The sequence below is a fragment of the Trachemys scripta genome, chromosome 11 (assembly GCF_013100865.1).
Source record: "Trachemys scripta elegans isolate TJP31775 chromosome 11, CAS_Tse_1.0, whole genome shotgun sequence".
Taxonomy (NCBI): Eukaryota; Metazoa; Chordata; order Testudines; family Emydidae; genus Trachemys; species Trachemys scripta.
Window position 1 is genome coordinate 67,620,124 of NC_048308.1, and position 56,626 is coordinate 67,676,749.

Here is a 56,626-nt window from a genome sequence, read left to right on the forward strand (position 1 = left end):
AGGGTGGGATGGGGTAGAGAGAAGCTATGGGGAGATGGGTGGGGAGGGGTAATGAGGTAGGGAGGCTCTTTGGGGAGATGGGCAGGGAGGTGGGGAGGTGCTTTGAGGAAGGCTCTTCCTGTTCATTGAATGAAGCAGGGGTCTTGTAGAAACAATAGTATGTGATCACATAATTAAAGACTGTATTATAAGGCAAGGGAGACAAATTAAGGTTGCCAGTGCAACCTTAATGTGGGCATTTTCTAACTCCTGAGAGTTTGACTTTGCAACCTTAATAATTTTGTTTTAACATAATTTGTTGTGTGTCATTTCCTGGGTTTAAAAAGAACTGAACCCCTCCCAAAAATTTCATCATGTGGTATCATATTGACACCTATGAGTCATCACCATGGTTGGAGCTTTTAGATCCACAACACAGAACTCTGCCACTTAACAGAATAACAGGTACCAATACTTGGTTGTCATCTTCTGTGTGGACCAGCATCAGAGGGGGATGGGAGACTGTCCAAGGCGGTTTCATAGATATTTGTTGATAGCAGAGGAATGGTGAGATTCAGAAATCTTGGGTTCCATTCCAGGCTGTGGAAGGGAGTGTGTCTACTGGGCACAGATTCTTCTGCGCATTCCGTTCAACTGTTTGACCACTTCTGTCCTGTCCCCTCCAACTATTTCTGCATCCCAGTGCCATTATCCTTGCCTACCCAGACCCAGTCTCCACTCCTCAAACTCCTCAGCCCAATCCCCATCTCCTTGTCCAGCAAGTCTCACCTCTTTGGACTCCCCATCTCAGTCTCCTTGCTCAGCCAGTCCCAGTTTCCCTACAACCAGCTTCTCATCCAATCTGTCTCTTCAGTTTCCAGATCTCCAGTCATACCCCTCCCACCCCTCACCCACGTTCCCCATCCCCACTGGCTCCCACAACCACTCTCCCTCACCAGGCTTCTTGGGCAATGTCAGTGGGCCCCTGCCTCAGTTCCTAGTCTGTCTCTCTACCAAATCAGTCTCACCCAGTTCTCTCCCCAACCACATTCATCCTTCCAGATCTCTGTCTTCCCCACACACCTTGTCCCCACCCTGTTGGTTCCCAGTTCTCCTTTCCCATACAGAGCAGTTCCTCATTCAACCTTAGTCTTCCCCCGCCCCTGCCACTGGCTCCCAGTCCTCTCCTCTCCCACATTTCCCCACAGCTCTCATCCCAGAGTCACCCGCCCCCCAACTCCCACTCCTAGTTTCTAACCAGGGGTAGGCAACCTATGGCACGCGTGCCGAAGGCAGCACGCGAGATGATTTTCAGTGGCACTCACACTGCCCGGGTCCTGGCCACCGGTCCGGGGGGCTCTGCATTTTAATTTAATTTTAAATGAAGCTTCTTAAACATTTTTAAAACCTTATTTACTTTACATACAACAATAGTTTCGTTATATATTATAGACTTATAGAAAGAGACCTTCTAAAAACGTTAAAATGTGTTACCAGCACGCAAAACCTTAAATTAGAGTGAATAAATGAAGAGTCGGCACACCACTTCTGAAAGGTTGCCGACCCCTGTTCTAACCCCTCCATTGCCAGTGTCCAGTCCTGGTGTCCCCACCAGGTTCCTTGTTCCAGTCTACTACCCCTGACCCCAGGCCCAGCTCTAGCCTTTTTTGCATTCAAATGAAGCGGCTTCCTCTTCCATACTGCCTAGGTAATAGCTGGGGAGTCATTGGGTGCAGAGGAGAGACAGTTCTGATGTGTGGCCTGGCCCGGAGCAGTCCAGATCTGCTATTGCAGGGAAAGTCCTGCCCAGCCCCAGGCCACTGCCGATGGAGTTTTCAGGGAATTTAGTTGCAAAATCTCTACTGAACATGTGCAAGCTGCACTTTTTCAAAATCTTACAACTTGGCCTTGTGGACAGCAAAAGGCATATCCCTGACACAAAGGCCGCCAGCTCTATACCAAATGTTACGTCTCTGTTCCAAGCATGGAGGCACTGAAGCTCCTCAAAGTAAACGTCACCAGGATTTTTTTATCATGGGCAAAACAACATATTTTCCTCTAGCCTCATTCTTGGAAATGGCTGCACCATTTTGACTGTAATTTTCCAGAAAACATCTGTTTGAGGTAAACACTCAGCAAAGAAAATTTCAGCCCAACTGAGGAAAGTTATAAGCAAATGAAAATGGTCTCATAATGGGAAGTGTTGGGCAAGCTTAGTAATAGACCGTGCTAGCAACCCAGACTATAATTTAATGGGTTAATCTGAATAAATTTTGCACAACTTCAGCTGGATTTGCGGGTACACATCATTGGTGCCTGGCCGCCTGATCCAGGCTCTGACACTGACTCCCTCTCTGGCTTTGGTCAAGTCACTTAATCCCCCTGCCTTCCCAGCGCCCCCCATATTCCAACCAACTTCCAGCTCACCGCTCTTTTCATTCCGCCCTTCCTATTCAGCCTACAAAACAAATACCCCATTAGTGGTGGTAGAAAAAAGATTGTTCCTTCAGGCTCTGAAGGCAACTTTTCTCCACCTAACAATGATCAATTTCCTTGCAGCAGACACTTTTCTATGAATTTTTAAATGAGAATATATTTTATTTATTTAATTTACTTATACAAGAATATACCCTGCCTTGAAATGTCAGATCTAACAGCCAGCCAGCAAGGAACATTCTTGTTGTTGTTGTTGCTAGTCCTGCAATATTCCATCTATTAGGATCTTCTATTAGGATAAAATACAGATGAAAAAGAGAGAAATTTTGAGTTGAACAATATAGAGAGAATGTTAAGATTGCCAGACCCTATCCTAGGACACAGTCTGTCTGAAACACCTATTGATTTCAATGGGAGTTGCAGGTGCTCATCACCTCTCTGCGGCTATGTCCTCACTACGGGGGGGGGGGGAGAGGTCGATTTAAAATACGCAAATTCAGCTACGTGAATAGAGTAGCTGAATTCGACGTATCAGAGCCGACTTACCCCGCTGTGAGGACAGCAGCAAATCGACCTCCGCAGCTCCCCCATCGACGGCGCTTACTCCTACCTCTGCTGGAGGAGTACAAGCGTTGATTCAGGGATCGAATGTCGCGTCCCGCCGAGACGCGATAATTCAATCTCCAAGAGATCGATTTCTACCTGCCGATTCAGGCAGATAGCGTAGATGTAGCCTGAGAGTCAGATCACCCCTTCCTGCTCAGGAAACACATAGGAGTGGCAAGAGAGGCAGGAAAATGCCAGGGAGTTAATCTCGTGAAGCTTCCTGGAAATCATCCCCTCAAGGAAAAGGGGCTGGAGAAGCCTCCCAACCCCATAGAATCCATGGGGAAAGGGACACCCACACTAGTGTATGCTGGAGTTGTCTGCAGGGACTGCTCTTCCTCCACATTTGTTGCTCCACTGCCCCTCCATCTCTCCTGGCAGCAGGTGCTGCCATTGGGCTCCTATAGAAATTCAGTTGGTTTTCAAGGCACAGTGCTATAGGCAGCATCCCTGCACTGCCTCTGTTCCTGTCTTCTTAGTCCCTTTCTCCTCTCTCCCTCTACCTTACACCACTGCCCAAACCCCGTGAAATCCTTTCTTCATGGATACCAAGTGAATTTTCATATGAAGTGAAACTATCCATTATCAAGTGTAATAGATTCTCTGGACTACACTTGAAGTGTTGGATAAAAAATTCATGTTTGAAACATTTGTGCCAGTTGTCTTCTCATAAAGGTGAAGGATTAATTAGCATTCACAAGGAGCAAGTGTTCTCTGGAATTCCCAATATAGCTCTACCAGGATACCTTAAGTCTGATCTTCTCTTTGAGTTCTGAGCCTCCCATGAGCATGGACCACAAATGTGTTAAATTGTGCAGCGGTTTTGTAATGGGTACATATATCCCCATTGGATTCAGATAAAAGCGGCAAATTTAATTTCTTTTATGACCCACTTTATGCTATAATTTGAAACTAGTTTTCCAGAGTACAAGGCTGGTATGACCTCCCTCCTTCTAATGAATATGTTTCAAACACAGCTATATCAATTAACTTCAGTCATGAGTTGCTATGACTTTAGTATTCCAATCCTGCAGACCTCCCCTGCCAATTGTGCCAGATTATTTAGTGGTTTTCTGATACAAACGAACATTGCTTTTTAACAAGATTGGGATAAACATTTTATTTGTGAACTAAAATAGAAGTTTTTCTTTTTCAAGGTCTAAACTCTCCCATAGAAACAAATACAACCCTAAGAAAGGGAAGGCAGAATGTTTAAAACACAAGGGCAGTTGAAAATTATAGCTCAGGCATGTGCTAAAATCAGAAAGTGCCACGCCACACTACCCACAGTGTTATTCAGATTGTCTGTGTTGAGTCAGACCCTGCATTCCTTGTACAGGTATAACTTCCAGAGGTTTATCTGGGAGCTTTGAATGTACAATGATTATGGGATCTGGAGCATTTGTGCGTTCCTCTGCTGTCCAGAGATGTGCCAAACAGTTTAATTAATATTTCAGCACCTCCAAAAGACAGTCTCCTGGCTGTATGTGGAAAGGGCACATTGATTTCTATTCACTGAAGGAGAGCTGGATAATGGAACCCACTGACACAAATTGCCGTGGAAAGAGAAGAGAGGCAGGCCTCTTAAGCAATTTCAAGCAGTTACCCTTCTTCAGAAGCTCTTTCATCTTTGTTTCTTTTTATATAAATGAAATCACAGTGGTTATTTTTACTTTGTGCCTGGCTGTCTCTATTGTCTGGACAGAGATTCTATTTTAGTAGTTGGTGGAGTTATCCAAAATAAACCCTCTCATCGCCAAATAATAAGGCTGAGAATTTATTACCAAATTCTGCTAGGTGTCAAATGTCTCCCGTAAGGTGCTGACGTACACTTCTGTCCGTATGCCATGTGGCTGAATTACAATTACTGTGACAACCGTAGCTTTTCCATTTCTGTTTCATTCTCAACCATAGCATTGGATCAATGTTGTGTCAGTTAAATTGCTTATGTTTGTTTTTAAAAGAAACCTAACTGATCATTTTGCTAGGGGAGACTGAAATGCAGGCAGCTCTGATGTACCCATATTCCTCATTTTATTGACATGACTGCACATTGAAATAAACATGCTACGTTCTTAGAATGGCACTTGGGGTGAAATCTACTCCGATGCCCCACAAAACCCAGAATAAACAGGCTTTTTGGGTTGGGAACAAAGTAAGGGCATGTGACCTCCCTGTAGAGAGAAGAGGTGTTACTTTGGCCCAGTTTTTTGGTAATGGAACTGCAGCCTCCACCCTCCAGCAGTTAGTCTGCATCTCCAGCTAATGCACATCATCTTCCCCCACTGGCTCTCATCAGATTCACCAGCAACTCAGGCTCTCAAACCCACCTTCCTGAAGTCTTTGCTGAATGCCATGATTGCCCCCATAAATTTGTCCAGTAGGCCCTTATCCTCAACTCTGCACTGATCATCTGACAAATTTTGGCCAAGGACCATGGACAATGCCTTATTTGCACAGGGATTTCAACTACCAGTGTAGCTACACTCATAGGCACCGACTCCAGGGAAAAACTAGGGTGTGCTCTGCACCGGCAAGGCCAGATTAATCTTTTGTGGACCACAGACCATGGCCCCATCCTTTGCTCCACCTGCACTCCGCCCCGAGGCCCTGCCCCCACTCAGCCTCTCTCCCGCCCAGCCCCAGCTGCGCTCCGCCTGCCGCTCACACAGGGGTAGGGGGCAGAGAGGAGCACCCACCAGCAAAAACAAAAGTCATAACAGCATCATTGCAAACCCCTGATGTAGATACGATTTAAATGGACAGTGTAATTTGCACTGGTGCAGTTTGCCCTGGTGGCTGATATCCCTAGATAAGGATTTAAGCCCATATTCAGGCTAGGGGTAGTCATAGGTATGTACCAGAAAAGCTGCTATTGGGAGCAGAATTGCAAGGTGCTTTATTTTTACAAAAGCACCTTTGCAGTAGTAGCCATTGGGCGAGTGCAGCCAGAATTCAAGTTACTCACTGCATCTGTCCAGAATAGAAAGGGGCTGGCCAAATGTAAACCATCTCATTCAAAACACTGCATACGGAACCTGCCCAACTAAATATCAAATAATGAGTCAGATGTACATTATTCAGTTTTGGCTACACTATAAAATAGACTGGACCCTAAATGAAAATTAAATACAGAAATATCTGCATTTCTTATGATACTTGACACTTTTTAAAAACAAGCAAAATGGAACCAAGATTCCTTTTGTATTAGAATAGTCATAATGGTGAACAATGACACCCAGCCAAGACTAAGTGTCTCGTGCCAGTTTCAAAGTACACTTTGAAGAGTATAATGGGCTAACAGTTTGCAGCTTGCTTTTCAATATCCTATGTGCAAGTAGCCCGTTACACCCCAGCAACATCATGTTTCCGCTGCGCTACTCTTACAGCATATCTTGTAAAATCTCACTCTGGCTTAATCAGAACAAGCAATCAGCTGTTTAAATTGCTGCAGCTAAGGTGTTAAATAGAGTTTATTTTGCATAATAAAGCTGATGTTTTGTCTCCATGTTCACGGCAGAGTGCAGAGCAGCTACACGGTTACATTTCTTTCAGTTTCCAGCGCATGAGGAAGGGTGGGCTGCTGGCTTGGGCCTTTGCCTAGGACCCTGAAGCTATGGGTTCATTGCTGCCCTCCCAGAAACTTCCTATGCAAGTTGCTTAGGGTACAATCTGCAGTGCACATTAAGGTGTAATTGTATCATGGGTCGGTGTAGTAGCGAAGATGTGGTCACATGGATCTCAGTGCAGGCTAGTAACGTGCACATAACCCAGGGTCTCCAGTGGGCCTGCACTGGGGTCTGTACCACCATGTGTTCACTATTACTGTCACCCATGCTAGCTAGATGAAAGCTAGTGGAAGTAGGCATTCCCATGCTATAATTACACCATCGTTTGCAGTGTAGACATACTTATACCTCTCTGCATCTCACATAATAGGAGATCTGCCTTCGAGGGGTGTTGGGAGGTTAAATCCAATACAGATTGTGAAGTGCTCAGCTATCAAGGTAATGGGGTCATTTAAGGACCATGGATATTTGTGCTCTACTTCCTTTTCACTACTAATGGTGGTGGGAAGACCTGATTTTTCCACCAGAGGGCAAAAGTACTTCGCTACCTCTCCTCCTAGGATCAAGATAGCCTCTCCAGCCGGTAATCCCGAGGGAGAAAAAATCCCTTCAGATGCTCTTGCTGTGTTTGGGGCAAAGATGTCATGGCAGAGCTCAGGGCACTGCAGTACCAAGGCCTTGGGGATTTGTCCAGATAACAGCTCTCGGTGGCTCGGCACCAGGGTAGCTGCACCCATGCAACCCCCTCGCGTAGCCTGGCAAAGCCAAAAGCCGCTGTTTTCATCAGTGTGGCCTGCTCCTGTTGGAAACATCAGTAAGCTCTACTGCTAGAAATGGCTGCTTTGCCTGTCTACATGAACGCTTTGGAGCTACACCAGTGGCTAGTCACCAAAGGCTGTAATTGGCAAAGCCTCCAGTAAACAAGGGATTAACAACTCTAGCTTCCCTCCCTTTGTATAGCTGCTCAGAGGAGGGGCTATAAGAATGGCTTGGGACCAGGGGGGGTGGAAGCTTCCTAAAAGTTGGTGGGGCACCTGCACCCAAACCATGCTCCCCCATACCATCCCTCCCCCCCCCAAGCCTTTGTCCTTACACCGCCCCTCATCCCCCCAAGGCCCTGCCTCTTTCCACCAAGGGCCCGATCCCACTTGTTCTTCTCCACCACCTCGTCCCCTCGCTCGCCTTGGGGGCATAGCCTAAATTCTGTAGATATTGAAATTGTCAGTCCTAAATTCTGAGAAAAGATCCCTTTCAATATTGCTACTGAGACCAGGGGAAGGCCCCTTCCAATAAGCTTTAGGTCTTCTGGCACTCTGGCTCCACACCCTTCCACTCCAGCATGCTTCTTAGGCCCCCGGCCACAGCCATAGAGCAAGTTGCATAAAACCAGCTCTTGCCTCACCAAGGGATCCCACAGCTGTCCTCTTAGGGCAGCTCTGTACACAAAGGATTGGTGGAGCGGCTCTCCCAAACAGCAGAGACACTCCAAGCCCTGAGCCTAGTGCCTGGATGTCTCGCCTGCCGCGGCTCTCTCTGGGCTTGCTGCGGCTGTCAGAATGATGGCATTATAGCTGTCCCTGCGGCTCTACAGTGCAGAGCTAACAACATACTGAGGTTCCAGCCCAAGCAGCAACTGCACTTGCTCTCCGTCCCCAAGCAGAAGTGGGAGCCTACCTGCTGTTTGTTACCGGTCACTCTGCTTGCTGCTGCGGAGTGACTCAAGGCCTAAAGTGTGACTGATTCAATAATACAGTCTCTCTCTGGACCTGATCTAATAACTAACAGGCGCAAAGCCCAGAGTGTTTGAAATAGTCAAAATTAAGCCAATCCAAAAGCAGCTGTAGCAACAGGCAGCTAAGCTTGTCCTGGCCTGCCAAGTAGCTGCCCCTGACTGCAGTGCTGAGTGCACAAGAGAGTCCTGTAATGCTCCGCTGTGCAATGAGGATTCCTGCCTAGTGATTCTTCTCAGCTCGCCACAGCACTGCAGGCAGCTGCAGAAACCAGGCTCTCTCCTCGTGCCCTCTTCTCCCCCTGCAAATAAACAGGATTTCAATAGGGGAAGTTTCAGTTTGTTGCTTTAAAAAGTCCTTGCTTACAATGCAGCTCTTCCAACTGGCCTATGAACCGGAGCCAGGGATAATACTTCCCTACCTCACACCAGTGCTGGGAGGGAGGATAAAATCCATTCATGATTGTGAGATGCTCAGATTCTACAGGAAGGAGGGCCAGAAAAGGATTTAGAAAACCTGCCAAACTTTAACCATTCAGCTGACGTTTTCCGTGCTTTGTCTCGGCCATGGGTTGATCAAAAACAAACAAAAAACAAAAAAACCAGCAACAGTTCAACTATTTCTAAAAATGCAGGAAAGTGAAAAATAGGTAGTTTTGCCGTGTTAGGTTTCCCCCCAACAAAATATCCTGTGCCCTAAAGGAAATTCACTTGGCTGGAAGCCAGGAGATCAAGAGTTGTAGACTCACCTCTATTACTGGCCATTGCTAATCATTCTTTGCACTTCATAAGCCTGGATATCGAGCTCTTTGTATGTGGGAGGCAAGTATCCACTTCCCCAATTTTACAGCAGTAAATGAAAAGATTCACAACATCCTTTGTGGGAAGAGAGCCCCACTCTCTAAGGCCATGTCTACACTACACTACGCAACTCCAGCTGTGTGAATAATGTAGCTGGACTCAATGTACCTAAGGTTGAGTTACCGCGAGGTTTACACCGCGGGGGGTCGATGGGAGATTTTCTCCCATCGACTTACCTTACTCTTCTTGTCGGGGGTGAGTACAGTTGACTGGAGAGCGATCTGCCGTTGATTTGGCTGGTCTTTACTAGACCCGCTAAATCGACCGCTGGTGGATATCTCAGAGAGTCAATCCCGGCTGTAGTGTAGACTTGCCTTAAGAGGGGAGACCTCCAGTTTCAGCCATACTGCCTCTCGGAAAGAATCTACCCGTCTATGTCCTTGGCTCTGATGCCTGTAAACGGGGCAACCCCCCATTGTTTCAGTACACAGCATGTCTTCTCTTGTCTCTATAGTGGCTAGTCCACAAAGGAAAACAACCTTCTGCTTTTGCCAGCTCATGTAGTTGCTTCTCTAGCTCAAGTGGTAGACATCTGTGCTAAAACTTCTGAGTTCAAATAATGTTGATGACTGGTGCAGCAGTTGAGTATAGTTGCATGTTTCTTCTTAAGCTAGAAAGTTACATAGAGAAAAATGTTAACAAAATAAACATTAAAAAGTAAAGCTATTGGAAGTTAAGAAACACTAAAATTAAGGTTGCCCATGCAGTTGATACAGTTTTTAGATATATGATCACCTTCTTTTTATCCACAGGATCCCTGCTTTGTTCCACGCACAGGATGGCTGGTGCTCAGGGAATGACACATCCGTTTAATGTTCCTCTTTGCACTTGTCATCCCATGCCTTATTTACTGCACCCACAGAAACCCTGAAAGAATACAGCCCTCTTCATTTTCTTTTGGGCTTTTCTGTGACACTAACCACTTTAGTATCTGCATTTCTCAAACATCAGGGAATTTATCTTCCATACATCCCTGCAGGGAAATACTATTGGCACTTCACAGATCACAAAAGGAATCCTAGGACTGGAAGGGACCTCAAGAAGTCATCTAGTCCAGTCCCCTGCACTCATGGCAGGACTAAGTATTATCTAGAGTCTAGACCAGGGGTCTTAAACTCAAATGACCATGAGGGCAGCATGAGGACTAGTACATTGGCCCGAGGGCCGCATTACACCTCCCACCTCCACCCCCGCCACCCTTGGCCCCGCCCCCACTCCACCCCTTCCACGAGGCCCCACCCCTGCCCTGCCTCTTCCCACCCCTTCCCTGCCCCCATTCCAACCCCTTCCCCGAAATCCCCACCCCAACTCTGCCCCCTCCCTGCCCCCAGGGGGTGCAGGAGAGGTGTGGGGTGCAGGGCGAGGGCTCAGGGCAGGGAGTTGGGGTGTGGGGTGCAGGAGGGCTGAGGGGTACAGCAGGGGGTCAGGGTGCAGCAGGGGGCTCAGGGCAGGGGGCAGGGGTGCAGGAGAGGTGCGGGGTGTGGCGGGGGCTCAGGGCAGGGGGTCAGGGTGTAGGAGGGGTGCAGCATGGGGCTCAGGGCAGTGGGTTGGGATTCAGGAGGGGTGTGTGGTGAGGCGGGGGTTCAGGGCAGGGGGTCAAGGTGCAGGAGGGGTGCAGGGTACAGCAGGGGGTCAGGGTGCAGGAGCGGTGCAGCATGGGGCTCAGAACAGTGGGTGTGGGGTGAGGCAGGGGGCTCAGGGCAGGGGGTCGGGGTGCACCACGGGGCTCGGGGCAGGGGTGCAGGAGAGGTGTGGGGTGAGGCAGGGGGTTCAGGGCAGGGGGGGGGGGGGCAGGGGGGGGGGGGGGGGGGGGGGGGGGGGGGGGGGGGGGGGGTGGGGGGGGGGGGGTTGGGGTGCAGGAGGGGTGCGGCAGTGGGTTGGGATGCAGGATAGGCGTGTGGTGAGGCAGGGGGTCAGGGTGCAGGAGGGGTGCAGGGTACAGCAGGGGGTCGGGTGCAGGAGGGGTGCGGCATGAGGCTCAGGGCAGTGGGTTGGGGTGCAAGAGGGGTGCAGGGTGCGGCAGGGGGCTCAGGGCAGGGGGCAGGGGTGCAGGAGAGGTGCGGGGTGTGGCGGGGGCTCAGGGCACAGGGTTGGGGTGTAGGAGGGGTGCCGCATGGGGCTCAGGGCAGTGGGTTGGGATTCAGGAGGGGTGTGTGGTGAGGCGGGGGTTCAGGGCAGGGGGTCAAGGTGCAGGAGGGGTGCAGGGTACAGCAGGGGGTCCGGGTGCAGGAGGGGTGCAGCATGGGGCTCAGGACAGTGGGTGTGGGGTGAGGCAGGGGGCTCAGGGCAGGGGGTTCGGCTGCAGGAGGAGTTCGGGGGCAGGATCTGGCCCAGCGCCTACTGGGGGGCAGGGCAGGCTCCCTGCCTGCTTGCCTGTCTGCCCTGCCCCGCGCTGCTCCGGGAAGAGGCTGGAACGTGGAGAAGGGGGGCGGGGGGGCTGTGTGTTGATGTTGCTTCAGGCAGCGCCTCCAGCAGCTCCCATTGGCCGCGGTTCCCCGTTCCCGGCCAATTGGGAGGGAGCCTGCCCTGCCCCCGGTGCACGTCCAGCCGGAGTTGCTGTAGGTAAACACTGGGGGAGGGCGGGGTGGCTGCGAGGGGCTCGAGGGCCGCAGATAATAACCCCATGGGCCACAAGCGGCCCGCGGGCCACGTGTTTGAGATCCCTGGTCTAGACCATCCCTGTCAGATGTTTGTCTAACCTGCTCTTAAAAATCTCCAATGATGATTCCACAAGCTCCCTAGGCCATTTATTCCAGTGCTTAGCTACCCAGACAGTTAGGAAGTTTTTCCTAATGTCCAACCTAAATCACCCTTGCTGCAATTTAAGCCCATTGCTTCTTGTCCTATCCTCAGAGGTATCCTGTCCTTGCTCCATAATCTTTTCAGGTACTGAAGTTAAGCTGACTGGTTTGTGATGCTCCAGGTTGTCCTTATTCCCCTTTCTATAGATTAGCACTATATTTGCCCTTTTCCAGTCCTCTGGGAATCTCTCACATCTTCCATGATTAGGGCTATCAATTAATCGCAGTTAACTCACGCGATTAACTCAAAAAATTATCTGTGATAAAAAAAAATCAATTGCGTTTAATCGCACTGTTAAACAACAGAATACCAACTGAAATGTATTAAATATTTTTGAATGTTTTTCTACATTTTCAAATATATTGATTTCTATTATAACACAGAATACAAACTGTACAGTGCTCACTTTATATTATTTTTTATTACAAATATTTGCACTGTAAAAATGATGAACAAAATATTATTTTTCAATTCACCTCATACAAGTACTATAGTGCAATCTCTATCATGAAAGTGTAACTTACAAATGTAGTTTGTTTTTGGTTACATAACTGCACTCAAAAACGAAACAATGTAAAACTTTAGGGCTTACAAGTCCACTCAGTCCTACTTCTTGTTCAGCCAATCACTGAGACAAACAAGTTTGTTTATATTTACGGGAGATAATGCTGCCTGCTTCTTATTTACAATGTCACCTGAAAGTGAGAACAGGCATTCGCATGGCACTTTGGTAGCTGGCGTTGCAAGGTATTTACGTGCCAGATATGCTAAACATTCGTATTTCCCTTCATGCTTCAGCCACCATTCCACAGGACATGCTTTCATACTGATGATGTTCATTACAAAAATAATGCGTTAATTAAATTTGTGACTGAACTCCTTGGGGGAGAATTGTATGTCCCCTGCTCTGTTTTACCCACGTTCTGCCATATATTTCATGTTATAGCAGTCTCGGATGATGACCCAGCATGTTTGATTTACAAATACTGTCACTGCAGATTTGACAAAATGCAAAGGTACCAATGTGAGATTTCTAAAAATAGCTACAGCACCTAGACCCAAGGTTTAAGAATCTGAAGTGCCTTCCAAAATCTGAGAGGGACGAGTTGTGGAGCATGCTTTCAGAAGTCTTAAAAGAGCAACACTCTGATGCAGAAACTACAGAACCCGAACAACCACCAAAAATCAACCTGGTGGCATCTGACTCAGATGATGAAAATGAACATGCATTGGTCCGCTCTGCTTTGGATTGTTATCAAGCAGAACCCGTCATCAGCATGGAAGCATGTCCTCTGGAATGGTGGTTGAAGCATGAAGGGGCATATGAATCTTTAGCGCATCTGGCATGTAACTATCTTGTGATGCCAGTTACAACAGTCCATGCGAATGCCTGTTCTCACTTTCAGGTGACGTTGTAAACAAGAAGTGGGCAGCATTATCTCCTGGAAATGTAACCAAACTTGTTTGTCTGAGTGATTGGCTGAAGTAGTACTGAGTGGACTTGTAGGCTCTAAAGTTTTACATTGTTTATTTTTGAATACAGTTATTTTTTTGTACATAATTCAACATTTGTAAGTTCAACTTTCATGATAAAGAGATTGCACCACAGTACTTGTATTAGATGAATTGAAATATACTATTTCTTTTGTTTTTTACAGTGCAAATATTTGTATTCAAAAATAAATAGAAAGTGAGCACGGTACACTTTGTATTCTGTGTTGTAATTGAAATCAATATATTTGAAAACGTAGAAAACATCCAAAAATATTTAAATAAATGATACTCTATTGTTGTTCAACAGTGCAATTAATCATGATTAATTTTTTTAATCGCTTGAGAGCCCTATCCATGACTTTTTGAAGATAATCACTAATGGCTCAGAGATCTCCTCAGTCAGGTCCTTGAGTATTTGACGATGTATTTCATCAGGCCTTGGTGACTTGAAGACATCTAACTTGTTTAAATAATTTTTAGCTTGATCTCTCCCTATTTTAGCCTCTGATCCTACCTTATTTTCACTGGCATTCACTATGTTAGACCTCCAGTCACTGCTAACCTTTTTGGTGCAAAGTGAAATAAAAGTCATTTAGCACTTCTGCTATTTCCACATTTTCTGTTATTGTTTTCTCCCTCCCTCCCCATTGAGTAATGGGCCTACCCTGTTCTTGGTCTTCCTCTTGTTTCTAACGTATTTGTTTTCTTGTTACCCTTTATGTCTCTAGCTAGTTTAATCTCATTTTGTGCCTTGGCCTTTCTAATTTCATCCCTACCTACTTGTGTTTGTTTATATTCATCCTTTCTAATTTGACCTAGTTTCCACTTTTTGTAGGACTCTTTTTTGATTTTTAGATCATTGAAGTTCTCCTGGTTAAACCAGGATGGTCCCTTGACATACTTTCCATCTTTCCTACGCAGTGGGATAGTTTCCTCTTGTGCCCTTAATAATGTTTCTTTGAAAAACTGCCCACTCTCTTGAACTGTTTTTCCCCTTAGACTTGCTTCCCATGGGATCTTACTTACCACCTCCCTGAGTTTGCTAAAGTCTGCCTTCTTGAAATCCATTATCTTTATTGTGCTGTTTTCCCTCCTACCATTCCTTAGAACCATGAATTCTATCATTTTATGATCTCTTTCACCCAAGCTGCCTTTCACTTTCAAATTCTCAACCAGTTCCTCTCTATTTGTCAAAATCTAGAACAGCCTCTCCCCTAGAAGCTTTCTCCACCTTCTGAAATAAAAAAAAGGTCTTCAATACATTCCAAGAACTTATTGGATAATCTGTGCCCTGCTGTGTTATTGTCCCAGCAGATGTTTGGGTAGTTGAAGTCTTCCATCACCACCACATTCTGTGCTTTGGATGATTTTGTTAGTTATTTAAAAAAAGCCTCATCCACCTCTTCTTCCTGATTAGGTGGTCTGTAGTAGATCCCTGCCATGACATCGCCCTTGTTTTTTCCCCCTGTTAGCCTTACCCAGAGATTTTCAACAAGTCTGTCTCCTATTTCCATCTCAGCCTCAGTCCAAGTGTATACATTTTTAATATATAAGACAACACCTCCTACCTTTTTTCCCTGCCTGTCCTTCCTGAGCAAGCTGTACCCTTCTATACCAATATTCCAGTCATGTGGATGGGGAATTGAGACATTAAGGTGAAAAATGACTGAAATGCTTACTAATTTGGGGTGCTTCAGTTGTTGGGTGCCCAAGCTGAGACACCTAGGGTTGGTTTTCAGAGGTGCTGAGTGGACACAGCTCCCATTGACTTCAATTGCACTGGTGAGTGCTAAGCACTCCTGAAAAGCAGGCCCTACACATCTCAAATTGGGCAGAAAATGAAGAACATGACATAGTGGCCACCCGTGAACATTTTTAAGTGACTTGCTCTGCATCACACAGGAAACCTGTAGAAGATTCAGAGGTAGAACTGCCTTATATCCACAAGCCCATCCTTTCTCTTCCTGCTGCCCCTTGACTCATTCACTACAAACCTCAGAGTTGTGAGGAAGTTTTTCCTGGGGGCAGGTTACCCCCCTGCTGCTTACAGCAGCCTTTCTTGCATCGTTCCCGAAAGCAGCAGGTGGTACTGGCTACAAGATGCTGGACTAGGTGGATCATTGGTCTGATCCCGACTGGCGTTTGCTTTGTTCCCTTCTTCAGCAAATGCAGCGAGAATCCTACAGCCCATTCGCTGCACAGCCCAGATTCATGGCTATGGCAGCTTTTATACGGAACAGGAATGGCGGCAGTGAATAAGGGCAGTTGGAGGGGACAGAAGGACAGCTTTATCCATGAGGGCCTCTTTTTATGCAGCCACTAGTGCCGGTGCTGCATCACCCCAAAGGAGGAGACACATTAATGGCTGATTGCAACTAATTAAAAACTCCCCAAAATAATTTTTAATATTTTTTTCAATTATAAAGTTGCTGTAGGTAATAAATAGAGCAGAGGATGGTTTCTCCCTGAGGTATCTTCATTCCTACCTACTTTACTGGCACTGGATGACTCATTCCACCTTCTGTGTTATAAAACGACTAGGTTATCACTCCTATAGCCTTGGGTTGGATAAACCAAGATTACTCCAGCTCCTGCAGCTAACGAGACTGCTTCTATGCCTATGATCTCTTACAGAGCCTCTGTAACACCTTCTGTCTGAAGGGATGAGGTTAACTGGCTCAAACACCAGAGCCTGGCTTTCAGTGCCCCCCTGGAAGAAACAGGAGAGTCAAGGTGGCTGTTCGCCCAGTGAAAAGCATGACAGAGATACAGAACCCATCACAAAACGTTCTCACTGTTAGCCCCTGCAACATATCATGCCTCACCGCTAGCTTTTGGGGCAGGACTTTTGAAAACCTGCTTTAGCACATGGGATAGCTTTCCAAATCCACATCGGATACCGTTAGCTGCTTAGCTGTCATTTCAGACTCTTGCTACCATTAAAAAAAAAATGCAAATCTGTTTGCGCACTAGGTTGTTTTGGACATTTAGATGGTAATTGACAACATTTCTGGAGACTATGGCTTCCAAATTCTTGACAATTTCAGCTGGAAATAGAACTTGGATACACATGATCCACACCAGAGAAGGGAATGTTTTACTTTGTTTCCAAGTTTTGCCATGGAACCAATCCTCTCCCTTTGAAGTAGCCCTTGAGTAAAATATAGACCACAAGGCCCTAATTCCTGAGAAACAGAGGCGTGGTTCATGAAGATCTCTACATGTAAAGTTGCCTCTCATTCCAAGCAAAAGATTGGAGAAGATGGAGCAGGGCATGCTGGGATATGTAGGTAGCATCACATTAAAGATGGGAGTGGCTACAGCCTGGGGCATTTTATATAAACTAGATGCAGTCCCTGAGCTCCTGGCAAGTTGCCAACACAGCCCTCTGAGCAGTGTGAAACCTAAGGCTGCAGGAACATAGGAATTGCCCTATCAGAGCCGAGCAGTGATCTGCCTACTCTGCTAGTCTATGCTGGATAGCAGCCAGTATCGGATACTTTAGAGCACTGGTTTTCAAACTGGGATGCGTCCCCCTGGGGTGGCGTGATGAGGTTGTCAGGGGGGCATGAGGTAAGGCGCTGGGTTGCAGCTAGCTGGATTTCTAGGCCAGCGCAGCGGGTGGAGCACGCAGAGATTTGGCGTTGACAGGGGAAGTACAGCCCTGCTCAGCCCCACCTTGGCAGCAACCTACTGCTCTCCTGTTCCTTGATCATGGAGGACTGACTCCCCGTGTGCTCTCCCTGATGCTGGCCTGGCCACTCAGCTGGTCGCAGTCCCATGAATTTTAAACCCTCCAGAGCCTGCAAAGGGGGGAAGGAGAGCAAGGATCCCCAGTTCGTTTGGTGAGCCTCAGGGATCTGGCCCCTGCTTCTGAAACTTCTACCTTCTCGGTGGCAGGGGTTACAGCGACCACATGCAAAGACTCTGGAACGCTGGCTCAGTCCACCTCTACCTCACTGCGCCACCAAGCCAGCAGCATGAGCAAGGCAGCTCCTGGATGGCCTTTGGGTTATCTGAGGAAAACACCCTTCCTCTTCAGGCCATGGAAACTTCCCAAGTTAGATGCAATCGGGTGAAAGTACTCCAGTGTGAATCTGGGCAGCTAAGATGCAGCTAGTACATAAGGGTATCGCTCGGAGTTGGGAGAGTCCAAACCCAGCAGTGCGGTCAACATAACCTGTTCCTGTTTGAACTAGCACAATGAGTTTGTGCCTGAACCCAGCAGCTCATACTTGGCCAAGTAAGTAGCATAAACAGTGCTCAGCCGGGTGTGGTTATTGAAGCTAAAATCTAATTCATAAACAAAAAGCTTGTTAAGAGAGACTACGGCTGACAGCGTGTTTCCATGGAATCCAGCTAACACTCCAAAAACAATGTCACACTCTCAGCTTTTAAAAGCCTAAACGTTAGAAAGTCTGGCTACAAACAGCTAAGAATTCCAGCCATTCTCATTACTATGTATTACAGTAACAGTAGAGGCTCTACTGGGCCGGGCACCGTACATACACATAGGAAGAGGCAGTCCCTGCCCCAAAGAGCTTACTATGTAGATAGACAGAGGGAGGGAGGGGAAATAGAAGTGCAAACAGGTGAGGTGACTCTCCCAAAGTCACACAGACCCAAAAGCCAAATTGGGGTGGAACCCAGAATGAAAGCCAGATCTCCTAAGTCCCAGTCCAGTGTCCTATTGCCAAATAGATTGAACACCAGAGTAATAAATATCTAACACTTTTTCACTGATAGATTTCAAAGCACTTAACAATGGAAGGTCAATATCATTAGTACCATTTTACAGATGAGGAAAGTGAGACCTGGGGCAGCAAAGTGACTTGCCCAAGGTCACCCAGCAAACCAGCAGAAGTACCAGGGATACTAGGAGATTATTGGGAATAGGTTCCTGCAGTAGGAGAAAGGCTTTTATAATCTAGTCATTTATTTTGACCTTTCAATAGGTTTCCAGACGCCCATATCCATTAGAAGTAAACATTTTTTCCATCCAATTGCCATCCTGTGATGGGGGAAGAATTTTAAAAATGGTGAAGGTAAACAAAAAACAAAGGGAAGAACTACAGATGGACTCTAAGACCCTCGGCTCAGACCTCTGTACCAGAAAGTCTCACTTCTAAAGATCCCGATGGCCAGCTCCAAAAAAAAAAAAAAAAAAAAAAAAAAAAAAAAAAAAAATTGTTTTTTGTTTACCTTCACCATTTTTAAAATTCTTCCCCCATTCCAACCCCATCCCCAACTCTGTCCCTTCCTTGCCCCTATTGGATCCCTTCCCCAAATACCTGCCTCTTCCCCCAGCGCGCCACATTTCCCCTCCTCCTCCCTCCCATGAATCAGCTGTTTTGCAGCGCAAGCGCTGGGAGGGAGGGGGAAGAAGCAGGACGCGGCGGTGTGCTCGCGGAGGAGGCGGAGGCGAGCTAGAGCGGGGGGCGGGGTGGGGCCACGGGGCGCTGCCGGGTGGGTGCTGAGCACCCACCAATTTTTTTCCGTGGGTGCTTCAGCCCCGGAGCACCTACGGAGTTGGTGCCTATGGCCAGCTCCCCTGACAAGTTTTTGCCAGCTTAGCTGTGTCAGTCAGGGGCATGTGAAGTCATGATCCCAGGTAACATAGCTGTGCTAGCAAAAGCCCCTAATGTAGATTCAATTGGCGTATTGCACTTTCGCCAACAAAGTTTATTTCAGCCCCCTCAAGAGAAACAAGCTATATAGGTAAAAGCAGAGTTTTGCCGGCATAGCTACAACCCCACTAGGAATTCTTTGCTGATAGTGGCAAAGGATTCCTAGTGTATACCTGGCCTGTGACGCTGGCTCCCGTAAAGGGTTTGATTCTGCATGTGAGCACCCAAAACTCCCCTTTAAGAGAGAGAGAGATTTGGATGTTCAAGAAATACAGGACTGGGCCCCAAATACCCTGTAAAACAGTTTCATCCTAACATTGCAATGCTGTTTAGCAGCACACATGAGAAAATGCAATCACCATTGTTAAGCAGAACACTTGGCAGAGTGCTTTGAGATCCTGTGATGAAAAGGGCTATAAGTCTACAAAGAAAAGTCTCCGATCTAATTTGTTCAGGGGCGGATACGACACGGATGGGTGGGACTGAACTGCTAAAAGTTCACAGCTACTCTGAGGCCAAGTATGTGAACGTTAAGCAGCTTTTCCTGTAAAATGCGCCGCTAGGACGTGTCTGTCCGGTGCCTCGGCTGCTATATTTGTCCGGCTGTCAGCTCTCGAGACACAAAAGTCAATGCAAGACTTTTTGTGGTCTGATATACTTGTTAAATAGTGCCCTCTAGTGGCGCCTGGATGACTGTGACCTCTAAAGCTCAGATCCTCAAAGATGCTTACGCTCATGACTTCATAGAATCTTAGGCCTGGGCTACACTAGCGGGGGGGTGGGGGGGTTCGAACTAAGATACACAACTTCAGCCATGCTATTTGCGTAGTTGAAGTCGAAGTATCTTAGTTCGACTTACTTGGCCGTCCTCACGGAAGTGAGTCGACTGCCACGGCTCCTGCGTTGACTTCGCTTACTCCTCCTGCCGAGGTGGAGTACGGGCGTCGATTAGCGGATCGATTTATCGCGTCCAGACAAGACGCGATAAATCGATCCCCGATACATCGAACACTACCTGCCGATCCGGCGGGTAGTACAGTCGTACCCATAGATTCCAAGGCCAGCAGGGACCATTGTCTTTTTAGTCTGACATCTTGCATTACACACAGGCCAGAGAACTGCCCCAAAATAATTCCCACAGCAGATCTTTTCGAAACATAATCCAATCTTGATTTAAAAATGGTCAGTGATGGAAAATCCACCTCATCCCCTGGTAAATTGTTCCAATGGTTAATTACTCTCATTTTTACACCTTATTTCCAGTTTGGATTTGTCTAACTTCAACTTCCAGCCCTTAGATCATGTTTTACGTTTCTCTGCTCGATTGAAGAGCCCCTTGTTTAAAATGGTTGTTCCCCGTGTAGATACTTACAGACTGTAATCAAGTCACCACATAACCGTCTCTTTGTTCGGATAAATAGATGGAGTGCCTTGAATCTATCACTGTAGCACATGTTTTCTAATCCTTTAAACATTTTCAGGGGTCTTCTCTGAACCCTCTCCAATTTATCAACATCCTTCTTGAATTGTGGACACCAGAACTGACAATGGTATTCCAGCAGTGGTCGCACCGGTGCCAAAGAGAGGTAAAATAACCCCTCTACTCCTACTCAAGATTCCCGTTTATTGCATTTGCCTATTTTGACAGTGTCACACTGGGGTTCATGGTCAGCTGATTATGTACCACAACCCCTAAATCTTTTGCAGAGTCACTGCTTCCCAGGATAGAGTCCCCCATCCTATAGTATGGCCTCTATTCCCTGGTCCTAGCTGTATACATTTCCATTTAGCCGTATTAAAAATGTATATTGTTTGCTTGCATCCAGCTTACACAACGATCCAGATTGCTCTGAATCAGTGACCTGTCCTCTTCATTACTTACTATTCCCCCGTTTTTGGGTCATCTGCAAACTTTCAGTGATGATTTTATGTTTTCTTCCAGGTCATTAATTAAAAACAAACAAAAAAGTTAAATAGCATAGAGCTAAGAACTGATCCCTGAGGGACCACCCATTCCATGACAATTTCCCGTTTACAATTACATTTGGAGACCTATCGATTTGCCAGTTTTTAATCCATTTAATGTGTGCCATGTACATTTTATATCGTTCTAGTTTTTTAGTCAAAATGTCATGCAGGACCAAGTCAAACGCCTTACAGAAGGCTTCAACGTGACCGCAACAGGACAGTGTTGCAACAGCTATGTTACATCAACACTATTACTTTTATCAACCAACTTGTAATCTGACGAGATAAAAAGATATCAAGTTCGTTTGAGAGGCTCTATTTTCCATGAACTCATGTTGATTGGCATTGTAGCTATTAGAAGCTTCCTGTAGTTAGCAACAAAGAGTCCTGTGGCACCTTAAAGACGGGAGCCTACCTTTGAGGGGCTGGGCCTAAATGACAAGGTGAAGAGAGAGTACTGGTTCTCAGCTGATGTAAATTTGCACAACTCCACTCACTTCAAAGGAGTTACGACGCTTTACAGTAGCTGAGCCCCAACCGCCCCGATCCCTATCCACACCCCCACCCCCGACCACCACCCTGAACTCCCCTGCCCTCTATCCAACCCCCCCGCTCCCTGCTCCCTTACCGCATTGCCTGGAGCACCAGTGGCTGGTGGCGCTACAGCCGCGCCGCCCGGCTGGAGCCAGCCATGCCTCTGCTGCCGCCATCACCACGCAGCTCAGAAACTGGGTCAGGCCGGGCTCTGCAGCTGCGCTGCCCCAGGAGCTCACAGCCCCGCCGCCCAGAGCATTGTGCGGGCAGCGGGGCGAGCGAGCTGAGGCTGCAGGGGAGGAGGAACAGCGGGGGAGGGGCCGGGGGCTAGCCTCCCAGGGCAGAAGCTCGGGGGCAGGGCAGGACGGTCCCGCGGGCCATAGTTTGCCCACCTCTGGTTTAAAGGGTGTGACGACACTAATATTTGAAAGGTTTCAGAGTAGCAGAAGTGGGCTGTAGTCCACGAAAGCTTATGCTCTAATAAATTTGTTAGTCTCTAAGATGCCACAAGTACTCCTGTTCTTTTTGCTAATATTTGAAAGGTATTCTCTAGCCGTACAGACAGACACAGAGACGAAACTGCTATGCAAATATCAGGGTCTTAAGCAGCTGCGTAAGTGTGGAGTGACATTTTGTCCAACAGCTACAAAGAAATGGCTTTACATGAGCACGCTGAAACTTTTGAAGAGTTAAAAGTCTAATGCCCCATTAAAGGCTATTTGCCTTTTTTTCTAGTAATGGACAGGGCCACAATTGCAGTCCCTGCTAACAACCCTGCGGGGCACAAGCCGCACCCGGAGGGGTGGAGAGGAGGTGGGGTCCTGGATCCTTCTCGGCACTGCACATCTCTTAAGAGGTGATGCAACACGCATGCTATTCAGGGCCGGCTCTAACTTTTTTGCCGCCCCAAGCAAAAAAAAAAAGAGCGCCACCCCGCCGTAACACCCCACCCGAGCGCCGTGCCACAGAAACAAAAACAACAACAACAACAAAAAACCTTGAGCGACGCCCCACCAAATCAAAAAAACCCCCCAAAAAACCCAAACAAACCCCGAGCGCCCCCTGCCACCCCAAGATTGGCCGCCCCTTACAAGGTGCCACCCGAAGCACGTGCTTGGTCAGCTGGTGCCTGGAGCCGGGCATGATGCTATTGCTACCCCTGCCAAGAGAGAGATATTGCACTTCGTACGACTCTCCGAGGGCAAGGTGATGTCCCCCCGTACTCTGTACCGGACAGTGCTTTAATGGCACAGTCTGGCCCTTTCTCAGTCGCAAATATAGTAGGTTGTCCCTATAAGTTCAAAATGGAGACAATGATCTGACAACGTCACCACCTGAACACGACACCAAGGGCACGAATAGTAGACGGGACAGATATATTAGACCATCTGAGCTCCCTTCCTTTTGGGCAGCTTGGATTCCCGTGGAGGGGGAGGGATGCCATCTCTTAGAGGTAGCGGGTATATATGTTTTGCACCTGGTTCTAAATCAGTTGCCCCATCTTTTAAATTAAGGAGATATTTTCCCCCAGGCTCTCTTTCCAATTAACTGTCCCATGTGCCTTTTAAGCTACCTGGATTGTGGAGATGCATTTCATATCTACTTCAGTAAAGTTTGGTAGCATTCTACACAGGGTCCCCTCCCCCCAACACAGGTGGAAATTCTTCTCAAAGGATGATTCTTCTTATCACCTGAGACTTTCAAGCCCCTGTTCTGAAACACGTCAAATTGCTGCACATAATGAAGACTCCAAGTCTTGTTCAGCTTGGATAGAATGGTTACTCGCCTTCTTGTAGCTGTTGTTTTTCGAGAGGTGTTGTTCGTATCCATTCCAATTAGGTGTGCGTGCGCCGCGTGCACTGTCATCTGAAAGTTTTTCCCCTAGCTGCACCCGTCGGGTCAGCTGTGGAGCTCCCTGGAGTGGCACCTCCATAGCGATCTATATATGACCCTGCTGACCTGGCATCTCCTCAGTTCCTTCTTGCTGGCTACTCCGACAGAGGGGAAGGCAGGTAGGTTTGGAATGGATTCGAGCAGCACATCTCGAAGAACAACAGTTACGAGAAGGTGAGTAACTGTTCTTTCTTCTTCAAGTGCTTGCTCATATCAATTCCAATTAGGTGACTCCCAAGCCTTACCTAGGCGGTGGGGTCGGAGTTATGGAATCGCTGATTGGAGCACCACTCTGCAGAAAGCTGCATCATCTCTAGCACGCTGGATGATGGTGTAATGAGAGGTGAACATATGCACTGAGGATCAAGTCGCTGCCCTGCAGATTTCATGGATCAGGACTTGGGCCAGGAATGCCGCCGATGAGGCCTGTGCCCGTGTGGAGTGGGCCGTAAGCGTCAGACCTGGGATTTTGGCTAACTCATAGCACGTGCGGATGCAGGACATGATCCAGAAAGATATTCTTTGCGATGATACTGGGAGTCTTTGCATCCAGTCGGCCAGTGCTACGAATAGCTGGTTCGACTTTCTGAATGGCTTAGTGTGCTCGATGTAGAAGGCTAGCGCCTCTGAACATCCAGAAAGTGCAGCCTCTGCTCGCAGTTACTGGCATGAGGCTTAGGATAGAAAATGGGCAGGTTATGCCTTGACTCGTGTGAAAATGTGACATGACCTTAGAAAGAAAGGCTGGGTGAGGCCTAAGTTGCACCTTAGGCTTGTGGAAGACCATGTAAGGTGGGTCAGAGGTGAGGGCCTTCAACTCAGACACCCTTCGTGCTGAGGTAATGGTGACCAGAAAAAGCTACCTTGCACGATAGATAGAGAAGGGAGCAAGGTCACTAGAGGTTCAAACGGGGGCCCCATTAGTTTGTAGGGGACCAAGTTAAGGTCCCACGCAGGGACTGGCTGTCTAATCTGGGGATGGAGGAGTTCTAGGCTCTTGAGAAAACGTCCCACCATGGGGCTGGCAAATACAGAGCGTCCAGATACTCCCAGGTGGAAGGCCAAGATAGCAGTGAGGTGTACCTTGATGGATACTGCTGCCAGACCTTGTTGTTTTAGGTGTAGGAGGTATTCTAGGGTGAGTGGGATAGGCACTGGGATTGGAGGTGTGTGATGCTGGGCACACCTTCAGGTGAACCTTTTCCACTTAGCTAGATAAGTGGTCTGGTGGATGGAACCATGAAGCTTCCAAGCCATGAGATGGAAAGACTTGGGTTCTGGGTGGAGCAGGCGATCGTGGTTCTGAGTGATCAGGTCGGGGTTGAGTGGCAACGCAATCGGGGTGTCCACTGACAGTTCCAAGAGCACAGTGTACCAGTGTTGTCGAGCCCACGCGAGGGCCACAGGATTACCTCCGCTCTGTCCCTGTGGACCTTGAGACAAACCTTGTGCACAGGGCCGGCTCCAGGCACCAGCCGAGCAAGCTGCTTGTAGGAGGCGGCATTCTGCCCAATCCTAGGGTGGCACGGCTACTTTTTTTTTTCTTGTTCTGCTCCGGCTGCCCTGTAGGGGCGTGGAGGACGGGAGCGCCCTGCAGCAAGCCCAGCAGGGCAGCCAGCGTCCTTCCCTCCCAGCCGACCGGAGCGGTGTGGAGCCCTCCCGGCTCCGGCCGCACCACGGGTTTTTTTTTTTTTTTTTTTNGGACGGGAGCGCCCTGCAGCAAGCCCAGCAGGGCAGCCAGCGTCCTTCCCTCCCAGCCGACCGGAGCGGTGTGGAGCCCTCCCGGCTCCGGCCGCACCACGTTTTTTTTTTTTTTTTTGCTTTGCTGTTCTGGCCACCGCGGTTTTTTTTTTGCTTGGGGCGGCCAGAAAGCCAGAGCCAGCCCTGCTTGTGCACCAGAGGGAACGGGGAAAAGGCGTACAACAGGCGGCCTCCCCAGGGTAGCAGAAACGCGGCCACGACCGAGCCCGGGCTGTGATTCTGGAAGGAGCAGAACATTGGGCACTTCCCGTTGCTGCGGGTGGCAAACAGGTCGACCTGGGGAAACCCCCACCTTTGGACGATGGAGTGTATGACGTCCGGACTCGTGATTGCGGAACGATATGCTGAGGTGGTCTGCCAGGTCGTTCCTGAGCCCCTGGGAGAGCATTCACCTGGAAGTGTCCTGAGTGGGCTATATGCAGCGCTCCCAGAGCCTGGGGGCTTCTCGACACGGGGGGAGGAACGGGCTCCACCCTGCTCATTGATGTAAAACATGGCAGTGGTGTTGTCCGTTCTCACTGCCACGCACTGGCCTTGCAGCCGGCCCTGAAACGTTTGGCATGCTAGGCGTACCGCCCTGAGCTCCTTGATGCTGATATGAAGGGAGAGCTCGTCTCGATACCATAGGCCCTGCATTTGTAGATCTCCCAAATATGCACCCCAACCCAGAGCCGAGGCATCTGTTACCAGGGACAAGGAGGGCTGTGGGCTGTTGAAGGCGACTCCTTCACACACTCTCCGAGAGTTGAGACACCATTGGAGGGACTCGAGTATGTACTCTGGTACCGTCACTACTAAGTCCAGGTTGTCACATCCCAGGCAATAGGCCGACACAAGCCACACCTGCCGGGGCCTGAGCCTCAGCCTGGCACGCCGGACCACATAAGTGCAGGCTGCCATGTGGCCGAGGAGACATAGGCAATCCCTTGCTGTAGAGGTCGGGAATCACTTGAGGCCTTGAATGACGTTGACATGGCTTGGAATCGTGTCTCCGGCAGAAACACTCTTGCCTGCACCGAGTCCAGCACTGCTCCGATGAACTCTATTCTCTGGGTCGGAGACACGTTTGACTTGTTCACGTTGAGGAGGCCCGATCTCTCGAAAGTGGATCTGACGAATCTGACCTGAGATTCCACCTGCTCTCTGGTGCGCCCCCTGAGCAGCCAGTCGTCGAGTTCACTGCATCTGTCTCGTGAAGGAAGGCTGCTACAACTGACATGCACTTGATGAGCATTCGGGGGGCTGTTGACAGACCGAATGGAAGCACCATGAACTGATAGTGTCTGTGGTCAACCACAAACCTTAGAAATTGCCTGTGCGTGGGGCGAATGGGTATGTGAAAGAAGGCATCTTTCATGAGGAGAGCGGTGTACCAGTCTCTTAGATCCAGGGAAGGGATAATCGTGCTCAGGGAGACCATATGGAACTTCAACTTCACCATGAATTGGTTGAGTCCTTGCAGGTCTAAAATGGATCTGAGACCCCCCCTTTGCTTTGGGGCTAAGGAAGTATTGAGACTAGAATCCCTTGCCCCTCAGCTCCCGAGGAACATGCTCCACTGCCCCTATGGGGAGAAGCGACTGCACCTCCTGGATAAGGAGTTGGTCATGAGAAGGGTGCCTGAAGAGGGATGGGGAAGGGGGGTGGGAGGGAGAGGAGGTGCAGAACTGGAGAGAATAGCCCACTTCTACCATGCAGAGTGCCCAGTGGTCCAGTGTTATTTGGGACCACGCACAGTAGAAGAGGGATAGACGATTCAGAAATCATGGGAAGGATCTGGTGCTGAGACAGGTGCTCCATCCTCGTGTCATCTTCCGAATGACTGCTTGGAGCCCAACAGAGGTTTAGTCGGGCCCTGATCCTGCCCAGACAAGGATGGGAGGGCTTGCGCCTGCCATTTCTGCCACTGCATCTGTAGGGATCCTGCCTCGGCCAAGGAGGATATGTCCGCTGTTGCTGTGGTTGGGGTTTAAAGGGCTTTCATTGGGTTGCCGGGGTGCACATACCCAAGGATTTCATTGTAGCCCTGGAATCCTTTAGGCTATGCAACCTGGAGTCCATCTGTTCCACAAACAGACCCACCCCGTCGAAAGGCAGGCCCTGCATAGTTTGTTGAACCTTGGGAGGGAGCCCCGAGGCCTGCAGCCATGAGGACAAGGTGCACGCCGCCGAGTCCACAGCATCCAGTGAGGCCTATAAATTGGTTCGTGCCACTGCCTTGCCCTCCTCGACAATAGCCCCAAACTCCTCTTTGGACTCAGCTGGTATCAATTCCTTAAACTTCAGCATCGAGTTTCAGGAGTTGAAGTTGTATCTACTCAGGATTGCCGGCTGATTGGCAATTCTGAGTTGCAAGCCCCTGTGGCGTATACTTTGCAGATGAATAAATCCAGGCGCTTGGTGTCCTTGGACTTAGGCACTGGGGCTTGCTGTCCCCGCCCCTCCTTCTCATTCACTGCAGCCGCCACCAGGGAACAGGGTGTGTGAATAGGTATTTGTACCCTTTAGAGGGGATGAAATATTTCTTCTCCACCCCTTTGGCAGTGGGAGAGATGGAGGCCGGAGTCTGATAAATGGTCTTTGCATTGACCTGGATAATTTTGATGAGTGGTAGAGCAACTCCAGATGGTCCCTCCAGTGCCAGCATATCCATCATAGGGTCCTCAGACTCTACCACCTCCTTGGCCTGCAGGTTCATATTTCGTGCCACTCTGCGTAGGAGCTCCTGGTGGGCATGGCTATCTATAGGGGGAGGCCCGGAGGTGGAGATGCCCGCCACAGCCTCGTCCGGGGAGGGAGACAAGGGGGAGCTGGGTCCTCCTGACCTTTCTGGTCCTCTTATACTTCCTGTCCTGCCTCTAGTCCAGGGTCAGCCACCCCAGGGTTAGGATCAGGAACAGGGGTGGCTTCCAGGGGAGATGGTAGGACTGATAACTCCTCCGCACTGCTCGGGGTGGGACAGTTGGCTGCTGCCTCTGGGAGCCTGACCTCAGATGCCATCAAAGGGGAGCCCCTGGACTGGGTGCCCTGGGCCTGGTGGTACAGCCAAGGGGTCCAAAATGGCCACCGGGCTGGCCTCTGCCACTGTGCGGGCCATGGTGCCACACCCATCAGGCTTGCATTGGGCCTGCTCCGAGACTTTAGAGCCTGTCTTCAAGCCCGAAGATGTGGACCTAGACCGTGAGGGCCAGGGCAGCACTGAGCGCTGTTGGGCCAGGAAGTGGTGCCGCGAGGCTGGGGAGTGATGCCGGGAGCAGGGTCTGCACCATGACCTGGAATGGTGCCAAGACGGACTTTGCTGGGACTGGGACCTGCTGCGTGATGGCGATCAACGCCGCGAACGGAAGCATTGGTGGGACTCTGAGTGGTGCCGGGACTCCGAGCGGTATCTTGTCTCTGGTGGTGCCGAGGGGCGGAGCATTGCAGGCTTTCCGCGGGACAGTGCTGCACGCTGTGGCATCGGGGGCTGGCGCGAAGGGCCAGGGACCGCGGTGCCATCTCGTCTATGAGGTCTCTCATGGCCTCAAATGTGTCTGGGGTGGGAGGCAGTTGTACCACCTGCACCACCTGACACAGTGAGTCCAATTGCACCAGACTCAACAGCCCCCCTTGTGGGACCGAAGTCGACGGTACTGGCTCTGAAGTTTTCAGCACTGGGGGCTCCTCCCTGGGATGCGCTCCACTGGCTGATTCCGAGGGGTTGAGTCCCGAAGTCAGGAACCACTCCTCCCTTGTTTCCAGTGCTGCTTCTCCCCCGGGGAATGGGACCGATGCTGAGTCATTTCCAACTACTTCCACACTGGAGAATGGCGGTGCCGCGAGTCTCGTCCAGAGTCCTTCCACGGTGCCGTCTCCGCTGCTACCAGGGCACTACGAACCAATGCTGGGTCCTGCCGCGCCGATGCTGGTTGTGGTCTAAGTGCTGCCTCCATGAGGAACTGTTTCAGTCTAAAGTCCTGCTCCTTCTTTGTTCTTGGTCGAAACCCTTTGCACTTAGCCGCCTGATGCGTTTTCCCCAGACACTTTAAGCAAGCGTTGTGGGGGGTCGCCCGTTGGCATAGGCTTGTTGCAGGACTTGCAGGGTTTGAACCCCTGGGAATTAGGCATGCCCTGAGTCCCCAGGGAGAGCACGGTCGGGTTGGAGGGGAACCCCCCACCCCAACAGCGAGCTATTAAAACGACACTAACTATTAACTAAACTAACTAAGGAAAACAAACACTAAAGTAGATAGAAGCTAGGGCAACGTGGAGAGCTTGCTGAGCGAGATACCACAGTTCCGACTGATGGTCAGAAGGAACTGAGGAGGTGCCGGGTCATCAGGATCATATATAGAGCGCTATGGAGGCACCACTCCACGGGGCTCCACAGCCGACCGGATGGGTGCTGCTAGGGGAAAAACGTTGACGACTGTGCAAGCGGCGTGCACACACCTAATTGGAATCGATATGAGCAATCACTCAAAAAGAATTCTATTTACACTGTGCAGATATTTTTATTTTTTGAGCCCGTTTTATGTTCAAAAATCCTTCCCTCTCCCCCACTTTTTCAGTCCCCTCCTACTTGTGTTCCAGATGAGACTAGAAGAAAAATGCCAATGTACTAGCAAGAGAAGCTGTAGAATATCTGACCCAATCAGAAACATCAAGTACCAGGAATGTTCTAGGAACATAGGGATTGCCAAACTGGATCATTCAGTCCAATCTGGTGTCTCTGGGAGTGGCTAGCTCCAGACATCTCAGAGGAAGTGCAAGAACCCCAAAATAGGCAGCTGTGTTATAATCTGGTCCCAGGAAGGTCTTATTCTATACCATAGGTTACAGAATGGTTTAAAACCTGAAGCATCTCATCCAGAGCTTTGTTTGCATTAACTGTTATAACCGGAGATTCTTGTTATATTCTATCCCTCTTTGAATCTTACTAAATCCTTGGCCTCAGCAGCATCATGGGGCAATGAGTTCCAGTGTCTAATGACACATTGAACGGGAAAAACGTTTCCTTTTATTGGTTTTGAATTTGCTACCGTCAGTTTTCACTGAATATCCCCTTGTTATTGCATTATGGGAGAACAAAGGCTCCCTCTCCGCCTTCTCTCTCACATTCATTCTTGCAAGATTTCTTGTACAATTTGGCAAAAATGACAAAATATGGCTGGCATAAATGTTGGGCAAGCACCCATGCTTTATGGTGCTAAATCAGCCTCCTCACAGGGATGAGTACGAGTTGCAGCAAGCAGTATGTTCCTACACCATCCCTGCCAAAATTTGGTTTTGGATCCAAATCTGGATTTCAGGACCTCCTGCCCCTGAAGTATGAGAGCTGTCAGATAAAAACCAGCTGTGAAATTCAAATACCAAACTCCACTATAGTTTGGTTCAGGCCTATCACTAGACAATACCAACCTGGAAAATAATAGGGGAGTTTGGGGGTTCCAGTGCTCCTATCATATAACTCCTATCACCATAACTAGTGCCAGGGTTACAGGGCTCCTTCCTACCCCACATGATGGGTTATACGGGCTCTCCTCAGCCTACTCCCCAGAACTCAGCTCTCTCTGTGTCCTAGCACCCTCCCCTCCACCCCGAGGGGGACAGAGGGTGCAGCAGGGTGGGGACCTCGGCTTGCAAGGGACACAAGGTCTGACCATGGCCTACAAAGGTCACAAGGTCTCACCCTATCACTCGAACCCAAGGCCCACTCACCAAAATCCCAGGCCTTTTATATCTGGGAACTGTTCATTGGTTTCTCTTGACCACACTGGAAACCAGCCACAAGGTGCGACAAAGAAACAACTCCATTCCGGTACCTCAGTTAGGTAGTGGGCACAGGCGTCAACTTTTTTCTGCGCCAGTGGCTGCTCGCACTCCTGGCCCCGCCTCCCGCCCCAACTCAACCCCTGCCCCAAAGTCCCCGCCCTAACTCCACCCCTCCCCAAATCACCACCCCGGCCCCGCCTCCTCCCCCAAGTGTGCCGCATTTCCTCCCCCCTCCCCCCAGGCTTGCTGCGCGAAACAGCTGTTTTGTGGCGCAAGCACTGGGAGGGAGGGAGTGAGAAGCAGGACACGGCGGCGTGCTCAGGGGAGGAGGCGGTGGTGGAGTGGAGGCAGGCTGGGGTGGGGGAGCGGAGGGGGGAAGCTGCAGGTGGGTGCTCACCAATTTTCCCTGTGGGTGCTCCAGCCCCGGAGCACCCACAGAGTCGGTGCCAATGGTACTAGGTACATTCCTACTTACCCCACCGTGGCTTGAAGGGGCTGTGAGGAAGGGAAGAAACTCCCTAGTCCTTTGCCAGTGGGCCCATGGGAGAAAAAGTTCCTTCCTGACCCTACAGAGGCAAATCAGCTAGACCTGCAGCATCTGTCAGGTGAGGTTCCCACTCCTCATTTGTGTGGGTCCGATGGCTGCTGGAACGGAGCCGAAAGAGACTCCATATGGCCCCGCTCAGAGTTAAATCCTGGGAGGTGGGGAATGCTGGCCAATCAGTCCCCCAGTCGGCCAATGGGTGCCAGAGACTCCCAGGAGGAGGCTCTACCTATTATGACTTGGTGAGTGTCTTCCTCCTTTGCCACAGGGACTTCTAGAAGGTGGAATAATGTTGCTGTGCATGGTGTCAAGGCTGCTAAGCTGTTACAGCCGCTCAGTGCTCCTCTCCTGGGTGCTCCGGTGTGATCAGCACTAGCAGAGAGCACAGCCTGCTCATTCAGCAGACCTTGATGTTACTCCTAGAGAAAGACCACAGGCATGGTTCAGTGACAAAGGCACTCGACCAGGTTTATTGCCCTCAAGGCACAATCCTAAGGACTTGCACAAGTCCATTAACAGGAGACGGAGCAGCTCAATTAGCAGCGGGAATCTCTGCTGTCCCCTCCGCCACACAAAGGGTTAGGCTGGGATATCCCAACATTTATAGACCGAGACAAACAACCGGGCTAAACAACTTTCATGACATCTGTTTGTTACCTCCCCTTGTTCCTGATATCTCAGACAAAACACGTCCTTTCATTGTTCTCTCAAATCGCCTTATCTTGTACTATATTGTCTATATATCTGTACTAGCCTTCTGGAATGTACTTACGTAAATAGCTAGTGCCTAGTACTTCTTAGGAGTGCCTGTGTTTTAACAACACTGGCAGCAACTTTGCCAAGTTCACGTACCAGACAGTGAACTTGTGAGTATCCGCTTTAACTTTGGTTCACAGCCTATGGTTCAGGCTTCAGGTCCTGCACCAGGCCCAGCGCTCCAGGCTCCCACTCTCTTGCTACTAAAGGACTGTCCTCCTTTCACTGCTGGCCCCATCAAGTTCCCCCTCCTGTTGCTGCAGGTGGTGGGGGAGGAGGGGGAAGAGAAGGAGAGGGGATGTGGCATCTTTAAGTCCTGAAACTGATGGTCAGAACTGAAAGCCCGAGTGCTCTGAAAATGCCACAGTGCACCCACCATGTAGTTTCCACTTGGAAGTGTAGTGCTTTCATAGACACACTGGTTTCAGAAAAGAAAAGAAAAAAAAAAAAAAAGAGCTAAATCGCTTTAGTTAAGTTGGTAAAAATGAGTCACTTTGATTCAGAAATAAGAGTGGCCATGGAATGATTGGTGCCAAAATAACCCACTCAGTTATAGGAAATAGATTTAGTTATATTGGTGCAAGTTGGTATACAGACTAGCTCTGAATGACATTGGTGTAGTTCCTCAGCACCCACAATGGCATTACTGTGCATTTCTTTGGCTATAACAGAGATCCAACGAATCAGGCCCCCAAAATCACAAGATTGGCTTTAAAATGCCGAGATTTTAATTGGTTTTTCTCCAGCTTTTAGGGCTCATGTTTTCAAATTTTTCTCTATAACCACAAGGGCTAGAAACTTGCTTAAAAACAAAACCAATCAGATTATCACGTTATTACATGATTCCGAGAGGTGAGGCTTGAAGGCAAAGACACCAAACGTCATCATGAGACTTGTGCTAAAATTGCAAGCGTTGTCCACACTGACAGATGCTTGTTTACACCAGCTGCAATCCTTGCTGTCTCTTCTCAGTCTCGATGCAGGATATGCCATTACATTAATGGGCAGTAGTTTCCTCACTATTGCTATATTAGGCTCCCTGAGAGAAACAAGAGCCTTCTTTCTCTATGAACAAGCAGGCTCCAGTGGCCTGGAGTAACTAGTCATTCCTTTAATTAAAAAGGAAGCAAGAAAATCCAAGTCTTAGAGTCTGTCTCCACCTCCGTTCCACCCTCTCTGGTTCTTTGCAAAGAGAGTTGATTTGCAATTCACAACCACGTAGCAAGCAGAAAATACATCCCTGCAAATTGGAATTGCTCTGCATATTGGCCAGAACATCTCCTGGCACAAGGGCATGAACAGAGCATCGATGCACAGATGAGAAGTAACACCTAACTTCACCCACTCCTGGCTCTCCCAGGGGCAGAGGTGCTGGAACAATTTGTATAGTGGAGGTGCTGAGAGCCATTGAACCAAATTGTAAGCCCTGTATATAATGGAAACCACTTCAAGCCAGGGGGTGCTGCTGCACTCCCACGTCCCTAGTTCCAGCACCTATGCTCAGGGTGGCGAGAATACAGGTGATCTTGGGTTCTGTAGTCATAGAATCATAGAATATCAGGGTTGGAAGGGACCTCAAGAGGTCATCTAGTCCAACCCCCTGCTCAAAGCAGGACCAATTCCCAACTAAATCATCCCAGCCAGGGCTTTGTCAAGCCGGGCCTTAAAAACCTCCAAGGAAGGAGACTCCACCACATTCCAGTGCTTCACCAACCTCCTAGTGAAATAGTGTTTCCTAATATCCAACCTGGACCTCCCCCACTGCAACTTGAGACCATTGCTCCTTGTTCTGTCATCTGCCACCACTGAGAACAGCCGAGCTCCATCCTCTTTGGAACCCCCCTTCAGGTAGTTGAAGGCTGCTATCGAATCCCCTCATTCTTCTCTTCTGGAGACTAAACAATCCCAGTTCACTCAGCCTCTCCTCATAAGTCATGTGCTCCAGACCCCTAATCATTTTTGTTGCCCTCTGCTGGACTCTTCCCAATTTTTCCACATCCTTCTTGTAGTGTGGGGCCCAAAACTGGACACAGTATTCCAGATGAGGCCTCACCAATGTCAAATAAAGGGGAACGATCACGTTCCTCGATCTGCTGGCAATGCCCCTACTTATACAGCCCAAAATGCCGTTAGCCTTCTTGGCAACAAGAGCACACTGTTGACTCATATCCAGCTTCTTGTCCACTGTGACCCCTAGGTCCTTTTCTGCAGAACTGCTACCTAGCCATTCGGTCCCTAGTCTGTAGCAGTGCATGGGATTCTTCCGTCCTAAGTGCAGGACTCTGCACTTGTCCTTGTTGAACCTCATCGGTTTTTTTTGGCCCAATCCTCTAATTTGTCTAGGTCCCTCTGTATCCGATCCCTACCCTCTAGTGTATCTACCACGCCTCCTAGTTTAGTGTCATCTGCAAACTTGCTGAGAGTGCAGTCCACACCATCCTCCAGATCATTAATAAAGTTATTAAACAAAACCGGCCCCAGGACCGACCCTTGGGGCACTCCGCTTGAAACCGGCTGCCAACTAGACATGGAGCCATTGATCACTACCTGTTGAGCCCGACGATCTAGCCAGCTTTCTATCCACCTTACCGTCCATTCATCCAGCCCATACTTCTTTAACTTGGCGGCAAGAATACTGTGGGAGACCGTATCAAAAGCTTTGCTAAAGTCAAGGAATAACAAATCCACTGCTTTCCCCTCATCCACAGAGCCAGTTATCTCGTCATAGAAGGCAATTAGATTAGTCAGGCACGACTTCCCCTTGGTGAATCCATGCTGACTGTTCCTGATCACTTTCCTCTCCTCTAAGTGTTTCATAATTGATTCCTTGAGGACCTGCTCCATGATTTTTCCAGGGACTGAGGTGAGGCTGACTGGCTTGTAGTTCCCCGGATCCTCCTCCTTCCCTTTTTTAAAGATGGGCACTACATTAGCCTTTTTCCAGTCATCTGGGACCTCCCCTGATCGCCATGAGTTTTCAAAAATAATGGCTAATGGCTCTGCAATCTCATCCGCCAACTCCTTTAGCACCCTCGGATGCAGCGCATCCGGCCCCATGGACTTGTGCACGTCCAGTTTTTCTAAATAGTCCCGAACCACTTCTTTCTCCACAGAGGGCTGGTCACCTTCTCCCCATATTGTGCTGCCCAGTGCAGCAGTCTGGGAGTTGACCTTGTTCGTGCTCCCTAAGGGGCCTGTTCCATCATTTCTGAAGCTGAGAATGGAACACTTCCCCATCCCCCACCTTGCACTGAGCACAGCTCAGCAGGTCCAAAGATCAGGCATGGAGATTTTTAGGAATATTAACAACTTCCTGAATTCCCAGGGCTGCTGCCCTCAAACTAGTGAGTCATTCTTTTGTATAAGCAGGATGTTACATGATCGCGAATCACAATGGAAACAAGAAATCAAGGGGCGGACACAAGGCTTGTAGGACCTAGCAGAAAGTCAGAAAGGAATAGGATTATGAAACTGTAGAAAGGAAGGGAACCCAGGCGAGCAGAATCACTCTCCTTAGCATTTCACAGGCGTGCGCAGGGCCCCGCCCTTCGGAACAGAGGCCAGCTCCACTCAAATCACAACTCACCTTGATTACAGGTTTTTATAGCTCTGCATTCTTAAAGGCAAATCAACTAGCTGCTGAATCAGTGGACCTTAAACTTTACCAAGCACTGTTGTGTTTGTGTGTTGATGTACTTGTGAAAGTACCTGGCTCTCCGTGGGGAGTTTCAAGAGGTGTGCTTTTTACTTTCTAGTTTGCTTGGATTTAACTTGCTTGAGCACTTGCCCAGCCCTGCTGCTACCGCTGCTTCCCAGCCAGCATTGTTTCAAACTTTCAATGGATTGAAGACGGCCCCCCCAGCCCCCTAGAAGAAAAGCAATGTTTAAAAAGGTGAGTTCTTCCTCTATCAATACCTTGCAAGAGCAGAAGGTGGGGGGATGGGGAAACCAAACCTGCAGCAGGCTGAGAAGGTGATGTACTTGCACCCATTTCATTTTTAAAGCACCTTTGGGTATGTTAGCAATGTGGGCACTGCAGGTCAAGGTGTGTGTAATGGGCCGTCACTGCACTTGACTGAGATGCCGGTGCATCTTTGGTTAATTTCAGGGGAAAGCTCTTTTAGATTATTCATTGCCTAGCGTGAGTTGAGTGTTGAGCACTGCACAGAGGAGACCCGGGCCCTGTCTCAAGGACCCTAGGGTTGAAAGAAGCAAAGAACTTCATTGAGCCCCAAAGCGCTGCTTGACCAGGAGCTGGGTTTACCGTGGAGAAAGGCAGCTTCCTCCTTTCAGCTTCCCAGAGTTGAGAGAGTTTGGGTGTCCGGGGTGGGGAGGAAGGCGGGAGGCTTTGCCTCTCCCAGCAGGGCTTCAAAGAATGATGGGGAAGGTTTTATCAGAATGAGACTCAGACCTCAGGACTCCCAAGATAATCCCGCAATAAAGTGAGACTATTTCTATAACTCATTTGAGTTAAGTATCAGAGGGGGAGCCGTGTTAGTCTGGATCTGTAAAAAGCGACAAAGAGTCCTGTGGCACCTTATAGACTAACAGAAGTATTGGAGCATGAGCTTTCATGGGTGAATGCCCACTTCGTCAGATGCATGCATATTCACCCATGAAAGCTTATGCTCCAATACTTCTGTTAGTCTATAAGGTGCCACAGGACTCTGTCATTTGGGTTAGACATTTTCTTTCAAGAATCAGGGGCCAGTCCTACTTCCAGTGGCTTTGTTGAGAATGGATCAGGCCCTACATTGGTACAATACCATCCAGGAATGCCTTTAAGCCTTGAAATGTCCCCTTCCCATTTAGACCCTCAGATCCCAAGCTGATCTTTAGGTAAAAGTAAGCGTTAGCAATGACCATTTGCGTATACTCAGCATCAGCTTCAGCACTTCCTATGAGACGTCTGTCCCTGTAGTTTAAGGAGGAAGATTTCCAAAGGCACCAATGGCAGATAGGTGCCCGACTCCCAGGGAAAGTTCAGGAGAGTTAGGCACCTCCCTGCCAGTTCATTTTAAACTCTCGCTGAACCCTAAAGATGACCTAAGCCACCTCAGCTAAAATGTTCAAAAATAGGCACCTAAAATTAGCCTCCCACGCCTATACTGAGGCAGCTAAATGCAGGGGCCTGGATTTCTACAGTGCGGAGCAAACATGGGAGCAGCTGGGTGCTCAGCGCTTTCAAAAGTCAGGCAGGTGCCTAAAGACAGACTTTAGGAGTTTAACTTTAGGCTCTTATTTTCAAAGGCTTGGCCATAGGTACAAAGGGGCTTTTAAATGAAACGGCATCTTAAAGAAACCGTGCAGAGACTGTGTCATCACAAGAGCCCATTTTGACTGGTGTTCTTTAAAGACAAAAGAGCCAACTCTCCGAGTAGAGAAAAATCAAATTATCTTTTATCATTACCACCTCAGCAGTAAAAACCTTCCCCTCCCCGCAAACCCCTCACATCACTACTTGAAGTGGTTGAAACCACCACTCACCACATTGCATTCCAGGGTAGCCGACCACTCCATTTCTCACAGGCTTTCAGCAAAAGCCATAAAACACTTGTTCAGACTGTTTAAGCTGCCACATCCCTGCTCGGAGGCTTGAATAGTCTGTTCCTTCAGCAATTGAATGATCAGATCAATGGTGAGCGAATTTAAGACAAGCACCCAGAAAGAGTAGTGTGGGGTTGGTCCAGCCCAAGTTACTGGGCTCTGTACAGTGGTAAGTGGGTGAGGTTTAATGGCCTGTGATAGGATCTAAGAGTCTCTTCTAGCCTTAAGCCTGCAAACCTATGAATTAATCCTCTTAACTTCAGTGTGCAGGCAGGCGGATTTCTCTAACAGGAATCAAATGACAGCAGCCTCAGGGCTAAGGGTTTAGCTGAGTCAAAGCTGCAGGCGAGTGTCAGAAAAAAATCCAAGTCACTATTGTTAACACAAAGGATTGTGCAGTGGACAACGAGGTCATCAGCGGACCACCTTTTCTCCCTAGTCTCTGAGCCTGCTCAGCCTGGCTTCAGTCCGGCCATGGTCTCGGCTTGCTTCCTTATGGGATCTGTCCACGCGTCTCATCTCAGCAATCACCGGGCAGCCCCTTTTCTTCTGCTTGGGGGGGCTTGCTGGTTCAGGGACAGTTCCCCCAACACTGCCACTCTTCCCTACCCTTCTCCCTAAATTAGTGAGCTAACCAGTTGCAGAGACTTTGTGTAAAGCCTGAGGCAGCTTTGTAGTTTCTCCTGGCATCTAACCCCTCTTTCCTTTTAGGCGTTTGTCTGTATTAGAAAATTTGCTGCATTAGTGCAGCTAGAATAGTGAAAAATCATTCTGCATGGGGCTTGAGCATTGGCCTGCTAAACCCAGGGTTGTGAGTTCAATCCTTGAGGGGGCCACTTAGGGATCTGCGGCAAAAATCAGTACTTGGTCCTCAGGGCCGGCTCTAGGCACCAGCAAAACAAGCTGGTGCTTGGGGTGGCACATTTTTAGGGGCGGCATGGCCGGCGCCAGAATGCCGCCCCTAAAAATGTTCCCCAGCCGCCCTAGCTCACCTCCGCTGCTGCTGCCACGGCGCGCGAAACAGCGGATTTGCGCGCCGCTACTCGCCCTCCCTCCCAGGCTTTCAAACCTGGGAGGGAGGGGGAGCAGCGGCGCGCGAATCAGCTGTTTCGCGCGCTGTGGCGGCTCGGGGTCTCCCCCTCCCTCCCAGGCTTTCAAACCTGGGGGGGGGGGAGGGGAGACTCCGAGTGGCCGCGGCACGGGCGCCACTTCTCCCCCTCCCTCCCTCCCTCCTAGGCTTGAGAACCTGGGGGGAGGAGGCAGGGCTGGGGATTTGGGGAAGGGGCGGAGTTGAGGCGGGGCCGGGGGTGAGGAAATTAAAGAACCGGGGGGCGGGGGGCGGCCAAAATTGTTTTTGCTTTGGGCGGCAAAAATCCTAGAGCTGGCCTTATTGGTCCTGCTAGTGAAGGCAGGGGGCTGGACTTGAAGACCTTTCAAGGTCCCTTCCAGTTCTATGAGATGGGTATATCTCCATATTTAAATGAGTTCAAACGCATTGAAATTTGGGTTTCCTGTGAGGTAACCAGATTGATTTTAGTCAGACCGGTGCAAGTTTTCTAATGTGGACATGGCCTCAGTGTAGCTTAAGTAATGAGAGGTAGCAGGGGTAGCTTTGTTGTTTAGTGTTTTCCTCTCAGATGCGTTGTCACACTGGAACCAGAGTATTGTCAGAGTTTCCCTGCTCGGCTGTCAGGTGGGCTGGTGTTTGGTTCTCCCGCTCTTTAGAAGTGCTCCTGTCAGAGTGCGGGGGAAAGGAGGGGGGAGGGAGAGGGGGAGGGGAATACTTCTGCAATTCAGGTAAAACAAAGGATGAGAAATACCTACAGAAAACCAGGAGGCAGGAGCCATCTCTCATGCCTTGGAACGTGAACAGTAGTATTTACATCCCCCATCTCTCTTTTAGAAGGGGGCCTTTAAAATATTCAGCATGTTACCTGGTGCTAGTAAGCTTAACCCCTACTGTAATTTCCATAAGAAAATGGCCAGACATTTTTTTGGGGGGTGCATTATTCCCTGATCTTTAGTCAACTCTTAATTGGCCTAGTGGACAGAACCCAGTGGTGGGACTCGGGACACCTGGGCCAGCTTGGCTGCTGGGTTCTATTCCGCTGGGCTGTTGCGTGACCCTGGGCAAATCACGTCCCCCCTGTGCCTCAGTTTCCCCATCTGTAAAGTGGGGATAATGATACTCCTTTGTAAAGTGCTTGGAGATCTACTGATGAGAGCTCTATGTAAGAGCCAGGTGTTATTAATTCTGCTCCACCCGAGCTTAAACCCCAGTCGTTTAGCACAGAAAGAAACAGAATAGCAGGGTGGTGAGAACAAGGGATGATAATACAAGCCTGGCTCCGGCTGGACAAAGCTGTGTGCAAGCACAACCCATAGATTTAATAAGCTCTTCCGTGACAGTAAGCAAGGAGCCACCTGCCTAGCCTGCGTCCACAATCACGCTAGGTTCAGTCTGTCCCCTGCCCCACGCTGACCACTAATGGGGAAGTGAGGGCCCAGAGACCATGTCCACATTGGATCCTCCTCCTGGGGATGGGAACAGTGAGGGAATTCAGGAAGTGCAAGGTGCTAGCACTAGCAAAGGACCCAGCTCTGCCCAAATTGGGTGACCAAGAGTGGAAGAGGCAGAGTGCATGGGGCACCAGATTCATCCCTTCGGTGCTTGTTCCACACAGAGACCAGGCCACCGGACTCTGGGTAAATTCATGACTGTGTTTCCATCCCCCCACTCCCCTTACCTCCTGGCTACATACCCCCTGCTTCGAGTACCCCATACTCGAATAGTGGCTCTAACTTAAGTGATCTCATCTACCACTCCAAGAGATGGTGTTCTTCTCTATAGAGGGACAGCCCTATAAACTCCTCCTCGGAAGCACTTTCATCCTCCCCACCCCATATGGTACCCAAGCCTGAGTGTGTAATATTAATAAGCAGGGTTGGATGGGAGGAAAGGTAAATTTTCAGTGAAAACTTTCAAGAGAAAAAACCCCAGAATTTTCTCAGAAATATGATTTTTCATTGAATCAGGAAAAAAAAAAACCTCTCTCTCCCACCTGCCTCCATTCCCTTTTTCTTTTCTACAGAGAGGGAGAGGGAATGGAAAGGGGAAAAGAAAGGAAGGAAAAAGCCTGGAAGTCAGAAGTTTTTCCATTTAAAATAAATCCACTTTTCCTTTGTTTTGGCAAAACATTTCAAACAATATAAACATTTCCCGCCGATGTACTGTATTGTTTGAAAAACTACTTTCCTTCCGGAAAGATTTTCCTTCCAGCTCTATTGACAAGTTAGTCCTGCCTCTGCGGTTTAGTGTAATATCTCACTAACAAAGGTTTTGCATTTATTATTTTATAATAAATAGGACAATGAGAAAAATAGAATGGAGCCAGATTAAAAATCAGACTCAGTTAAGCTGCTTCCGAGGCAGATACTTTTAATACAGACTCTTGACTTGGTGCTTTAGCTGCAGTGGCACATTTTGCCTAACTGGAAGAAGAGATTTTGGGGTCAAAAATGGGCCCTTAAGAATAGCCATCCACCTAGCCCAGTATCCTGTCTCTGACCGTGGCCACCGCCAGATGCATCAGATGGAATGAACAGAACAGGGCGATTTTGGGTGATCCGTCCTCGTCATCCCGTCCCACAGCTTCTGGCAGTCAGAGGGTTAGGGACACCCAGAGCATGGGGCTGCATCCCTGACCATTTTGGAGGATACCCATTGATGGACCTATCCTCCATGAACTTATCTAATTCATAAACCAATTATGCTTTTGGCCTTCACAATGTTCAATGGCAACAAGTTCCACAAGTTGACTGTTTGTTGTGAGAGAGCAACAGAGGGACTCAGACTAACACGGCTACCCCTTTGATAGGTGTTGTGAGAGAGTTATGCAAGGCACATTACTGCATAGTGAAACCATCTATGCTGCTAGATGTGTTGCTGCTTGAGGTAGGTGTGAGTGTGAGTGGTTTTGATGTCAGTTATACATGTTGGGGCAAGATCCCCAGCTGCCAAAAATAATTGTAGCTCCACTGAGATGACTAGGGCTATGTCGGTTTACAGCAGCTGAGGATCGAACGCTGGTGTTCTTAATCAGGTAGACTGGGAGAAATGGCTTTGATTCCAAGGCATTTAGACAAAAACCCAAGTGCCGACACAAGTATAACAAACCCGTAACTGCAGTTATAATCACGGGCCCTGATCCTGCGAAGACTTAAGAATGTGGTTATATGACAGAAGCTGTGCGTGTTCTTGCATGATTGTGCACTTGGACTATGCAGGCAGGAGTGATTCTGCATGAAGATAATTTCACATGCAATTACATTTCCCCCTCCCTCCCCAATTGGATTTTATGTATTTTTAAACACACCCTAGGGAATGCTCAGTGCTTTCAAAACAAACCACTAATTAAATGTTAATCATCAAAAATATATTCAAGCATTTCCTCAGTTATTTTGGCTTGCATGCTGTACTCCCCCCAGTACCTGATTTTGGTTTATCTATCTTCAGGGCTTCTGGTTTTCAGGGTTAATTTTAGAAATTTGAGGTCCATGTACATGTCCTCAAAGCAGGGTTTTTCCAAGGCGTTCTTTGATACTGTCATGGGAAGATTTTTTCAGGTACTTCCCAAAATTCTTGTCCGAATAGGACCTACAATAGAACCTCAGAGTTACAAAACACCAGAATTATGAACTGACCAGTCAACCACACACCTCCTTTGCAACCGGAAGTATGCAATCAGGCAGCAGCAGAGAAAAGAAAAAAGCAAATACAGTACAGTACTGGGTTAAACGTAAACTACAAAAAAATAAAGAGAAAGCAGCATTTTTCTTCTGCATAATAAAGTTTCAAAGCTGTATTAAATCAATGTTCAGTTGTAAACTTTTGAAAGAACAAACATAACGTTTTGTTCAGACTTACAAACGCCTCCGGAATGGAGGTTGTTTGTAACTATGAGGTTCTACTGTACTTTCATTTTTATCATGTGTATAAAAGATGACGTGCATGTTAGGTTAACCTTTGTATCCTTGTTATTAAACTCCTGGGTTACCATTTAGTGCGTTTGTTCCCTAGTGTGCTTTAATGAAGTACTGTTTCAAACAGCACTATGTTAAACCCCACTAGGGAACTTTTAGTGTGCACCAGCAGGGTCTACACAGATCAATTAAGGCACGCTTTAGAAATCATACCCCCAGAGCCTGCATTACTGCTCCGTGTAGATAAGCCCTTAGATACAGCCCACAAACAGGGCCATTTTGCCTACATAAACAAACCACACTGGGAAAGAGGTGAAGTCAACAGAAACGGAGTGTTTTTGTGGTGTTTGTTGGATAAACACCGATTTCATTGGTGTTTGTTGGTTAAAACCTAAAATCAGAAACCTTGATTTGTAGGGGATGGTGCCTTTTTACCCAGCTGAAGAGCCTTGCACGCTAGAGGTGCTAGGGGAATAAATACATCATTTTTCTGGAGTTACCAAAATACTTAGAGAATTGAAAGCCATGTCCCTCCTTGAAGTCTCACTCATCTAATTAAAACGTGGCTGCGTGGCTCTTGGTCAAGCTTTCCAAAGGGGCAGGGTGAAAACACAAGAGACCCACATGCATCTGACACAAACCACTAGGACAATACCAAGCATAGGAAGTGTCAAGCCAGAGGGAATTGGAGAGAGTTCTCAGTGAGGGATGATGTGCTTTGAAAGGACACGTGTGCCTTTTCAGCCTACTAAAGCAATCACTACCCGCAAAGTATTTGGTGCCAAGGGTTAGAACTAGGGAGAACAGCAGGGATAGCAGGACCATTTGCTTTGCAAAAAGCAGGAGACCTTCTTGTCCTTTCCCTCCCGCCTTGGGGGAGCCCAGCTTCCTCTCCTTGTGTCCCTACCCCTGGCTGAGGAAGTGAAGACTTGCCAGACAGGGGGAATAAGAGCTCCTTATACCTAGATGGAAAGTTTCTGGGGTTCCTAGCCAGAAGGTGGAGCAGCAGTATCCCAGTCTGGAGTCTCCTACTGTCTCTCCTCCCCAGGGAAATGGGAAAGAAAACCTCACCATGGCTTTGGTATCCACAGCTGCTGCACCATCAAGAGTCCTATGATTCCTGAGGGCCTAAGAAATCCCCCTAAACCTGAGTCTAGGGCCTAAGGTTTAGCAGATCTGGGCTGGCTCCAGGTGAACAACCGGGGTTGCTCAAGATGACCTTGGACAGAGGGGGGAACGGAAGAGAAAGCTAACGGAGTAGACTGTGTGGTCCAGTGGATCAGGCCTGGGAGTCAGGAGACCTAGGTTCTATTGCTGGCTGGCTCTGAGCTGCTGCGTGACACAGAACCAGTCACTTCCCCTCCGTTGCTCCAGCTGGGTTATGATAACGCCTTTGTAAAGGATTTGAGGTCTGTGGAGTGAGTGCCGTGTAAGAGCTAAGCATGGCTTTGTGCAAGGTGCTCAGATACCATGGTGATGGGCACCCTTACAAAAACCTAAACGGATGGGGGAGAGGAGGCAGCTTAGATGGAGGAAGGGAGCAATAAATAAATCAGAGGGATAAACACGGAAAGAGCGAGGAAGTGGCCCTAGACGGGTAAAGGAGAAAGAAGAGTGTAGCCAATTAAGGGAAAAGGATGAAAACAGAAACTGCTTTATGGAAAGTCTCGTGCCAAGGAGACACGAGGAGATGGGTCTTTAGAGATGTGATCGGGTTAAAATCATTTAGATGGCGAGAAACTCATGGTTTAGTCCATAAACTGGATTAGATTTGGAAGAAACCTCCCCTATGGGAAAGTTAGGTCATGGTCACCCCTTTGGAGCAACTAGCAGTGACTACTGTTGGAGACAGGCTGCTATTCTAGACGGACCAGTGGTCCCATGCTGTGTGGTTATGTTCCTGTGGAGATATGCACTGGTGTCCTGTATCAGGTATAGGGGAGGGGATAATGGGGTCTGGTTCTACATGGCATTTTACGTTGTTAATGCAGCGCTGCCCTCTGAGGTAGTTGTGTTTTACATTCATGGCTGATTGAAAGGGGAGCAAATTCATTGGATTTGATGCATGTTTATGGATTTCTTAAGACAACTCACCACTGGCAAGTTCTATTCAACAGCTGCAATTCACAACATTTTTGCATAAAGTTTCTATTCAGTGTTGTCTTGCAATTTCCTGCATTATCGGAGAATTCATCGGGCATTTCAGAAACGCTCAGAGGAAGTTGCTAACAGCTTTCCAGTGTCCAGTCTCTTTTTATGTCAAAGACTCTCCCGTCTGGTGTAGTCTGAATAATGATTGAGGGAGAGAGAAGGGGGAACCCCAGGAAATGCCCCTACAAAGTGGGGCGTCATGTTGGAGAGTTGCACGTGGTCAGAAGATTCTAGCTGGCGAGACTTCTGGGGATGGTGTTTTGTTTCTTACATTTGCTCAGGACGGAGATGTCGCTGTGAAGTTTTGCTTCTTTTTACTTCCTGGTGCAGAGTTTGGCTGGCTTGAGATCGCTTTCAGATTCACTTTTCCTCATTTCCCTTCTCTGCATCCAGTCTCCATCTCCACAGGATGACGCAAGGAAAACTGCCTCACCACCTGACAGATGTCTGTCAGCCCAGCACTTCTAACCATCAGAGGGGTGAAGTTTTGGAACAGCCTTCCGAGGGAAACAGTGGGGGCAAAAGACCTCTTTGGCTTTAAGATTAAGCTTGATAAGTTTATGGAGGGGATGGTTTGATGGGATAAAGTGATTTTAGTCAATAGATTTTAGTCAACATGTCGTCGCTGGTAATTAGTAACAATGGTCAATGATGGGATATTAAAAGTTACTACAGAGAACTTTTTCCGGAGGGTCTGGCTAGAGAATCTTACCCGCATGCTCGGGGTTCAGCTGATCGCCATATTTGGGGTCGGGAAGGAATTTTCCTCCAGGGTAGATTGGCAGAGGCCCTGGAGGTTTTTCGCCTTCCTCCGCAGCATGGGGCAGGAGTCGCTTGCTGGAGGATTCTCTGCGATTTGAAGTCTTTAAATCATGATTTGGGGACTTCAACAGCTGAGTCAAGGGAGAGAATTCTTCCAGGAGTGGGTGGGTCAGGTTTTGTGGCCCGCATCATGCGGGAGGTCAGACTAGATGATCAAATTGTCCCTTCTGACCTTAGAGTCTATGAGTCTATTTGGTGAACGCCTTTTCTTTTGATCTGCTTTAATCACTCTCTGTCTAGGAAGATGAAATCTTTCATTTTGGGAGCCACGCAGGCTGCTTCTAAATGGATCTAAAACTTGATAATGGCTTATACAACCCGGGGCTTTGTCGCTGAGCCCCACAGGTACCCATGGGAGGAGGTGTAAATGGGCGGAAGATCAGGGCACACAATTCTCATGTTTGTGTGGGCAGGTTGTCAGCTACAGGTGGAACCTAGTTCTGTGTCTAGGATCAGCCATCTTCAAAGTGAGCTCCTCCCGGTAACAATTACTCAGCTGTGATAAAGAGTCTTTTATCCAAGGATCTCAAATCACTCTACAAAGGCAGATATATATGAAGGAGCGAAGATACAGGGATTTGACAATCAGAGTTTACAAAAGGAGCCATTAAAAAAAAAAATCACTGTCTCTGATAGGCGTTTGTTTTCATGGGTTGCTTGTCTTTAGGGGTTCTTGCCTCTGTCATTACTACAGCTGGAGTTGGGGGCCTGTGAAACCATGGACATAGGTCCCCTTATTTTTTTAAACTATCGCTAAGGCTGAATATAGCCTTGAAACTGTGGCCCATCTTCGTAACACCAAGCACTAGAAACCGACTTCAAGACAAGCTATTTGCTAGGGTTAAAAGTTCAGCCACTGATGGTTTTTCCCCCCCTAGCCTCCCACCATAGCCAGCTTCACCTGGCCTTTGAGACTCCTGAGAACCACAAGTATAGGGCCAGTGAGGTTTTTTGGTGAGGAAAAAGTCCGACTGATTCATGGCTGTGCATCTGGACTGCCACTTGTGAGCCTAGCGATGGAAGTTTTGGGACCACCTGTATCAAGTTTGTGTCAAGAGCCCAAGCCAGTGTATTGACGGAAGAGCTGTCCCAGGAGGTCAGGTATTGGAGGGAAACAGGTTGGAGCGCTATGAATAGTATTTGGGATAGGGACTATGGAGTTCACAGTGCTGCTACCAGAGGCCACCTGACATTGTGACTGTGGCCACAGCAGCTCAGGCGGCTGATGATTCTATGGATTAGACTTGGTCTACACCTAACTTAGGTCAGCACGTTGCCTTGTGGTTGGCCACACTCCTGCCTGACATTGCCATGCCAACCTAACCCGCACGGTGGATGCGGCTGTGTTGACAGAAGAATGCTTCCATCGCTGAAGCACCTGTCATTCGGGGAAGCGGTGTCCTACACTAAAGGAAAACCCCCTTTCTGTTGGTGTTGGCTGTGTCTATACCACTGCGTTATACTGGCCTATACAGTGACGGAGCTATGCCGGTACAGCCCCCCTTACTGTACATGTACCCATAGGGTTAGACTCCCATTACGATTCTTTTAAGTATGTTGAGCTTGATCGATTGGAACAGGGGTGCAGGAAGGATTAAACTGGAGCCACGTCTCCCGCTATGCTGAGTGGGAAATCGAGGCCCGGGGCCTAACTCTTTAGCGTGTACGCAGCTAATCATCTGAGGGCCCTGGAGCTCATTGCTAGTGCCTTTTGAACAGGGTTTTCTCTTCTTTGCAGAATACGGCCCCGAGAAGAACGCAGCATGTGGGGGCGGGGCCTTCCACGGAGCAATCCTACATCTACAAGGTGGTTCTGCTGGGGAGCACGGCCGTGGGAAAGTCAAGCATAGCCTTCCGCTATGTGAAAAATGACTTCAGGGAATCCGTGCCCACTATGGGATGTAAGTGAGTGGCAGCAATGAACTAATCCTTTGGTGCAACATAGAGGGCCTGATCTGCATCTCCCTTATAGCAGGAGTATCTCTGCTGAAGTCAGTGGAGCTACGCCTGCGAGAAGTTTGCTGTCAGGCCCAGCAGAGAAGCAGCAGGACGTCACTCAGGAGGCAGGGGCTTAGGGGCTCCAGTTGGAGCTCCCTGGCGGCTAATGGAACGTGACCTAACAGACCCCCAACGCTACAGCCACTGAGTGCGTGGTTAGTTTGGTTTCTCAGCTTGACAACTGCGAGACATGGAAAAGTCTGGTGAAGGTTGCGCAAGCTGTGCAGGCTAATGTGCCCATTTTAAAAGCTGGGCCTCTTCTGATGCTGCTCTTTATAGATGGATCTTTAGGTACCCACCTCAGAAGCTCTTCTGAAAAAAGTCAGGCCTGAGCATCTACTACTCCACTGACACCAGTGGCAAAGGGCCTTTTGAGTTCAATGTCAGGGAGGATTAGGCCACATTTCTCCACTGGGGTAGATTGGAGACAGGGACCAAGAAATCATGAACAGGGAAACAGCAACACAGCTAAAAGAACAGGAGTACTTGTGGCACCTTAGAGACTAACAAATTTACACACAGCTGTTGTCATTGTGGAGTTAGAGTGACATCTAGTGGTTCGTTGCATTTAAATAGGTCATGTCAGCAGAGCGTTTTGGTCTACACCTGCAGTTCTGAGTAACCCAAGAGACAGCTTACCATGTACTATTAAATGTTATAGATTTTCCCCTCTGCGTTCTCTCTGCGCTTTCCCCCCAGCCCTGGATCTCCCAACTGCCCCCACAAAAATACTACCAATCGCACTGCGTTATCTATGGATTTGTGCCAGTCCCATTCACAGCGCTCACTGCGAAATGGCACCAAGTTCTTACTCTCGCTGCAGAAACGGACACAGGCGCACCCTGGAATCCTGGGAACTGCGCTTCAGAGTCGGATCTAATGGGGTTTGGTTGGAACCACCCCTTGTATAATTCCTGGGTGTCAGAAAAACAGACGTAACGCTCTGTTCTGCCCGGTTTGTGACAGAGGACGTATGACAACAAGGCCTCCAACAGATGACATTGAAAAGGCTATCTTCCCAGACTCCCAGCAGCTCTGCTCATTATATCGCTCCAGTCAGTCTAGTCGAAGCACCCCACCTAGCCTCTCCAATGTTATCAGCATACCTGCCTTTGACATCATTTTCCTGGTGTTTAAACAGAAGTCCACTCACACTAGAACTAGGTGCAATTTCAACTGAAGATTTTTTCTGAAAAACCTGCAGATCCAGTGACACCACCACATTTTAGGAGTTCATGGTAACAGTGTTAATGGAGCCATGTTGGTCCCAAAATATTGAGGAGACAAGATAGGTGTTTTATTGGACCAATTTCTGTTGGTGGAGAGGACTAGGGTGACCAGATGTCCTGATTTTATAGGGACAGTCCCCATATTTGGGTGCCTGTTACCTTCCACTTGCTGTCTGGTCACCCTAGAGGAGACAAGCTTTTGAGCTTTACAGAGTTCATAGCTGTAACACTCTGGTTCCTTCCTCAGACCTGAAGAAGAGCTCTGTGTAGCATGGAAGTGTGTCCCTTCCCCCAACAGAGGTTGGTCCAAGATAAGATCTTATCTCACCTGCCTTGTGACTTCATGGTAGTTTCACTAAATTGTTTGTTTAAAAACAAACAAACAAACACACACAACCTGAAAAAAAAGTATCACAATGTTTCATTTTTTTGGCTTGAAATGACTTTCAAAAATTCCTTTAGTCTTATTTTAAAAAAATTATTTAGAATGGTCAAAGTTGAAATAAATGTTTCATTTGACCCAGAATAAAATTTCTCTCGACATAGAGTCAAAACCTTTGAAACATTTCATGTGGTGTTGGACTTGCAATGAATTTTTTTTTTGGACTTTTCAAAATTGCCACCAACAAAACCAAACCACCATTATTCACCCAGTTCTGCTACACGCTCCCATCATCAGATGCAAAAAGATTAATCTCAGTAGGCAACATTGATGGAAAACTCGGCTTTAGTTTTTATTGGAGATGTCAACACAAGGTCAGTTAAGTCTCTTTAGGAAGTTTTGCAAGCTCACAGACCCTGGTATGAGGTAGAGAGGCCATTGATGTTCATGGGACTGATCCCCATCTGTTCTATGTTGACTTCAATGGAGGTAAGGCCAGTTTACAAAAGCAAGGATCTGTCTCTGGGTCTTTATGTCAGAAATAGGCAGAAAGACACGTTTCTTCCTGTTTTAAAGAAGGATCCTGACCTTTGCCAGGAGAGTGGGGATGGAGAGCCCAAGGGGTCTTTCACACTTCCACACAAAGCAGGCAGTCACAGTGCCTATACCAAGGAGTGGGGTATCATTTGCCTACATTGCTTGGCACTCAGAGAAGGCTTCTGTCCCTCCCAGGGCTCTCCGGAGAGCTTTGGCTCTGTACTGTCCCCTCTACCTCAAGCCCATGTATTTGTTAGACAATCTGGCCCTTAACAGATGCCTACCTACTTTGCACATCCACACATTTGACCTGCTATAGCATTTTCAGCCCAAGGATCTTCAAACATTTGGCAGACATTTGCTGGCTTTCACAGCACTCCAGGGAGGTGGATTTTAATTAGACCCATTTTCCATCTGGGCAAGCTGAGACAGAAAGGTTAAGGGCTAGACTGGGACTTGGCCCACACATTTGCCTGGGGAAGCATGGGAGAGCAAAGGCTTCTCCCCCCACCTTTACTCCTCTGGGCCAGGTGTGCACCTGTCACTTCCCTAGAGCAGGTAGAGGGCGAGCACGCATGGCCTTGGTGCCATCCCGCCCACTGGCCAGCATAGCCCTGCCAGTTTGGGAGTGGGGCAAGTTTGCCGGCATGGGCTAAGAGCAAGAAAAAGCAGTTGTAGCTCAGAAGCATCTGAGCACCTCCCCGGGGCTACTCCAGGGTAGCGCTGCTTATGTATAATCAGGGCTGTGCTTAAGGGCCTACTTGAGCCTTAAGTGACTTGCCCAAGGTCATACAAATCAGTGTCGGGGAGATTGCAATATTTCTGTTCCAGCAGTACTCAACAGGGGCCAGGCACCGTACAGTTGAATTGGAACTCCAGACTCTAATTCCTACCCTGCCATCACATTTCCTCCAACTAGACAGCTGCAAAACCAAAGTTTGCTAATGACACTAATATTGATGGATTGAGCAAAAACCATTGTTCTCATTTCTCTCCCCCCCCCATCTCCCAACTATACCATGCTGAAGTGCATTGGTGTAGTACAGAGCTGTTATTGGGTAATACCAGTTCACCAGCATGTTTGTTACATTGCTTTTGGTGGGGAACGGAGTGTTTTAATTCTCTCTCTCATCCCTCCCAACCCTTTCCAACTGAATCTTGACACCCATCTTTCACACAGGTTACCGAGATAAAGGTTAACATCTAATTAAGGTGCATGCTATGGCTTTCTCAATGAGCTGTCCCATCTCTGTTGCTTCCAGGTTCTTTCTTCACCCAGCTGGTATGTTTAGAGACTGCCACGATTAAGCTTGAGATTTGGGACACTGCAGGACAAGAGAAGTACCATAGCGTTTGCCATCTTTATTACAGGGAGGCTAACGCTGCCCTTCTTGTATATGACATTGCCAGAAAGGTAAGCTCAGCGATGGCTTGTTCTTCCGCCTCTCTCCTCCAGAAGGGTTTGCCTTTAACTTTCTAAAATATCCAGACTGAATCTTGACAATGCAGCCACGCGACTGGTATGCTGCAATAGTTCTAGTGTAGGGTAGCTTCCCAATACGTCTCCAAATATTTCAACCAAGACTACTTTTTCCAGCACACATATCACGTAAGGGCTACACGTCATGGGCAGGCGTATCCTTCGTCTTCTGGTAAAGATGGTTGAAGACATGCAAGGAACTGGTACAGACATTTCACTTACAGTGGACAATAAATGCTCATGCTTTCCCCCTAAAAACCAAGATTTCTCTATCTGCCCCTACCTCCCAGCCCAATCCACCCCAACAGCCAAGTAGGGTAATGGGGGAGCATCACTAAGTGCTCTTTGTTCCCCTACCCTCATGTAACCCACACACCTTCTGGGAGTGGTGTTCTGTCCCATCTAGTGGCACCAAGACCACGTCAAGAGATAAAATGAGTCTGCTCTACAGCCTTAGCGAAGACCCAGTTGGCTTTTAGCTCATGCGGTAGAGGCTCATGCACTAAGCTCCCCCCCAGGTTCAATCCCACTGCTGACAACTGGAGTCTGTTGGCATTTCACTATGTCATCGTTAAAGTCTAGGGAGCTGGGAGTGAGTGTAAGATTAAACGCATCTGTTAGTTGGCTTACACTAATGTCCGTTTCTGATGGACTGTTCCAGGGGCACATGTTGCATGATCTCCCACTATGTTATGCATGTCTTTTCCCTTTCACTGGTAACACGTAACACACAGGAACCGCAACACTGAGGGCCATATGCCTGTATTACTGCCATGGTAGTTACAGAAGGAGGAGACCATAGGCTGCCGAAGAGTAACATCTCACAGTAACAGAACTTTACGGAAGAGGTAGACCAAGCTTTTAAGAATCCTTGCTCCATCACGAAAGAGCCCAATCACCTCATCCCATCACCTGTAAGCTGGGTCTATGACCGACTGGAGTTCCATGGTGGTTGGGTCATGACTGATGGAGGAGAAGTCATCCTCCTTGGCTTTGGGGAAGGAAGTACATTTAGAGCTGGTTCCTCCTAGCATCACTACCTGTGACAAGCACATAACCCATTTGTTTCTACAATTTTTAGCCCTCACTTGCCAATCTCCTTTGGGCCACGTGACAGCTCCTGGGTATCTGTCGGTTTATTGTCTGTGTGTCTCTCTCACCTTTCCAGGGAACTTTTGCGAGAGCAAAGCTATGGTTGAGGGAATTAGAGAAGGAATTTCTTCCCGATGAGCTCGTGATTGTTTTAGTCGGCAATAAGACAGATCTTGCTGATGAGCGGGAAGTCACCTTTGAGGTAAGTGGCGTCACTGCAGTAAGATCTCAGCACTTGGCAGATTATCTCGTTCAAAAACACCATGGCAGCGTGTGCACCAAGTGCAGCACTTCAGGCTTTCACACTGAACAGTTCATAAGTAAATGTTTAGGCAAACGCGATTCTCCTAGCAGCGAGCAATATAGCAAGACCCTACTGGGTGTCAGGGATGTTAGAGGTCATAAATCCCATTTTGCCTTCTGTTTCAGCTGCTAACTTTCTTGGATCTTAGAGACTTTCCTGAGCTATGGTGGGTTTGTTCAGAGGGTTCAGAGTGTTCATAGGGAGGTTTTAGTGTCAGAGAGGATGTTCCCAGATGTTGCTTCAAAATTTGCCATTGATGAGTTGTTGCAGAGAAAAATACACAGATGCTTTGAATTACATTAAAAAATTCAGAAGCCTCACTAGAAGCTGATGCTGCATCACTGACCACCAAGTTCAATGACTGAGAACTGCATGGGACAAAAAAAGCTTGAGGGTTTAACTCTCGGATCCGCGTCTGCACTCTTCTGTTCTTTCCTCTTATGTTGGCACCATTATCGTAGCCCTGACCTCTCATGTCAGCTATTGCAATTCCCGTATCTTCCAGCTTTTTAAGAAGCACATTTATCATACCAGCTCCTGTAGTATCATCAATGTCAATAAATTCTAGAAAATGCTCTCTGACAGTCACCATTGCAGGGACATTTTCACTGGGTTCTGCTGTTGTTACAAAACGCACCATTAAAGTCATTTGTTCCGTATACCTGATGTTAGGTGGGCAGTCCAGAATAACAGTAATATCTTGCTGACTTCAGATCTGCCACAATCTTCTGTTTGACTTTTGTTGCCAGTAACTGTATGATCTCATTTTGAATTGTTTTTCCAAGGTAGTGGTGTGTGTACGTTTCTTGGGTGGTGACTCTTCTTAGATGCTCCTGGAGTACAGCATCAAACTCAGCCATCAGCTACACAATTTTAAGGAAGTTTTCATTGTTTGGCATATTCAGCTGATCTGAAGTGCCACGCAGTGCTTGGTTTTGGGGAGCAAGCATTCTCACAATGGCAAAGAGCTAGGTTTTGGGTAGCAAGCATTCTCACAATGGCAATGAGCCTTTTCAGAACATTTTGCCAGTAAAGAGACTCTGATGCAATCTTCTTTTGATGCTGATCATCTATGGTGGTCTTTAACCTTAGTCTCATCTCAAGCTCTTTCCACCTATGGAATGCTCTCTGGTGATTTGCTGCCTTCTCATGGCATGCCAGATTTCTAGCCAGATTTTTCCAGTCCTTTGTTCCTGTAGAACCCAATGTGTCTGGAACATTAGACTGGAAGAGTTTGCAACAAAAACAGTATGCAGCATTCTGGGTTTTTGAGTATATAAGCTATGGCCTCTCCACTTTGTCACCATTGGGGACTTCACGCCAGAAATGTGTTGGATGGAAATTTCTATTTTCATTGTCTTTGGGGAACATGAAGTTTTTCACTTGCTGTGGCCCATGCACTACAAGGAAGTCCCTCAGGCTACTGCTCAAGTGGGTCCACAGTCCTGGATCATCTAGGACTTAAGGAACTAAACTCAGCAGCAGCTGTTTCTTGTGCCTCCACCACACTCTTCTCTGATCTACACTTTTCTTCAGGAATGTGCAGGGTTACATCCATTTGAGATGGAGATATGGATGCTGCAGTAGCTGCCAGGTCACCTGCACTCTGACTAACTGGAAGATCTGGCATCTCCTCACCACTCACATCCTCACTGGGGCCGGAAGGCTCACCGTGAACATTTGTGTCTGTGTATCTCAGGAGAGCTCCTTCCTGCTTAGATAGAAAAGCTTCCTTTGCTTTCTTTCTTTTTCTGAATGCTGCCCCAGAGGGGCGTTTTCTTCTTTCACTCATGACTGCTGTTCTGTGCCAGCTAGAGTGGCTCTCAACACTCAGTTGAAGGGGACAGATAAGCAGGCTGGTAGCAGGGCCTGAGTGAGGGAATATATCAGTGTCTTAAGGGACTAACTACTTCAGTTGTCTGCCTGTTCTCCTCAAGTGGGTTCAGGGAAGCAACAGGAAGCTCCCTGAGAAGCTGGGGTTTATCAGTCCAGGCTCCTGGGGGTGCTGGAGAGGTACATAAGAGGCTCCTCCTCCTCTCTCTCCCTCCCTGCAGCTCCTGCTGCTTTCTGTTATTTCCTCTCACTTTTTCGCCTGCCTGCCTGTTATGTCTCTTGTGCCCTCCTTCCTCCAGCACAGCACTCCACCATCTCTGTGCATCTAGAGCAGAGAGAATACAGATTCACCAGCAGCAGACACGCTTTCCTACACTCTAGGTCCTAGTGGCGCCCTGCCCCAGTCTGGCATCTGAGGCGGCCACCTCAGTTTGCCTCATGGTAAGACCAGCCCTGGGAATATCTGTGACTTCAGCTACAGAGTTGTTACAAACATTTCACAGTGATGGTGAAATGTGGTGTTAGACTTCAAATGACATATTACACATCGCCTTTTAAATAAGTATCACTCACCGCACCGATGAGTACGTCATGCCTGACAAGAGTCGCTGACACAGAGTAACGAACCACTAGTGGGTCTTTGTGTCAAACCTGGGTAGGTCTTCAGTGCAGTTAACCCCCCACCCATCCACAAAAAACCCACCCACTTTGCAGTGAGGGTGCAGAATAAACCATTCCAGTGCTGATAGGCCTCCAGCGCACCCAGAAGGAGAGTGGAGTTCTCCCACAATCCCCTGGGAAAGAATCAGAGTGGTTCAGCGTACCGCAGCAGACAGAACCACGGGCTATAGAATATCAGGGTTGGAAGGGACCTCAGGAGGTCATCTAGTCCAACCCCCTGCTCAAAGCAGGACCAATCCCCAGACAGATTTTTGCCCCAGATCCCTAAATGGCCCCCTCAAGGATTGAACTCACAATCCTGGGAATAGCAGGCCAATACGCAAACCACTGAGCTATTCCTCCCCCCTATGCCTCCAGAAGCCAGAGCAACACACACGGGAGCATGCAGCACCAGTGGGGACACAATAATTTGGGGAAGGAGTTGCCATGTGGCTGCCCCCAGCCAGGCTAGGCCAACTTGGGTGCCAGTCACCTGAGTTAGCTGCTGTGAAGACATACCAAGTGTGAAACATAGCTATAACCGCAGGCTGTGTGTCAGCTGGACACTTGCTCAATAGCACGTGCCCTGGCCTAGTGTCATTTGATCATGCAATGGAAGGCTGTTGTGATGCCTCTCCTCCAGAGCTCTGATCAAGATGGTGAGGATTAGGGCTGGCTGGAAAACAAGACTTCCATTGTGTGAGAAATAGAGGCACCAGGCAGAGCAGGGATTCAAACCTGGGCTTCCCACGCCCCAAGTGATTGCTCTACACCAGGGGTCGGCAATGTTTGGCACGCGGCTCGCCGGGGTAAGCACCCTGGTGGGCCAGGCCAGTTTACTTACCTGCTGACGTGGCAGGTTCGGCCGATCACGGCCCCCACTGGCCGCGGTTTGCCGTCCCGGGCCAATGGAGGCGGCGAGAAGCGGCGCGGGCGAGGAATGTGCTGGCCGCTGCTTCCCGCCACCCCCATTGGCTTGGGACGGTGAACCGCGGCCAGTGGGGGCCGCGATCGGCCGAACCTGCCACGTCAGCAGGTAAGTAAACTGGCCTGGCCCACCAGGGTGCTTACCCCGGCGAGCCGCGTGCCAAACATTGCCGACCCCTGGTGTAGAGCAATCACTTGGGGCGTGGGAAGCCCAGGTTTGAATCCCTGCTCTGCCTGGTGCCTCTATTTCTCACACAATGGAAGTCTTGTTTTCCAGCCAGCCCTAATCCTCACCATCTTGATCAGAGCTCTGGAGGAGAGGCATCACAACAGCCTTCCATTGCATGATCAAATGACACTAGGCCAGG

At 48.6% G+C, this 56,626-nt stretch overlaps 1 protein-coding gene across 1 annotated transcript; it reads left to right on the forward strand.

Moving 5' to 3' along the window:
* Positions 1-35,743: 35,743 nt before the first annotated feature.
* Positions 35,744-52,736, forward strand: RAB17 (RAB17, member RAS oncogene family; the record flags this gene model as incomplete). Its single annotated transcript, XM_034786557.1, is given in 4 exon segments — positions 35,744-36,205; positions 47,555-47,717; positions 51,225-51,376; positions 52,611-52,736. Coding segments are annotated over 4 exon segments (453 nt in total), but the record flags the coding sequence as incomplete, so codon positions are not given.
* Positions 52,737-56,626: the final 3,890 nt, after the last annotated feature.